We start from the raw sequence: 66,715 nt of genomic DNA on the forward strand, positions 1-66,715 counted from the left end.
CAATAGGGGGGGGGGTGGATTTTTTTTCAGCCAAATTTTCCCCGATCGGCCGCTCGAAGTTGATTTTTGTTTGTTTTAAGGGGGTAGTCCTAATAATCACTTCTAAGCTTTATTCTTATAAATGAAAGTAAATATAAAGTAATCTCATAAGCCTTATTAAATAGTGCGAGCGCGAGCAATTTTTTTCTATTTCATGTACTTTGTCCTAAGATTTAAACATTCTGGGCAATGTTTGTGATCCTAAACGAGATGTGTATCCAACTGAATAATTACTGCGAGCGCGAGCAGAAATTTTTAATATACGTTTTGATCTGATCAAAAAGGGATCTGTTAACGGCTGCTTGCAGTAAGCCATAAAGACGATACATATTTCAAGAATCAATCAATGCGAGCGCGAAGCGCGAGCTGAAAATTTTGACATTTTTACCTGAAGAATGGAAATTTTAAGCACTTTTTGTAATCGTGAAGAAGATAAGTATAAACAATTTCGCGCGAGCGGAAAAATTCGAGATTTACACCTAAAAATGGGACACTCTATCCATGTCTTGTAAATCATGAAAAGGATGAGTACTTGGAAATCTTCCTACATTATAATAATGCAAGCGCAAAGCGCGAGCAGAAAAAGTTTTATATTGTGATCTGAAACTGGATAATGATTTAAATAGAGAACAAACTGCGTATCTGAATAAACATGTGCGCGTGTGTTTCAGATTTCGATCTAGAATCTGGGCATTCTAAATACCTTTGTTATCGTAAAAATCAATAAAGCGAGCGCAAAGCGCGAGCTTAAAATATTTGATATTCCGATCTGAAAAAGGGTCAATTTAAGCTCTATATTTTAAGCACTTTGTAGGAAAATCGTGAGGTTGATATGGATCACAGTTAATAAGAGCTTATATATGTTTCATTATTATTACTTTGAGTTTTATGTCATCATATGAAAATGATGTCTATCTTCCTATTTCTCTTCCAAAGCGCGAGATGAAACTCTTGGCGACATTCAATTCTAAAAGAAGGGACAATTTGATTACCAAATTAATTTGATAAGCCTAATGAGAGCGCGCGAAATCTGTTAATATTATGGCCAGTAAACTGGACATTTAAAGCACTTTTGTAATTATGAATAAGATGCATGAGTTAATATGTTTTTAACAATCAATGCGAGCGCAAATCGCGAGTCGAAATATTTGATAAACTTTCATGAAACGAGTTTGTTATAGCATTAGTATTGAGATATACACAACGCACCAATCAAAATGCGAGCGTACAGCGCTAGCTAATATGTTTTGACAATCTGACCTGAATAGGGATATTTTGAGAACTTTATGGAATACAGGAAAATAATAGGTACCTGACAACTCAAATTTTGCGAGCTCGAAGATTTTAATATTCAGACCATAAAACAGAAATTTTTACAGAGCACTTTTTGAAAATCAATTTGTAATTCAAAGAAAATAATGAAAGTTCGATTTCCGAGCTGAAATGTGTTTTGTATATTGACTTCAAAATTTGATATTTTTTTTAGCTCCATAATATTGAGCAAGCCAATCACCTAAATAATAATAATAATAATAATAGCAGGGCCCGCTGGGAGAACAGTTTTTTGGAACTGAAGTGGCTACCCTAGGTAAATATGCCGTTATTATTATCATAAAAGGCAATGCGAGCGCGAAGCGCGAGCGAAAAATTTATACAGTGACATGAAAGATTTTTAAAATTATAATTTCAAGTCTTCCCCTCATCTAATTTTATTCACTCGTCTTCCTCCTCTTTTGTTTCCCCTTCCTTTTCTCCTCTCTTTTTCTTTTTTTCTTTCTTCCCCCTTTTTTCTTTCTTTTTGCTCCGGCCGCCAATAGGCCCCCCTGGATCCGCCCCGGATCCGCCTATGTCTAAAGCTGCTCGTTCTTTCAGCCTAAAGTAACATTAGTAGGCCTTCTTAGTAAGGACGACCCCCTAAAAAAATACAACAAAAAAATTAACGGCCGATCGGGGAAAATGTGAATAGAAATATTCCCCCACCCCTTAATGGCGAAAGCTTGATCCGCCCCTTCCACGAGCCCCCCCCCCCCCCCCCCCCCCCCCTTCTCCATGCATGCTCGCTCGGAGTCGAGTCTCCCACATTATTTGCCTTATACGCGACACCATAACATATTTGCTGACCTCGTTCTCGGGCATCCGCGAACATCATCGATTCCGATCCCTGACGTGCCCTGACCCTTGCCTAGGCCGTGTGCGCTGGCCCAGATACTGTACCAGGTTGCGCTAGCATATACGGCTCCCTGTGTATTGTGTAAGCATCAGTTGGAGAGTTGCTGATCGAAGCTGGATTGACAATTTGACGTGAGGCTGTAGTAAAATGCTTGCTGCATCTGCTTTAGTAGGAAGGTGAGTATACCGAAGTCTTACGGTTAGATCTAGGCCTAGCCTAAATTAAAATCAAATCCATCAGTCCATTTTGATTGGCATTTAATTTTGAGCATGCATTGCCTTGTTGATCAATGCCAATGGCAATGCAATATCGAAGCGGGCCGGAGCTCCCTGTCCCTGACCCTGGGTTAACATCTTACTTCAGTGGAACAACCAATCATGTACACTGTACAGTCTACAGAGACAGTCTGAAGCTTTTGTGAGTTTTGGTCTAGTGAAGCCAACATACTCATAGACATAGTTCAGCGGAACAACAGATGTCCCGGGGGGGGGCCACTTCCATTGACGAATGGATACCATGCGCGTCCACGGGGTCTTGAAAAGCACCCTAAACACGTATTTTCCATTTTCTGAAAATGCACCCCTTAACAAGTATTGGCGTGTGAAACCCTACCCTTAACAAGTATTGGAAATGGAAACAAATACTATTGGCAAGTATTCCCAGAATTGAGCCCCTAAACAAGTACAGCGATGTATTTTCCATATTCTGAAAATGCACCCCTTAACAAGTATTACTATTAGAAACAAAACGATACTCTTGGCAAGTATTTCCTGAAATGAACCCCTAAACCAGTACAGCGATATTTTATTGTTATGTCACGGGTCCGTCGGTCGTCGGTTTAATTTACCTTTACACACCATTATTTTGGTTTAGTACGGCCCCACCTTTCACACCTCGCACAAATCGGACTCTCAACACGTAGTGTTGGGGCAAAAAGGACATCCTTTATAAAACATTTTGATTTTGTTTTATCATCCCCGCATATTTGACCCTAAACACGTATATTTTCCGAGCGAAATAGATACCCTTTTTTCAATATTTTTGTGTTTTTGACACCCTTATCACGTACGTACCCTATCTTGAAAAAGACATCCTTTTTACGTGTTTTTTTGGTCGCGCATGGTATCCACTCGTCAATGTAAGTGGCCCCCCCCCCCCCCCCCCCCCCGGGAACAAATGTACAGAGACTATAAATGTTTATAAAGCTTAGCTTTATTTTAATAGTCTAGGGCTAGGCCTATCTATCTAAACCACGATGATATGATCTCCACTTTAATTTTTGAATTGCCTTTGAACTCAAAATCAAATAGGGTCTAACTTAGGCAGATAGGTGTTGTGGCATCTGTTCTGTTTTTAATTTAATAAAGAAAAACAAAAACATTTTGGGCCTTTAATTGTTTGTAGTCTATTTTATCACCTAAATGTTAGGCTTTTTATTGTAAAAATTGGCATGTTTGTTAATGTTACTATTTTTTCTATTATTGCACTAGAGTTCTTGTTTCTTTTGAATTTTATGTTTTAGAGATAAAAAAAAGATACTTGTCTAACTAGAGCCAGAGGACAAGAGACTTTCTTTGGTTTACATCCTCTGGCTCTCAGCAGAAATGTTTATTAATATACATTGTGTTATGCTATTATTATTTACCTCTATTCATTTGTTCATGAATTGCTAGGTGCTCTTTATGCAACTTGTTGTTTGTGCATTGCAGTACATTATTATCAATAAATTCAATTTGATTTTATTTGTATTTTGTTCATAAAGGGCACTCCTAAGGAGTCAAGCCAGAGTGATTTCTGGAGTGAGTTCCCTTCACACATTGCCCGATCTTCCATACGATTATAATGCCTTGTCTCCAGTCATCAGCTCTGAGATCATGGAGCTCCACCATAAGAAACATCATAATACGTATGTGACCAACCTCAATGCCGCAGAGCAGACGTTGGAACATGCAGTTGAAGCAGGTATTCATCGTAAATTCCAGCCATGGTAGCAATCACAAACTTAAGTTGAACAGAATCCAATGAAAATGATAACCCACTTTGTGTTGAAAATAATCAGTTAATAATTAGCAAAATAAGCATGTCACTCTGATGGATAATGGTAGCAGGCGTGGATCCAGCCGTATTAGATACCATTTCGGGGGCCATATTCTTTTTGAACAATACTCGACCTCCCAAAACTATTGTAGCCTATCTTACCCGGCTGGATCAGCGCCTGAATGGTAGACATGTTTTTTCCACGGTCCACATACATATCCTTGCGGAAATTTTCACCCTACTCTGTTCTTAGCATAAATTTCATTAATTAAAGCCTTTTGGAAATTACTTCCTATTATGATTATTCAAGTTTACAGGCTAAGATATGCATACATGAATTCATTTTCAATATTGAATTGAATGGATTTCTATAATATATTTTTTACACTGTAAAATCAGTTTTGTTTTCCTTTGGTAAATGCCTCTGTGAATGAGTCAATGAAGCATTTCAAATTAACTCCATCAAACTTATATCTGCTGTAAAAAGCAAAATGATTTTGATGAAATTTAACTGATACAAATCCTTTGTGTTTCGGGACCCTGGAAAGACTTGGAGAAGAAAGTATCATCTCATATTCTCATTGATAAAATAGTTTAATGTTCAGAATAATTGTTAATAATTGTTAACCTGTTGACTACCGATTCTGATATTCCCATCTTGGCTTTGTATGGGGATGACACAGTTCCAGTAAGCAATGGGTTATTTTGTAGAAGTTGTACTCCTTGTTAATATTTGCATGATACTTGACATAATCCTAGGTGACATCAGCGCAATCATATCGTTGCAGTCAGCACTGAGATTTAACGGAGGAGGTCACATCAACCATACCATCTTTTGGCAGAACCTATCACCAGACGGTGGAGGAGAACCAACAGGTACATGAAGCACACCCTAGAAATCAACCAGACCCAAGACAGAGGACCCGTCACAAGACGGTCCTTTGACCACATTTACCACCACACCCTAGAAAAGTAACCATTAAAGGGGAATCCAGCCTTGGCCATAAAATGTTGTGTTGGGAAGGAGAAAAATAAATTAAACAGAATGGTGAAAGTTTGAAAGAAATCTGACAAGCAATAATAAAGTTATAGCTGCTTTAAAATTGAGATCACTAATACTATGTAGATTTCAAATTGGCAACTGGGTAAGTAAATTATGACAAGGGGCAAGGACAACTTTCCCAAAGGCCATGTACTTTATTATCAGGGATTTGTGGTTTTCTCCTAAGTACCCATTCCCCTGGGGCAGTAATCTAAATGTAACCCATGTAGTATATTGTTTTATGTCCTCATGAAAGAAAAATATAATTTGAAATAAAACTTTTTGGAAAAATGACATTTTAGCCATAATATGTATTGAAGTACATGGAAGAGTAGTCCTTGCCTTACATCACTATGACATCCCATATGCGGCCAATTTGAAGTCTCCATGTGTATAGTGATTACCAATACCAACAACTTTTAAAAATTCATAACTTTCTTGTTGTTTGACCAATATTGTTTACACTTTCACCTATCAACTTGTCTGATTTTTCTTTTCCTTATAAAAACAAGTTTTTATTTGGGTTAGATTCCCCTTTAATTGCACCTAGACCCTAGAATAAGACCCTCTCACAAGACGGTCCATTGAACACACATTGGAACCATTTACAACCACTCTGTAGAAAAAGAACCATTAACCACACTCTAGAATTATAAGACCCGCTGATAAGACTGTCCATTGACCACCACACCCTAGAAAAACTACCATTAACCACACCTAAGAAAAAGAACCACACACTCTAGAATAAGAACCACACACTCTAGAATAAGACCCTCTCACAAGATGGTCCATTGACCACACCCTTTAACCGTTAACTGCACCTAAGAAAAAAAAGCAATAACCACACCCAAGACCAAGACCCCTTCAAGAGATGGTCCATTGACCACACCCTTGAATCATTTACCACCACACCCAAGAAAAAGACCCTCTCACAAGATTGTCCATTGACCCCACACCAGGATATGACCCCACAATAAAATAGTAATAACAATGATAATTTTTTATTTTTGTAGCACTATTTCCACCTGAATTGATAATTAGGCATCCCATTTTACAATGCTTGATAACAATGTCACAAGACTGGAAAAAAAAAATGTCAGATCTTGTTAGATTACTTCACATTCATCATCTGAATAATTTATTATCTGATTTAAAAAAAAAACCATAACATCTTTCTCCTCTCCCTGTCATTCTCGCTATTCTCCTTTTCTGTTACCCCTCCCTTTGCTCTATTTCTTGTCTCGCTTTTCCCTTCCTCTTTCAATCACTCTTCCACTTTTTCCCTCTCTCCCCACTTTTCACCCCCCTCCCCTCTCTCTCTCTCTACCATTCTCCCTTTTCCTTTCTCCTCTCCCTTTTTGTGTTACCCTTTACCCATGCCTCCCTCTCTGTCTCCATGTTCATGTCACCTATATATTCTCTACTAGGCGAGTTGTTGAGTGTGATCAAGAAAGACTTTGGATCCTATGACGATATGAGAGCCAAGCTCACTGCTGCTACCGTAGCCATCCAAGGCTCTGGATGGGGCTGGTTGGGTTACAACAAAGGTACTAGAAGTATTCAGATTGCCACGTGTGCTAACCAGGATCCTCTCCAAGCTACCACAGGTATGATATTATTATAGTGATGATGATGATGACGACGATGATGATGATGGTGGTGGTGGTGATGATGATAATGGTGATGATGATGGTAATGATGATGATGATGATGGTGGTGGTGGTGGTGATGATGGTAATGATGATGGTGGTGATGATGATGATGATGTTGATGAGGCTGATGATGATGATCATGATGATTATCATTACTGTATGTTGATAATGATGACAATGCTCATGATGACAATGGTGATGTTGACAACGACATTGATGACAACGATGATGAAGGTCGTGATCATGATCATGATTTTCATTATGATGATGAAAATGAAAATAATAGCTCATTTTATTAAAAAAAAATATTCTGCAGCTCAATATTAGTTGGCTTCAGCTTGAGTTGCCACTTTCAGCGCTCGATGCATTCAAGGAATAAATCCTGCCGGGCACCCATTCACCTCAGCACAGCACAATGTGGAAAAAATTCTTGCCGATGGAAACACACCATGGCTGGGATCTCACAGCCTTTTGTTTGAAAGACAATAGTCAGAACCACCCGACCATGACGTGCCTATTATCCCAGTGACTGTTGGACTGCACGATGGGACCATGCCATTGAAACATTGCAACATGGAAAATTGTGACATTGAAAATTATGACATTAAAATATTGTGACATTGAAATATTGTGACATTGAATTTCAATGAATGTAAAACATTGACCCAAATTCACAAAATTGGTCTTGAATATTTTGTCTGACACAATGGTTTATACAGATTTCCTTACGCCATGTTTCATTCAGAGGAAGACTACCTGCAATATTCAGAATGTTCATCCTGATAGCATCAAAGCTTTCAAGACTTGTCTATACATGTATGTCATATGTTGTACTACCTTTGAATAAGTCTTCCTTGTCTTTTTATCTTTCTGTGACAGGATTGGTCCCACTCTTTGGTATTGATGTATGGGAACACGCCTACTACCTACAGTACAAGAACGTCCGCCCCGATTACGTCAAAGCCATCTTCAACATTGCAAACTGGGCTGACGTCGAGAGAAGACTGAGAGATGCGATGACCAGTTAGACCATTTGATAAGACCAAGCTTGGCAGATTATCCAGCTCCTACGCTCGAGATTGTATAGTCTGTCCAAGAGTGTCGCTTTCCATGCTTTATTCATCATTATATAATGACAATTCTGCTGTATTGTTCAGTATATCTCTATCTCGCCAATCATAGTGTGGAAATTGAAATTATATTATTGTGCATGAGCTTGTGTCTGGTCCACTGGACCAAAAAGCATGATTGGACTGGACTGGAAAAGTACAAGATTTTAATATCAATTTTCTATATCTAAGCACTGTATGATCAGTTAACTTGCTGGAATTTGTACTGAAGATTCTATTGGGTCTTGATTAAAGGCAGATATATGAAACAGAATTTGAAGTACATCATCTATCATGATTATAAGTTCCCAATCGCAAACTTTTAATCTCCAATGCAAAAAGGGCAGCCATCTCTGTTCATAATCTGGTACTGCTCTCACTATGGACTCGCCATGATAGGCATACATGAATATGTGGGACTATACATAAATTTCACTCATTTGTGAAGCGTTGACTTGTGATATGTCTCACCTATCATATGCGAAACGAATTTCATTGAAATATGATTTTACTAGTATATGTCAAAGAAATTTTAAAATGAATAATTGATTTTTCTGGTTTGTAGACAAATTCCCCTGGCCTTGGGACTATGGGAAGATGTCTTTGGGAAAGGTTTACTCGGTGTGGAAAAGCCCTTTGGAGAACCAACCCTCCCGGGGAATCCCTGTTCTGGGAGGGGTGGGGGTGTTTTCAGGTTGGAATGATATGTGGGATATTACCATCCTATGGAAGTCGTCCTGTTGACTTATTTTGGGATTTTCCTCTAGATTAGTTCAGCTACCATTGATAAATCTTGCGAATCATGCTTAGAGAAAAAGAAAAAAACCCAGGAAACAATCATCTTTGAAATCTATACACTTTTATATTTTCTAGGTATTTTATGATGTGTCCCATTTCTCGAAAAGTGTATTGTATCTGTGAATGTAAAATTGAAAACAAGAAGGTATGTAGATGTTGACATTCACATAATTGAAGACAAAAATTGCATATACAGCATCAAATGTGTATAGACTTGTTGAAATATTAATTGACCATTCTGCATGATGTGAAACAAATCATTGCATGTGAAGGGAATGTGATCATTTAATCTATGAGATCATTGAATCCATTAGTGTATAAGTTTTACTGGACCCTAGAATCAAAGATTTTTGAAAGAATTTTATTTGGATATATTTTCACCAATCACATTAAATGTGTGAAAAGTAACATCTTTGTACTTTGTATTATTCTTTTGTACTGTCACCCCGTAATAGTAATAACATAAAATGCTAAAATAAATGAACAAATAGAATAAAATACTAATTGAATGAATGAATAAACGAACGTATGATTGGATGGGTTGGATGGATGGATTAATGCATGAAGGAATGGATGGATGGGTGAATGAATGAATGAATGAATAAATCATTAAGACGGTCAATAAATGAAAGCAGAAAAGAAAGGGTTATGTAGACAGGTACTGAGGAGATGGAAAGACTGATAAAGTTGGAAAGCAACCAAGTGTTAACGCCCTCTACGTTCATTGATGGAAAGGATAGTAGATGAAAAATGATGGGATAAAATAGTATGACATTTGACCATGATTAGATTAATTGGACAAATAGATGGACTATGAATAATAGAAAGTTTTGGGGTAGAGAACAACTGGTGTTTAGAATTTTAATCAATCGTTCAAACATTTTCAAACAAATTGTTTAAACTTATAACAATTTTTGAAAAGTTAAAACAATAGTTGTCAAAGTGACGCCTTCAACAGCTCACTTAAATTTAAACACTTTTATTTACAGTATAGAGACTTAAAAGATAGATTGAGAGGAAGTGATGATGGAGACACTGAGAAAGAAAATAAATGGAATATTGGGAATGAGAGACGTTGGGTAGACACACATTCGGAGTCATATGCCATTTTCATTTTTTTTTAATTATCAAACTAACGATCATATTTATATTTTAAAAAATGGAGACAAAAAAATCGAGAAAATCACGAAAAAAATGTTCATGAAATATACGTTTATGTAACTAATGGTAATTCTAACAGATGAACCTAAGGCAAAGAGTTGCATTTCTAATAATAATTAATTTTATTTCTTGTATGATTCCTAAGTAACGCTGTTTGAAAAAGCTAAGGATGAATTTTATAAACCATCGTGGATAATTCGACTGGAATACAATAACTTAAAAATAATTACTATTTTCGAATAATTACTTTCAAATTATAAATGAGAATATATATGGTATTCCAGAGACCAACCAAATGAGCTACCCCTGTCAGAATTATGGATATCTTCATATTTTGCCTAAAACCCTGAAAGGCACCTAAAATAACACATGAAATGCAGAAGGCCTAGGGGAGAAACGTATTTTCAGAAATTTCATTTGAATCTTGTGTTCTTAAATCTATAACTATGCAGTTATGATCTATTTAATCAACTTGTTTTTATAATTTTGTCATCATGTTTTGTTGATTGCGTGAAGTTTGATGTTAATCTTATTCGTCTTTGTTTTTTTTTTATATTAAGTTTTACGATTCATGAATCGTGTATTCGTTCCGATATACATATAAAGCGGAATATTATCATTATTTTTATTTTAAACTATGGAGTTATGATCTTTATAATAAACTTGTTTTACAATTATTTTCATCATCTTTTGTTGATTGCTTGAAAGTTTTGATATCACACGTATTTGTTTTTGTCTTTTTATATTAAGTTTTACAATCATCTTGTCAATTTAGTGGTCTTGTCTTTTCTTGGGTTAAGTCGGCATATGCAGACTTGCTGTACTCCGCCAACTGTATTGAAGTGTGTGAGATCACCAAGTAAGCAGGTCACTTACTAGGTTTTTGAGTGATTTTGAATTTGAAAAGAGTCCAATGAGTTTATCAATGTTGTGTCCATGTTTAACTCGAGGGAAGAAGCTGTATTTATGATCATCCATTTTGACTAGTAGACGCCGGAGCTTGATGCTATTTCCTCTAGTCTGCCGGGTGGTTTGCTGGATGAAGTTTTTGGGGTTGATGGCAACAAGACCTTTGATTATTTGGTCTAGACTTAATTGATGTAGTTTGTAGATTTTTATAGGTGTTTTTCATGAATGTTCTTTGTCATCAATTCCAAGGACCCCATCGGAAATAAGCCATCTCGGCTTTCATGGGCTATCCTGTCAAGGTATCTTTTTATACTTCACAATATTCATGTACTTGTTATATTTTACCTGACAAATAAAATCAATCAATAAATCAATTGGGAGAGTATAAAATCACCGTTAGTAAATCAATCAAGGTATTTGTTTTTTGCACGGATTATTACTATTTGAAAAGTTTAGACATTTAAATTGGTCTTTATATTTACACAATTGTTATTTTTAATAATGTACATGTATTTAAAAAAATTCCTAAAAGAAAACTGAAACTGATGTTTAATTTTAAGAGCTAGAAGTGAAAACAGAATGCCATTTTCAAATGTTAGCTGAGATTTCCACTGCGTATAACTAGTAGGCACATACAATATGATATCCAAAGATGTTTACAAACATGTCTCTAAGACTTTTATTAATACTTATAACTAATTTTTATTCCATTTCGTTAATCAAATATTATGGTAACCATAATTAAAGAAGGAGGTCAAACTTCCTTGGCATGCGGTTTATCAACGTCAAGATTGCCTTTGAAATGTTACTTCCAAAACAACCATCTCATTTCTTTTCTATCGTTTATCCTCATGAAAAAACCCACATTGTGGTATAGGATGCGAAGGGGTCTGATTACAGAATAATATTGTCGTGGTATTATTCATTCTTGAAAATAAAAATAGTGAAGTCCAGTTCAGAACAGTTCAGAAGCACAAATTATACCCCCCCCCCGTTGTTCGGGCCCCTAAAAACATGATGAAATAACGTCATGATCGATAAGTATATAAATTATGTTGATCAGGAAATGACAATAATTTTGAAACAGGCTGACAGAGGAGAATCTAGGTGACAAATATCAATTTTGTTCTTCGTAATAGACTAAATACAATATTGTTTCAACCATGGATTTCTTTCAAAGGTTCCAAAGGAGATAGTTGAAAAAGAAATTGTTTGTGTTTCTGTTATCATGATAATGATCTCGTAGTCCGTAACAGGGAATAATAAAACCCGGGGAATTCTTCTAAAACATCCGATTCGAGATATTACCTTATGAATAAACCCTAACATGCCCTTATTAAAGGCCAAAGTCACCAGGCAACATAATGATTTTAACACACAGAGAATGATCAGACAAGCATAATACTTCATCGCATTCGGATCATGTAAAATAAGGAAGTTTAAGGCATTTGAAGTTTTGCTTAAGGACTTTGTAATAGGTCCATGATATCACAAAATAGTCTAATAAATTTTAGACATCCTGGTTATTAATATCGTTGTTGTTGTTGTTGTTGTTGTCTTGTCTTTCCGTTGATGCCCACAATCAAAGTGTTGATTGTTATTACTATCATCATCATCATCATCAGTGGCGTAACTACGGGGGGGGCATGGGGGGGCACGTGCCCCCCCAATCGGCTGACCAAAAAAAAAAAAAAAAAAACGGGGAAAAGGAGAAAAAGAGGGAGAAAGGAAGAGGAACGTAGTGGGAAAGAAGAAATTATTATTTATTATAATTGTATATTGTATTATAATCATGTTATGATGTTATGTTATTTTACATAGGAAACATTTTTATCATAACTTTATGAAACATAATTTGCTTAGGGTCCATGGCTTCATTGTTCCTGGTGCTCGCATTGTCTGTTTAATGAGATATATAAACCTGTTGTACGAAAACCTCCCGTTTTCAAGTCAATATACACCAAATATATTATTGTTTTATGTAGTGACATATGGTTCTTTTTCATGACTACTTAAAGTGATTGCCCCATGTTAAGGTCTTAATATAAAACATTTCCTGTCCGTGATTACGTTCGCTTCAATGGTATGTCTGCTCTCCATGAATTCCTAAAATCAGTCCTTGAGATGTCCCTTTTTCCGATCTAAATATCCAAAATTTTCAGCTCGCGCTTCGCGCTCGCATCATTTGGTTAGTGAAATACCTATGGTCTTAGTGAATTCCTACAAACAAGCCTTAAATTGCCCCTCTTCATGTTTGAAATTCCTAATTTTTTAGCTCGCGCTTCGCGCTCGCAATATTTGATTAGTGAGATGCCTATGTTATTCATGATAACAATGACTACAAGTGTTTCATATGTGTTTAAATGTAATTCTAACAAAATCAGCAAGCGCTTGGCACTCGCATTAGACGACTACATGGTGAGATATGTATACTATTAACAGATTCCTAAAATATAGTCTTTAAGATCTCCCTGTTTGGGATCAATATATACAAAAATTTTCGATTATAAAGTCCCTCTTTAGGTCTGAATATCAACAATTTCCAGCTCGCGCTTCGCGCTCGCATTATTTGATTGCTGAGATGCGTATGTTATTCATGATTACAATGACTACATGCAAGTGCTTCCTTAAAATGTCTCTATTAGGTCAGTATACCTGACAACTGAGCGTGCTTCGCGCGCTCACTAAGTGACTCAAAATTTTTGCTGGTGCCCCCCCATGCAAAGCCGTGACCCACGGTACGCCACTGATCATCATCATTACTATTAGTAGGCCTATTATTATTATCATCATCATCATCATTAGTATTATTATTATCATCATCATCATCATTATTGTAATTCATTAAATTATTTCTTATACTTCTTAAAATAACAATTAAAGTTATTCTTTCTTCTATTCAACTTCCTATATTTACCTCGGAACTCTTTCCAAGTATCCTTGCAAACTTTTAAAAATGTCACCCAGCTTCCATGAAAGTTTGGATAATTTATGGCCGCGTTGTATATGTTCCACGAATAACGAGTGGGCGGACCCATCCCCCTCCATCTCCTTCTCCGACCCCCCCCCCTTCCTCCCACACTCTCTCTCCATTTCTCTCCCTCTCTCCCATCTGAAATCAACATCATGCCACTCCGCTCATCCGCTCTACACATTCCGATCGCATATTTCTACTGATACACCATCAGCCAACATAAACAGTCGTGTATACCGCTCCCCATTCTCTGGCACTCTCTTTCTTTCACTCTCTCTTCCAAACATCACAATGCTGGCAAGAATCCTGGCAAGAATCATATGGTATTGATGATGACGACGATGGGGTTGTTGAGGTAGTCCATGATTGCATGTTCGACGACATCGGGAAGGACGACAGCACGCGGTATAATACAGACGTCAAAAAGCCAAGATGCGCTCCTTGATTTTTTACCCTGCTATAGCCAAGGTTATAATCGTCTGCTAAAGCATCACTGTACTTTTCGCTCTTCACAGTCAAACTCTCATTGAGCGCTTTCTAATACACAACACAACGTTCGTGTGGGAGATATATATATGTTGCAAATGGTATTCCAGGGGGCACGTACGCGTGATCATATTGCTTATTTCTTTATCCGGATATAATATCAGCAAAGTTAATGTTGTACTGTCAGTATTACTTTCAATGTGTGTGTGCACAGACGTTGCCATAAAGTTCCTACAATAATCGTCAACTCAAGCCAACGCCAATACCAAAGTGTTATACGTGACTTCGGCTCAGTGTGGATGATAATGGAAAGCATTATTTCGTAGACGTCTTCACATTCTTGCCTCAATTTCTTCATCGTATCTTCGTCTATTTCAGGTAAGTCAATTAGATGAGCTTCTTGATGTCATGTTTACTAGATAACCATACTGAACGCCATCGTAAGTAACGTCATGGCCAATTATCCATTGCATAGAACCTAAATATTATATTTTACATAAAATTCATGAAATTTAAGTCCTTTCTCATTTTATTTAATTTTTTTCACCATCATTATTATTAACTGCATAATAATATTCATCAGTATTTGTATGCAAAATGTAGGCCTATATTGTGCCCATGTTTCAGTCGTAAACATTTTGTTGATTTGTTTTTGTTTGTATAATGTGCTCGATGTGATCGTGGTGAAATCAACTCACAAATGATCATACCTGCAAGGGCGGGATCACAGGGGACAGGGGCGTCGGCCCATATGTATTACCTTTCAAGATATAGATGGGTTAAGGGTTTAGAGAGAAAGTAGAGAGAAAATAAGGGTGACAAGGACATAAAAAGATTATTTAAAAATATTAGTCAGTTGGGTTGGTGACTTGGTGTGGATTTAGACCACACTCCTATTTTTTTTCAAAATATGAGAAGAAAAATGGACTTCGTGTCGTCTTGGACCCCAAATAGGCCTACACCTGCGACATCCCTGACTATTTCATAAATTCACAGTCGACCGGGTATGATATCGATGTTTTTCTGACCCCCCCCCTTTGTATGGTTATGAAATGTTGTTTGTGTCTTTTCCGACTCTTCTCTGCCCCCCCCCCCCCCCGCCTTCCCAACATTTCCCCATGCTAAGTCTGTACTATGTAATCTCGGGTCTGCGAGATTTTATTACTTCTTGGGAGAGTTGTACAATCCGTGCGTTAGCTGAAGGCGGGGGGGGGGGTAAATCTGTATAAAATGAAAACAAGTATATGACACGGGGATTTCCCTTTTTTAATGTAAAGACAAGTAGGAGAGGAAAATCGGTTTGATGGAATAACAAGCTTCGAAACAAATGAGGGGGATGGGGTAGTGGGAGTACATTTTTTTTCTAGATTCGATCTACTATAGTATTGCACTTAGTGATTTGAAGTGGGTTATTGGATTGTCTTGTATGTGGAGCCATATAGGCCTAACCTAGACTCTATAAAAAGGGATATTATCAAGAGTATCAATAACTTGCGTTGTCGTACTCCGTTTTTTTCACACCCCCCCCCCCCCCCGCAAACTGCATTGGTCAACTTACCAATGACTTGATAAATGCATGTGATATTTTATGCTGGTATTATGTTTTTTATTCAATAATGTAAAAAGGAAGCAGGAAATATGGCTCTTGACTTGAAAAATATACTTGAAATTGAATGTTTGAATGCATTATAATATTGAATATATTTCACTTCCTCTAAATTAGCAAAAATCAGTATTAATAGAGATCCATTATACACAGGCCTGTGAAAGTGTCGATCATGGTGTTATACTTATATCTGAGAGTTGACATTATATCACAAATATTTAAGTTTTTTTTTTTTTTTTTTTTTTTTGGGGGGGTTAAGATCATATTTAGTTATGATCATGATTTGGTTGTGATATTGGTAAGATATAGGGACTGAAAGTTTAGTAGAGTCTTGACAAGATTGGGTTATTTTTTTATAGAAATTGCTTGATATTATTGATCATAACTTACGCCTCCATTGTAACTATGCGAAATTGAGTAGAGTTACATGTAAATGGAGAAAGAAAGCTTATGTCACGTTGAGTGCATTCAAGCCAAGGAATAGTAGGATGATCATGAGAACCTAAAACTGTGTATGTACAGTATGCGGTATATTATTGAGGCTATCAGTATGTAGGATAATAGTTCGAAATGCGAAGCGAGTGATCTGAGCCGACCTCATTGTACTGTCTCTACAAGGTGTTCATAAAAAGGAACACATTACACATCTTTGCAGAAAACGATGAGGACGATGATGATGATGATGGTGGTGGTTTTGGTGGTAGTGCTGGTGGGGGTGGTGGTGGTGATGATGATGATGATGATGGTGGTGGTGGTGATGTTGATGGAGATGGTGGTGGTGGTAGTGATGATGATGAGGATGGTAATGGTGGTGATGGTGGTGGCAAACTGGTGGTGATGATGATGATGATGGTGGTGGTGGTGGTGGTGGTGGTGGTAGTGATGATGATGGTGATGATGATAAGGATGATGGTGGTGGTGATGGCAGTGGTGGTAGTGGAGGTGGTGGTGGTGGTGGTAGTGATGATGATGATGATGGTGATAATGGTGGTGGTGGTGGTGATTGAGATGGTGGTGGTGGTGGTGGTGGCGATGTTGATGGTGGCAATGGTTGTGGTGGTGGTGATGGTGGTGGTGGTAGTGATGATGGTAAAGGTGGTGGTGTTGTTGGTGGTGGTGATGGAGATGGTGGTAGTGGTGGTGATGGGGGTGGCAATGGTTTTGGTGGTGGTGGTTGTTGTGATGATGATGATGGTGGTGGTGGTGATGATGGTGGTGAGGGAGATGGTGGCGACAGCGGCTGTGGCGGCGGTGGTGTTGGTTGTCATGTTTCAGTTTACTTAGTTCAAGTTATTTATGTGATTTAATTTGGAAATGAAATTTGAATAAAGTATTATAATTAGGCCTATGTGGCCTTCAATACATTGATAGATGGAAACTACATCGTTGTTATTATTATCATTATTATTATTATTACTAATATCATTGTTACCATCATCATCATCATCATCATCATCATCATCATCATCATCATCATCATCATCTTTTTATGATTATGATTATTATTATACTACTGCTGCTGCTACTGTTGTTGCTGCTGCCACTACTACTCCTAATACTACTAGTCCTACTACTACTACTACTACTACTATTGTATTGTACTTTTAAATTATGTTTAAAATGTATTACCTTTTTATCAAATTACGAATATATGATTATGTGATATATACTAATATTTAAATTTATTTTTCTGTAATATTATGATTATGTAATGCCTCTGTACCTTTGTAAACTCATCGCAATTAGACTTTGTCGCAAAGATGTTTTTTATCAATAAACCAGTTATCTATCTATCTATCTATCTATCTACTTACTACTACTACTACTACTACTATACTACTACTACTACCACTACTACTACTACTACTACTACTACTACTACTACTACTACTACTACTACTACAAATACTATACTACTACTACTACTACTACTACTACTTCTACTACTACTACTACTACTACTATACTACTACTACTACTACGCCTACCACTACTACTACTACTACTGCTGCTACTACTACTACTACTACTACTACTACTACTACTACTACTACTACTACTACTACTACTACTACTACTACAAATACTACTACTACTACGACTATTACTACTACTACTACTACTACTACTACTACTACTACTACTTACTACTACTACTACTACTACTATACTACTACTACTACCACTACTACTACTACTACTACTACTACTACTACTACTACTACTACTACTACTACTACTACTACTACTACTACTACTATTACTACTACTACTACTTCCACTACTACTTACTACTACTACTACTACTACTACTACTACTACTACTACTACTACTACAGATACTACTACTACTACTACTATTACTACTACTACTACTTTACTACTAGTTACTACTACTCTTAGTACTACTACTTCTTTTACCACGACTACATAGATCTTTTACTTCTACTTTATTTAAAATCATGACAGTCCATGAATTTCCTAATGCAAAAGTCATAGGTCCTTACTTAGTTATGCAAAAATTATCCTAAAAGGTGACTTTTTTTTTTTCAACAGCAAATTTATATTTCATATTTTTTTTGCGGACACCCTATGATAATAGTAAACTAAACCCCCATGAACGACATTCATTGCATAGCTGTAATGTCGAGGGACAGATTGGTAGTAAATTAGATTTGATGTTTATAACGCTTTACCATGGCCAGACCGAAACAGATGGGAGCGTGTCATGTCTGGCTGGTCGCTATCGGGCCAGGACAAGAAAGAACACAGTAACTTTTGAATAGCATCCGGTTCATGTTAGGCCTAACGCTATTATCTAATTATTCGAATAAAGATGCTCATTTGTACAGTTGTATGCTTATTTTTGTGAAGTTAAATATATTTTTCTCCTCCGACAATGTGTGAAAGATGGCTGCACTACTCCTACGATCATGTGAAAAGGCAATTAATTTAAACTGATATGGTTCCCTCGAGAGCTTTTTATCCTGGAATATAAAAATAAAAAAATAAAAAGATATTTGATATTTTATGAAATATAGTACCAAAAAAGAAGGAATAGTGACTATAGGGATTCCATGACATCTGCTCCGGCTATTGCTCCGCTGTCAATTTCACTCGCTAATTTCAATCCTGGCTTCAATACTACCGTACACTAAACCCAACCCTATAAAGCATTAAAACCTCAACGTTACCTTACCCTAACCCCAACCCAATATCTCAGATTTTAAAAAGCCCGGGGAAAAAGCCCGGATCAATAATTTGCAGAAGCAAAATTATGTCGTATCACCGAGTATTGTGCCCTTGCTAATTTGCATCCTGCCCGTGCGGTGCATTCTCGAACTTTATTTTGTGAAAAAAAAACGATATTGAGTTGTTTACATTTTACGTCTGATTTTGAACAATTTTACAGTAATATACTTGTTCGTTTTTTATTCTCTCCCTCTCTCTTTTTATTCAAATCAAATTATTCCCGGGGTGGACTTGACCTTTAGGAAAAACATCGTCCTGCATACATGTATTTTGAATTATCCTTAGACGGCCCCCTGCTCAACATTCTCTTTGATGCTAATCAATATAGGAGGCCATGCTGAAACTGAAGTATAGTACTTGAGAACTCTCGACCTCACGAAGAGACCTATATGCTAGGAAAAAGGGACATGTAAACTAGTATTTAGGCATATACACCGTGTGTGAAAAGACATGAGCTGACTTTAATCAATTCGGTATATAGGATTGATCAGCAACAACCTCAATTATCATAAAATAGGCCAACATCGCAAGGACCGCGTCACGATTTTGAAAGTGTGTGTGTGTGTGTGGGGGGGGGGGCTGACCATGCAAAAAGTCACAATAAGATGGTCATTTTCACGTTTTTGTACACGTTTTTTTTTTAACTGGAGGGGGGGGGGGGCTGAAGTGAAGCCTATCCAGCCCCCCCCCCCCCCCCTGCATCTTGTGTGAAAATAAATCAATGACCTGAGTTTAACTATTTCGGTAAAATTGAACAGCAGCAACCGCAAATAACATTAGAGAAATGATAATAATATGATTGCAGGAAATGTAAAAAAAAACAACAGAAGCATTGTTCTGCACTGTGAAATAAAACTATATTATTCATAATTCATGCACGAGGCCAGAGCCTATCAGAGGAGTATATGAGATAGCTCCACTTGAATTCAAAATAAAAATGATAAGATACGAAAATGTAAAAACGAAACAGTCATATATAGGCCTACATTAGTCAAACCATTGTTTTGCAATATTTCATGAATTTGATTGTAGAAGTGATGAACTTTTGTTAGATATTGAATTTCATAAAACATGTAAAATCTCTCGTTTTGGGTCACATTAATAATATAAGTTTTCCATGAGGTGTCACTCCACATTTGAAATTTACTTTTAAAAGAAATGTGGAACTTGAAATTCCACATGATTAATTGCTAAAATTAAATACGACATGGAGAAATCTTTAAAAAAATGGAGAAATGTAAGCAAAATGACCAATTATTCAGAAAACCTTTTTTTTCTTAATAAATTTTTCGGGACAGAAATAGCGGTCATTTTGCAGTGAAAACCTTTTTTTTTTTGCTTGTCAAATTTACATCAGCCCCACAGTTAGAATATCGTTCCCAGGGCCCTGAAATACGACACCATTGGCTCACTAGTTTGCAGGCCCTACACCAATACGTTAAGTGTATGAAAGTTTCTATAAACCTAGAATCTTCGAAAGTTTGTTGCTTCCTTGTTTCTAAACAGTTAGATGTGAATTTTAAAGGGACAGTTCACCCTGACAAAAAGTTTATTGTAAGAATAGCTGAAAAATATTGGTGATGGTTTTAGGAAATTCCATCAAAGATTTAAAAAGTGATTAGAATTTTTTATTTGTGACGTCACATGCGAGCAGCCTCACATGTATCGTAAATTGAATCCGTCGTGCGCCATGGAAGCATGCTCCCTATAAACTGCAGAAAAAATGGGTAGAAGAAAATGCTGATTGAAATATCGATGTATGGTCTAGTTCGATCATAATACCTTGAAACACGAACGCCGAATGTTCTTAAATATGCCTTGTACGCAGAGATAATGTGTCAAAATTAAAGAAAATGTATGAAAAGGTAACATAGATGTGTATCTGTATTCTGTAAATATATATATTTTTTTCAATGAAGAAAATCCTTAAAACGATGGGCATCATTAATGCAATTAAAATCAATAATGAATATAATTTTGAAGAAAAGAATGACTTTAACTGAGCAGGAATATGCCTATTTTGATTGAATGATTAATTTTCATATATTTTAAAGCATTATTTAATTTTGTTATCATTATTATTCATGCTCTGAAATGAAAGCGAAATAAATCAAAATCAGTAGTGTAAACACAAGTTTACTTCAAAAATAGTTACGATGCATCAAGCTTGTTTCATTTATAGCTAGGGCAGTCAAGTGTTAGTGAGCTAGTCTGCAGGCACAGACTCAAATTTAACCAAAAAAAAAACAATACCAGGTCTAGGGTAGAGACTAGGACTAACTACATTATGTGTGTCTTTAATTACAAGCCACAGTCCATGGGTAAATCTAGTCTCACCATTCAGACTCTGCATTATGCACTGCAAGAAAACCAAACGTGCCTGCAGGCTAATGATGGGCTGTCTCTCTCATTGTTCTCGCCACAGTGATGAGAGAGAAATAGACATAGAAATAGACATGACTGTCTCCAAGGACAGTTATGACAGAAACTAAAACATTCATTTATTTATATGGTTGCAATATTTTCGAAGCTATCTTTGTCATGTGCATGATCTACCAGATGATTAGTGTCAAATTACTTTCATTATAAATCTTCAGATGTATTTAAAGTTTTAATTCCATTTTCAGTCTGATGTGGCCTTGAGATTTTTTTTCACGTTTGAAGGTTGAATTATTATTTTATCATGAAATAAACCTGTTTCCACTGGATGATTAGTATACTATCTTCGTAGTGTTTCCACCCATCAGCAGATTTCAAGTACACACTATAAAAAAGTACAATCATTACCCTTCGACAGTTGAGTACAGATGGGGACTTGGGGCCGCTTTCCCCCCTCCCAATTTTTCACGATTAAAAAAATAGAGAAAAACAAAGAAAATGAAATAGAGAAGGCTGAAATATGATATTATTTTCTGAATTTTATGTAAAAATTTATTTCAAAATTTGATTTTTGTAATAAAAATGCCGAAATGTTTGCTTGCTCGCAACTTTGTATAAATTTTGCCCTCATCTGTGAGTTGCACCTTTTAAAGACTCAAAGTGAACATAATTTCGTTACAAAATGAAAATGAATCTATAAGATATTACCTATTTCATATTTCATTATAACTTTAACTGTAGGCAAGAAAGAAAACGTGTCAGCTTATACCTAATAGGCCTATTCACAACCATAACATTAATTGTGATTTCTAAAATTATTGGTTGTAATTTCATCATTTTATTCAACGGATGTAGACTTTTATTGTTTCGTTTTCGTTAAACATTTTGTTTCAACAAAATAAATGTTGAATCTTGAATCTCGAAATGATTCAATGTTGATGCAAGGGTCCTGCGGAGGGGGGGGGGGTGGATCGATGGGGGCTACTGGCGAAGAAAGGGTAGAAAGCAGATGGAGCAATAAGCATATAGCTGTTCATGGAGCGTATCAAGAGGACATTATGAGTTTATAATGAGCGACATCTGTGTCTGATATACCTAATAGATTCAACAGACATTAATTAATCAGTGCTGTTTCTCAACGCTCAAACAAGGCATCGTCGTCGAATAGAGAGCATAGGCTGTGTTTCTTGTCGAAAGCTATGGCGTTAGATCTTTCTCCTTGCACGTAATCATTTCTGGACGACAATATTCCTTATTTCTGTGATTATTTGCATCAATATTAACGTTTCTTTTATTTTGAAATCGGAATATGAATGAAAGATAATTCATAGTAAGGGGCGGTTTTGTTTTTGCTTGGTTTTGATTTTGATTTTTTTTTTTGATTTTTTTTTTTTTTTTTTTTGTTTTTTTTTTTGGGGGGGGGGCAATATTTTCCTTAATCAGATCCAAGCAATAAAATCCGGGATATAATACCGTATTCTCCAGATATTTACAGATAAACCTTCATTCTACGTGCATTATCATGAATTATTGTTGATGAAATCATGGACTTAAAAACAAAATAATATTGTAGTATACAACCCTGTCGCATACAACAAATTACAAACCTCGTCAAGAGGGGCAAACAATTTCTGACATGCAGCAAAAAAATAAAAATATATGATAATAATGAGTGAATAAATTACAAAAATGAAAAACACAAAATTCTGTCGGGGAGTACTTTCCCCATCGAAATCCCTAAAGCCGTTCCAGGATTGTGAATTACCATTTTTCGGTGCTTTAGTACATTATGGTTTACAGGTATAGAATTTCTCGGCAAAAAAGGCCCAGCATTTTTTGAAATGCTCGTTAGGAGCTCGTTAAATATTTAAAGTGCGATATAAAAGATTTCATTCCACTTTCTACTAAGCACATGATGTTAGATTGATGTATTTTCCAGTACAATATGCCCCATCTGATAATTGAATTTGAACGATAGACGTCAGTTGGAGATACATGATTGTATAGTCTTATGCTTGGATGCTGTTTAAGTATAGAAATGAAGGGTAAATTGAACGACCCCCCCCCCCTGTTTTCAATTCGTATGCATATATAGGTTAAAGGACGACTGTCGATATGTTTGTTTTATTTTTTTCAAGTGAAAACACTTTTAAAAATGAAGGATAAAATATTGTCCATTTAGTGGGGGATCCAGGTTGGGGCACATCCGGTCCGTGCCCCCCCCCCCCTTTGAGAAGCACAAAAAATATGTTTTCATGGCGAATATGTTATTCATGCGCAAGTTAGAACGCTGTTTTTTGCTTGACAACTTTTTCTTGTACAAAAATGGTCCCCATTTTGGAAAATCCTGGATCCGCCCCTATGTCCGTTGATAAGAACTGGTGTGTCATTTCAAAAGGATATATATTTTTCGCTTCAAAAATAATTGAAATTGCCTTATAATAGGTCACTTTCTCGCCTCTGTATCTTGTCATCCTGAAGCCCCCTCCCCCTCGCATAAACATTTTACCATGAATTACGCCTTCCATTAATTGCATCCATTGTTAAAGGACAAGTCCATCCCAACATAAACTGATAAAGTTGATTTGAATAAAAGGAGAAAAATCCAACAAGCATAACACTGTAAATATCATCAAAATCGGATGTTAAATACGAAAGTTATGACATTTTAAAGTTACGCTTAATTTCACAAAACAGTTATAATATGCATATAATGGTCGGTATGCAAATGAGGAGACTGATGACGTCATCCACTCACTATTTCTTTTGTATTTAATTATATGAAATATTGAATATTTTAATTTTCTCCTCAATTTCAAGTGAGACAACACCTATTTCCTCCTGAACATGTGGAATTAGCATTGTTTAATACTATATCCTATATGGTTCAGTCAAGTGAGTCCTTATTGTCATATTTGTAAAAAATAAAATATTGTATAATTCAAACAATGAAAAAAAAAAAATAGTGAGTGAGGGACATCATCGACTGTCTCATTTGCATGTCACTGAGTTGTGTATATCACTGTTTTTTTTTAAATAAGCGAAAATTTTAAAGTCATAACTTTCTTATTTTACATCCGATTTTGATGAAATTTTTAGCGTTATTGTATATTTATTCAAATCAACATTTTTCTGGGGTGGACTTAACCTTTGAGGCTGTATCCTAACATAATAAGTCGTGATTTTTTTTCTTTCGCCAAGATAACCGGGCTCAGCCAACTTCCTTAGATTATTTAAAGCGTAAGGGCAATTTAAAAGTTTCTCCTCTATTATATGTTACCATGTTCATGATCATATAAGGAAGAATGAAATAAAGAATTGCACTTATTTTGTGAATCAATGGGCTGTCATTAATAGCGAAACTGTATTTGGCATATTTCACCACAATGGATGGGATACAATCGTCATGAAACTGAAACAAAGTGTTTACTTCTTTCTTTGTACCCGTCAGATGTTTGCAATGCTTAATTACACAGACAAAGATAAATTTATATTTCGCTTTCATTCTTAATGAAGTTCAGTCTTCTAACTGAGTTAACTAAATACAAGTCAAAAAGAATTCTTAAAATATTGTTCATTTTTTCTTCTTCTGAGTTTGTGTTTTGTGTGTGTGTTTGTGGTGGGGGGGGGGGGGGTGCTTTGAGTGGGGCGGGCGGTATCTATCTGGAATATAAAGGTAGCCATGCATAGAATTAAAATTTATTTGAATAATGAAATATGACATTAGATCACGGTTTGCTTTAATAAAGACTTTAAGAATTTTCTTTTACCGGGATTTTTCCAGAAACTTCCAAAATATTTCTCAGAAAATTTAGTCAACACATAATCATACCCTTACCCCCCCCCCCCCCCATAAAAAGGCAGCATCAATCGATCGATTTTTATTAATTTCCTTTTCACATTTTTTACGAAATAAAATGATAAACTTTACAAAGCCAAATATATTACGCAATGCAAAATGGACCTCGGGTAGGAATACGGGGGTAGGGGAGCCGAAAAAATCAAAGCTTGTATGAACTATTATATAAAAAGAAGGATGATAAAGAAAACAGGGGCTGGAGATTACCCGTAGTATTTAATATTGCTAGATTACCTCTATATTTCAAACGATATCAGCTGATCAGAGAAGCTCGAATGTCCGCACTCATAAACTTCAGTACCAGGAAATTTCATATTTCTCCACTTTCCTGTTAATCCTTTATTACTCATATTTTATGTCACCAAGTTGTTGATTGTAGAATATTTATATGTTGTTTTAGTTTTGTATCACATTTCTGCCTATAATTACAGACACTAATTTCTTTCGATGAACCCATTAAGGTTGTCAGAGTAAATAGAACTGAAAGTATTAATTGCGATTCTGAAAAATGATCTGAACCTATAAACATGTATCTTGAACTGTACTGGAAATAACATGTAATTGAATTATAGGCACACCCAGAATAATAATAATAGTAATAATAAAAATAATAATAATAATACTACTAATAATAATGATAATAACAATAATAATGATAATAATAATAATGATGATAATAATAAAAAGTCAGTTAATTTGCGTTATTCTGTGCATCTTCTTGTTTTTTGTACTTTTCATGTCCGTTTTCTTTCTTTCCTCATTAGATTTTCGGAAGATGCATAATACGGGAGATGTGGGTAGGGTATATTAGGCCTATGATAATTTCGATAATCTTAATTTATTGCTCACCTTGAAGCGGTTTCAGGTGTTATTCTTAATCTTGTGGTTTTTACTTTAATTATAAATCCGTTAATACCGGTAAAGTATTATTGCAATTTTAATTTTCCTTTTTTTCACTTCCAGTCTCATATTTCGAGTTCGTCGTTCGCTTTCCACTCAATCCAAAATGATGTCACCTGACAGTGACGTGGTGTCACATGACACCGAGACGGGATCACCTGACAGACGAGGACCAATCGTAGTTCATGAAGGGGCTATCAGTATCAAGTCTCGTATTATGTTCTGCACCAGATGGAAGTCAAAATACGTCAAAGTGCGAGCTGATACCAAACAGCTAGCCATCTACGACAAAAAGGTTAGTATTTATTTATAATATTTGTCTACGGTTTTGACAAAAAGAAGAAATTAATTCTCCTCATCAAGCAGACCAGTATACAATACAAAGCATTACCCAGTTTAGGAAAAATAACAATATCCCGTTATTTTCAAAATAAAGAATGATTGCTACCTCGAACAAGCAAATAATAAAAAAAATCACTGTCCAAAGAACTTCAAAACTTCCTTTTCTATAAGAAAATGCAAAATACCCTATCTTTATAAACAAAATGTAGAGGAGATGATACAGAAATTTGCGGTCAGAGATACATTTATCTTTTACTCTCGAAACTGACGATTAGAGAGTCAGGGAAATTTATCCAAAAAGATTAATCAAAAATAATGATTCATTGTTGATATGCCAAGAAAACTGAAACCCGTTGCAGAAAGTGTTCGAAATATTCAAATGCAACTAGAATTACGCCTATTATGTAATGTCTAGTTTATATATCAAAACAAAAATAAAACATAGGTCTGCAAAATGGGCGCTTTCTGATCAGCTGGCAATTTGCGTTTATACTTTGGAGTCGTGTATGGGGGCAACTCTTTGTACATCAGTCAGCCGAAGAAGAACATTTGTATACCTCCATCAGAGAAAGCTGCAATCATTGGTCATGTGCTAAATCCATTTGATCAGTTATCCATCTCCACCCTCCTTCATGGTGAAGAGCGCCATCTTATGACTAATGATATCTTTTTGAACTCTTTTCTACTCCGTTCAGGGGGCAGAATTTTAAGGGGGAAATGATAGAAATGAAGTAATGAAAATTAAAGTAAAATGTATATGAATTAAAAAAAAACATTCAAACCAATAAAGACACAAATAAACAGAGGAATCTTCACCCAAATTATAAGAGAAGTTTAACTTTGAACAGCAATTTAAGACATAATTTCTGGCAAGGTGAAAATAATAAGACCTTTTAAAATATTATGATAATGATAGTGGAATAATCATAAATAAAAACTTCAACTGAACGTATTATTGGATGAAGTGATGGATAAGGAGGGACGGGGTGGAGTGAGAGGAAAGAGGGGTGGGATAAAGTTGGGGATGGAGGGAAGCAATACAGTTAAGTATACATTGGATGGACAGGAGGAATTGAGGAAGGAAATGAATGCTGGGTGGAGGGGGTGGACTCAACAATGAGATATAGCTGAGTGGATGGCATACGGAGAGGGGGTGTAGCGAGGGGAGGGGAGAGAAGAGGAGTGGAGGGAACAGAGCAGCAAAAACGTAAGTAGTTTAGGGATCAAGGGATTAGAGGGGGGAGGAAGAATTGGAGAAAAATGAAGGGTGCATGGAGTGAGAGGAGGGAGCTAGGGGAGATGGGGAGGGCGGAGGGAGGGGTCCAGGGGTGCTGGATCGAGGAGGGATGTAGTAGATAGTATGACGGAATCGAGGGAAGGATCGAGGGGGAAAATAGTGGAAAGGGGAATAAAAAGGGGCAGAACAAGGGAGGGAATAAGGGCTAGGAGGGAGGTCTGGGGAGCTTTTCATCCACATTTTTTGTCCGACAAGTTGTCAGACCTGACAACTTTCCTTGATTTTGATTGAATGCGAAATAATGTTCGACAATTCCTTTCATGAAACGCTCCCTTGGAAAACTACTCACTTAAAAGAATCCCTGATCAATCCAAATGCATTCGACATCGTGAATATTACTCAGTTCTTATGATAATCATCCTTTGTTTATAATATGTCGTGGGATGTGTGCGTTACGTACGCCCTCATTGATCATATCTCTCTTCTCCTTCTCTCTCATCGTCCTGTTCGAATCATGCAAGGTATCGGCCAATTCTACGGGCAAGCGAGGGGAGTGCCTCCTAATACAACTCAAGCAGGTTGTCGAATGCAGAGCAGATGTGACCAGCAAGAAACGGAATAGCTTTCTCATTCAGAAGACCCCAAATGCTGGCTCCAGTCGCCAGGTAAGCAAAATGGCTCCTAAAACTTCAAATCAGGTTGCATTGTTATCAAGGAGGCGCGAAATAATGAGTTGTTTTGTGAATAAAAATTCAGTATCGATGTCGATGCGTTGATGTCAGTCTGTTTAGTGAATGTGTTTCGCAGGCGATGCGATCCATTGTTGTGGAGAGGAGATGCGAATTCGCCCGACGCAATTCACCATCATCATCATTATTGTATTTGCCCATTCTCTTTCTCTCTTTTTCATGGTCTATCCACCATTTCATCCCTCATTTCGCATTTTCTTCCCCTTTCTCTTTCTCTTATCTCTCTCTTTACCCCTTTCCTCTCTCCCTTTTGCTCTTTATTTCTCTTTTTCTCACGGTCTCTTTCCCTATCTCTCCCTCTGTCCAGTTCTCTCTTCCCTCTCTCTTCCCTGTCCTCTCTCCTCTCCATCCCCCTCTCTCTTCTTCATCTCTCCCTTTTCTCTCTGTTCATGCCTTTCCCATTTATTCTTCCCTGTATATTGCAAAAATACTCTTCAAATTCTACGAGGATCCAATTCAACCGGATTCTATACAGGTTAAATGGTAAACCGATAAACTGCATAACACACGTCTCTAAAAATGTACTCAATTTGCTGATAATTAATAAATTCTACCCATTTTGAATAGATTCTCTTCATGCTTCAGTCGTTTTTTAATTAGCATCTAGAAACAAAACACACCATGATATGGATCCCATGCAATTTAGATTTTTATTTTTAGTGTAGCGCCCGCATATCAACAGTCTCTTTCTAAATCATCTCTCTTTTTAATATTATGAAAAAAAAAGAGATTATTTGTGGTTATTTCACTTTCCATCAGAAATTCAGGTCCATCAGAATGCCTTGCTTTTCTTTTCGTTAAACCTCGTGATCTGTCTGTAACGTACTATAATTACGTCCATTTTGATGTACCCCTGTCCCACCCCTCTCATCCATTCTTTCATTTCATGTACCCTTTCTGTCCCTCTCTCTATTTACCTTCCTTCTTTCTCGACCTATCTCTCTACATCACCGTCTCTCAAATAGTAGGTCTATGCTAAAATGCATGCCCCCTCTCTCCCCCTCCAACTCTCTCTCTCTCTCTCTCTCTCTCTATCTGGACAACCCTCTTTGTTGCTCACGGCTAGTATCTGGGTATACCAATGAGATGCTGAATGGATGTTGTGTCATGGTAACGGAGTAATAATGAGATGAGTGCCCGGCGATCCCAGACTGATATGCGTAGACGACGCATGTTGACCGCCCCGTCATCTTTTATTATATTACAGCATTGATTGTAGCATGTCAAATGTGTTTTTGCCAAGCGCTTTCGTTTCATTCCATCTTTAGGAAAATATCAATCATGTTAATGACTTATAAGCTCTTTATGTATATAAATTCAATGTACCTAATGATATCACTCAGAGTATCATTGTGACTGTATACAAAATAATGAATTCTTACACGTAAAGAGAGATAAAAATGCGTTGATCGTGCCACATCATAATTTCAAACTATAATCTGATAAAAAAAATCCGAGTAGTTTGATTGGTATTTGCTTTATACGGCGTGTTTTGACATGCCTATCAAGACTTTACTGCTTGATAATACTATCTTGTCTTTGTGATAGTTGATTGGTTTTGAATTGATTATGATGACATGACAGGCAGAAAAGTATACCTATACTAGAATATGGTACTACAACCGTATGTTATTTCAACATTCACACCGGTGTCGTTATGGAAATGCTAATGAGATATTTTATCTCCTCGATTGTTGATTTAATCAAAGTACCTATTATTAACCGTTATCATATTCATAAAGGTATGTTATCATATAAAGTGACATTCACTCACTTCACCAATAGTATGTAGAAAACTAAGTAATCGTAGTCATCATTCGAGTACTAGTAATTATATTGTAATTCCATATTTACATGATTGATGTTTTTATATGTATAGGTAAATACTAAGTAATAAGGATGTTCACGCTCTGTAATATCCTAGACTAGTGAATTACAAGATTAAATTTGGAACGAAATGAAATGAGCATTACAACAGGGAAACCCCCTATAGAATTAATTTAAAGTGTTAAGGTATAGCGGCCTGACATTATTTAAAATTTTAGACTTCAATCTTTAACTTGACTGGGACATAATGATTTCAAGTTAGATTGATTTCCACTTGTATCGCTTTTGTTAATGTTCTTTTTATGATTGATACTTTTTTTATTAAGGCTTAAAGTACAGACCGATTTCCCTTACATCATTTTCACGACATTTGATTCTCAATTTGCTTCCTGTCCGTCAAACGACTTGTCTTTGTAAGAGGAAGTAATTCTGTTTATTGCAAAGTTAATTCCTCTTTTCATATATGCATGTAGATAACATTTATATATCAAGTATATAATTATTATCAAGAAGGAATAAGAACGGATTTAGATCTCGACATGCTCAGTCCACAAGATAACATAACATAACATAATATAAATAAACAGAATGCATATACAACTCTAGTGCCCTTAAGAAGATAATCTGTGCTGAAGGGGAAATTTTGCACATGATTTAAAGGGAAAGTATACGTTGTTTATGATATTGCTTTTATTAGAATTATTTCATATAATAAATGTTTCATTCACTATACCATTCTTGATGATATAATTACGAAAGAAATGGGTGTGTGTCATCACTTGCTAATTCATTTGCATTCCACCCGTAGTGTGCATTAATCAATGTTTTGTATAAATAAGTAAAAAATTCAATATATCAAAGCTTTCTTATTTCACATCCGTTTTGATAATAATATCAGTGTAATGCTTGTTTGAAGTTTCTGTCTCATTCAAATTGACCTATTGTTAGATGGAATTGATCTTCGAGCAACCATGTTGAATTATTTTTATTCACATTTTTTTTCTCTTTCATCTTTTCAGATCATATTTGGCTGTGTTAATCCAGCGGATCGGGACCGGTGGGTCCATATCATTAATGACGTCATGAATGGAACCATCACCGGCCAATCAGCGGTGAGTTCAGACATTTTGGCGCAAATCGATATGAAAGAAATTATGAGTCAGTGTGATCATTCGAGTATTAAATGCCCCAGACCTCGTTCGTAATAGAAAATCAAATACAAGGCAGACAGGCGAGGGTTGTACAGACATTTGTTTTAATTTTTCATCCAAATATAATTCACGAAGGTTTTTTTTTTTAAATTACAATTCAAAGAGGATTTTTCTCTATTTAATATTTAAGGAGATTTTCTAATCATGCCAGGCGATAGGTCAAGAGCTCGGTAATTGATTTATTTAATTCACGGTCGATAACTTCGCTTCACCCTGAAGGTTCTGTTCTAACATGTCTAATCTGCTTTGGTTTCTCTCCGTAATTCATGGCCCAATCTCCATTTCTCATCTTCTCATAATTCTTTTATTTCAAATGCTTCTTGATTTACCCATATACCTGCATGAGCCCAATATTAATATTTTCTCGAAAGCCCGAACGTTAGAGTGAATATATATGGAAATGAATAAATGAATGAAAATTGTTCATTTCATAATAATACGAATAAGTTTCATTCTTTTATTTATTTCATTACATGAAATGAACAGATTTCATTCATTTATTTATTTCCATTTTAGTTAACCAGGGTTGGCTTATCAGGTAAAATCAGTTGCGGCACCAGAGGGGGGGGGGGGCAGCATAGGGACATTTGCACCCCCCCCCCCCCGTTGAAACCGTTGCCCCTATTGCCCTAGAAATTTTGAAAATTGCATAAAAATGCTGTATAATATTATAGGAATTGAATATTATACTCCGGAAAAGCATCATTATATACCCTTCATCATAAATGAAACTTTCAATTTCATGTCATTTAACATGTTTAGATTTCATTTGTTTATTTAAATTCTCAACGATATTAATCATTATATTGGTTGCATATTATAGATTGTATACAATAATTGTATATTGAAAAATATCAAATATGTATAGCGGATTAGCGTATACATCAGCCTTTAAAATAATTTGAATCGGAGAAGAGGTGGATTGATATACAACCCATGAAAAAAATTACTACAAAGAATTCACTATTCAAAAATATTCCATGTTCATGGTCATTATACCGCCTAATACCTGCGCGTTATAGCTTTCACCTCGATTTCATTCTTTTTCGTGAAACTGTGCACTTCTGACTCATCAATAAGCTAACAGCAGGCTGCGTTCATTATTTGATTATTTAGGGTCTGTTCACGTAAATCTTTGCTTACTGGATTTCTTAAAATTCGCAATATAATTATTATGAGCCTTGTGGGCATGGTAGACTCGTGTGAAATATTTTTTCATAGGATGTGAATTTAACATTGTCAACGTAGGGAATCTGTTACCCGCTCATACGATATTCTAATTTAAAAAAAAATCATATCATTGAATAGAAGATCAAAATCAAAATCATAGTATCCCCTAGAGGGCCTATACAGTGCGTCCCAGAAAAAACGAAACCGAGATTTAGAGATGATTTATCATAACTTAATCATAAATACAATAGACAAATGACCCATCAACGTAAAGCTTAGAATCTCCTCTTTTATCTGATATTACTTAGATTATTCCCCATGAGTGATGAGTGAGCAAGAACAATTTAAAGAAAGGCTGCCAAAAACTCATTTGGCGGGGGGTATCTGAATTTCAAAAAGAAAATCACATGACTAAAAAGTTCAATATCTGCTCTTTTGTTTGATACCTTAATCACAGAAAATGGTCAAGAAGTAAAAAAGTTATGATCCCTCGAAACAATGCTTGTATTTCAATAATTTCAATAAATAAACGTGTTTTCACTGGTTTCCCACAGAAGCTATCGCATGGTTAACAAAAGACATGGCTGATCGTCAACAAAACGGAGTGTCGAGTGAGTTTGAACGCTAGCCTGTAAAACCTCTTCATTTTATGAAATTATTGAAATTCAAGCCTTATTTCAAATAACCAGAACTTTGTTATTTCTTGACCATTTTCTGTAATTGAGGTATCAAATTAAAGAGCAGATGTTGAACGTTTTAAAAATGTGGTTTTCTTTTTAAAACCCAGATACGGCCCGCCAAATGACTTTTTGGTATCCCCTTTTCAAATTGTTTTTGCTCACTCATGCGTGAATGAGAAATAATCTAAGTAATTTCAGATGAAAGAGCTTTAAAATGGTAGGTAATTTGTCTATTGTATTTGTGATTAAGTTATGATAAATCATCGATAAATCTCGGTTTCGTTTTTTGTGGGACGCACTGTATAGCCTAAAACCCGAAGTTTTAAAATATTTTACGTTGATTTGTTCATGTTTATGTTCGTTTACTTCTATTTGAATCCATTTAATCAGTTGATATTGTTGTATTTCATGTCCCCTATTCATCAAGGCCTTGTAATGTCTTATTTTGTTATTTTTTCCTATTTCAATTCAACCTTTAAAGATCAAGTCCACCCCAGAAAAATGTTGATTTGAATAAATAGAGAAAAATCAAACTAGCATAACACTAAAAATTTCATCAAAATCGTATTTGTAAAATAAGAAAGATATGACATTTTAAAGTTTCGCTTATTTTTCACAAAACAGGGATATGCACATTTCAGGAGCATGTAAATGAGACAGTCGATGATCCCCCTCACTCACTCTTTCTTTTGTTTTTTATTGTTTGAATTATACAATATTTCATTTTTTACAGATTTGACAATAAGGACTAACTTAACCGAACCATTCCACAATGCTCAGGGAGGAATTGATCTTTGTTTCACTTGACAATGAGGAGAAAAATTGAATATTTCATATAATAAAATACAAAAGAAATAGTGAATGGATGACGTCATCAGTCTCCTCATTTGCATACCGATCAGGATATGCATATAACTGTTTTGTGAAATTAAGCGAAACTTTAAATTGTCATAACTTTCTTATTTTATATCCGATTTTGATGAAATTTTCAGTGTTATGCTTGTTGGATTTTTCTCTTTTTATTCAAATCAATTTTTGTTGGGGTGGATTTGACCTTTAAAAACAAAACAACAAATTCAAGGTAAAGAAGCAAACATACTTATAAAGCACGTCCCAAAATATAGTGACTACGATAAATTAATTCTAGAACATAGTACATTGACATACTGAAGCTGTTTGGCATTCGATCATCAGAGTAAAATCGCTTAAATGAAAAATAAAATTAGGTCAAAAGAAAAACCGCATGACAACTAATGATATCGTAATAGTGACATAATGATCGAATGGGAGATTTTATTATTTCTTTATAAACATATATATGCAGGTATTGTTTAGCATATATACTATGCACTAATCCGCTCCTTATCTCATCCTACTTCGAAAATTTTAACCACTTAAAAAAAATTATATTGGGGTCGCCATCTTCTACTTTCCTGCCCCTGTCTGATATTGGCCCGGCTAAAGCTATGTCTCATTAATTTTTATCGATATATATTGGCTATTGCCATTCATTATGAATTCATTCTGATTATGCAACTCGGCTACAATTAAAAATGAATTCAAAATGCGTACGCACGATTTGTTTCAAAATCCTTGTGAAATTCGAAAGATCACTTTAAAGCCTCAATTTCGGACCAGGGTAATTGGATACTGTCTTCAGGGATACTTTTTGCTCACAAAATCAGTGATAGAATCGGGTTAGATTGCAGGTAGGCCTTACTAACACTATCTTCCTGTGCAGTTTAGGTATATTATGAAATGCGTGTCTTGATCGATCTTTTGCTGTGACATAAACTACTTTTGATCAAAACATATTTTACAGTTTGGTTTGACGGCCAATGTTTATTGATATGCGAGTGAGTGAAGCGATAGAGCAAAATTTTCAGTACCGTTGGAGTGCGCGTTAATGACGCCCGCTGCAAAATTACGCGTTTATTATTATATTTCTTACACGAGTATACCGAGTAGGAATCGTCTCCGTCAACTCTTTGGGAATATTTCGTCAAGTTTGCATGGCATGCAACTTTCATCATTTCCTTGCGTGATCGATACCAACGGCACTAGCGTATCTGTTTTGTCCCCGACAGAATTTAGATGGTTTTCTTTTGTTGTTTGTTTTTGTTTTTTGCTCATCAAAAAAGTAATTTGCTTGCGATATTAGGGGTAACATTATTTTCCCCTATTCAACCGCATAAAAAATGCACATTCTGACAAGATTTCTCTGCTATTATATCTCGTGTAACCTTACAAAGTTACCATACTGATCGATTTATTTGACTCCAAATCAAAATTACTTTTAATGTATTCATTATTGGTATTTACAGTTCGATGAAGTAGTAGTTTCTTCGAGCGCCCTCACTCACATGGTAAAGACCAGGCCAAAGAATCCAGGTCGGAGACCACCGGGGCATCGATCAAGAGCATTGGTAAACTATGATCAAATCTTGATCAATAACTTTAATCATTCATTCTGTGCATTGTGTATAAATTTACTGTTACCGTCCCGTTCTCGCACTGAAAATGATAAATGTAGTATTGAATACCCCAGTTGAACGAATGTTCAACTCTTTAATTCAATTCAATTCCCTATTTTCATTTTCTTGAAAGAACATAAAAATACTACAAAGTAATATATCATATACATATTAACGGATTGACACTTCAAAGAAAAGAAATATGGAAATGAGGGGGTCCACTCAATCCATTGCTTGTAAATTGTGGATCCCCCTTGAAAATGTAAAAATAATGTAAACAATGTGAAAGAAATGTTTACGTCTCTTGAATATTTCCACCAAAGAATAGCTCCTAAATTGGGCAAAGATTTTCACAAGAATATTATGAAAAACGATAGATTTCATCAAATTATTCATCTATTTAAATCAACTCGTAATCAGATTATAAATGGCATTAATGCACAAATTCATCTGAGAAAGTTTAAATATATTTGTGTAAAAAATCAGTATATATTTTGTCCCTTAAAGCGGAATCAAGTACGTGTAATAGCAGACAGGGTTTCCTCGGTGTTTTGAGGAAGTGTATATAACGGAAGATATTACTTGTTTGCTGATTAACGTAGGATTATCAGTTGCTATGAGAGACAAAAGTAATCAATGAACCTAATAATTAATAAATAACATAGCCAGCAGCAACAACAACAACCACAAAAAACAAACAATTTTAACAGCATGTCCGCCGGGTAAAACCCCCAAAACCAAAGTAAGTCATATATTCCACACGTTCTATTTCGTCATGTTCGTTCTTCAATCTTCCGCTTTGATTGTCCGTACCTGTCCCCATTCTTCTTTTTATCATCTTCACCTCCTTCTTCTTTCTTCTTTCTTCTTCTTGTGTTCTATTTCTTCATCTTCTCTTCTTCCTCATCTTCTTCGCTCTTCTTCTCCCCCTCCTTTTCATTCTTCTCTTTCTTCTTCTTCTTCAGCAAGGCAATTATGGTCATAATATTCAAAAGTTAATATTCATGTTATTATTACCATCACTGTACTTATTAAATTATATACTGATCATGTTTGCCTAGGTCACGTCACCGACCGGTGAGATCAGCAGCTTTGGAGATGATGCGGACTCCGGAGTAGGGGCATCATCAGAATTATTAGCTGCACATAGCACGGTGAGTAGGAATGAGTATGATGATGATGATGATGATGATGATGATGATGATGATGATGATGATGATGAAGGTGGTGATAATGATGATGGTGGTGATGATAGTGGTGGTGGTGGTGATGATGATTAATGATGATGGTGATGATGATGATGACGAGGACGAAGACGACGACGATGATGGTGATGATGACGGCTGTGGTGTGGTGGTGGTGTTGATGACGACTACAATCATGACAATGGTGATGGTGGTGATGGTTATTATATAATAGCGGCGGTTTGGGTTGTGATGATTGATTGATTGATTGATCGATACCAATCCACTAAATTTAACTTCATGATTTGCATGTTGCAACGACGTTGGCTATATAAACAGATGACGAAGATGACATGATTCTGATGATAGCAGTCTAGCGGAGGTCATGGTGATGATGATGACGATAATAATGGTGGTGTTGGTGGACATGTGGCGATGATGATGATTTATGATTTAAGTCTTGATTATGATGACGATGGTGACGACTAAAAAAAATGGCTACGGATCTGGTGATTGTGTGTGATGATGATGGTGATGACAATGATGTTAATGATAGTAAGTAATGATGATGATGATTAATGATGATGATGATGACGATGGTGACGTTAATGATGATAGTAATGATGGTGATGGTGGTGATGATGATTTAAGTCTTGATTATGATGACGATGGTGACGACTAAATTGACGATGACGACAACAACATAATAGTGATGACGAAACTATTGAGAACGCGATAGAGAAGTTTCGATACTAAATGAAATGATCTTTGACAAGAATGATTATGATATAGAGATGATCATGTTGATGAGGATCGAGAAAAGAAGATAATGGTGATGATAAAGTGGTTATAGGTAAACTTGTAGAACTGCCTTGCATAGAAAGGTGAGAAAATAAGAGTGGGGTGGGGGAAGAGAAGAAGGAGAATTCAACTCTTTATAAGAAGGAGAACGAAGAGGAACAGAAAGACAATGTCGATCCTCACTATTCAAATGGAGGAACGATTTATCATTAACAGTGGTTGTAAGATAAAACACAAGGGTATGATATAAGGAAAGAAACAATTTCTTACATTTTTTAAAAATCTCCTTACCGTTGTCATTTCTTACAGGTGCATAAACTTGATGGCGATTCCATCGATGAGGTCATCGAGCAATCTCCTACGTCACAAGAGAGCGTCGAGCGACGGGCCGAGAGCAATGAATGCTTGATGGATATCGAGGAGGACCCGAAGCCAAAGACTGAGAAGGTCTCTACGCTCCAAAGGCTCAAGAAACAAAAGAAAGGCGAGTCAAAGACTTCCAAACAAGAGAAGAACGCTTCGTTCTTTAGTCGACTCGGGTCGCGAATCTCCCGTGCCCTGAGCAGGAGTCAGTCCACAGAGGAATCAACCGAACAGTCAAAGAACATCGAACAACGAACAGGGTCCAAGAAAGCTGATGAACAGGATCAACAGATAGAGACAGAAGGAATCAAAGAAGAGGAAACGATAGAAGAGGTTAAGTTAAGCCCCACGTTTCACGCCATGCCATCCGTCACCAAGTCGGGCCACGATAAAGTCATCATGGAACTTGCGGCGATTGCTCAGAACGCGAAGCTCGTTGCGGCGAAAGCCGAAGCGCTGAAATCGGCTCGGCTTCAAGGCGACAGCGATTCCAGTGGCGAGGAATCGTCGGGGACTAGTCGGACACTGTCCCGACGCGACTCCGAGATGAACATCGAACAGGCCGCTGAGAACCTAAGGACCACGCTCCAGAACCTAAGCGAAGCTGAACTGCTCGAGATTGAGAAAACTGACAGTGACAACCTTCAGAAACCAGAAGTGAAACCTAAACCAGATACCCCCATGAAGATGAAGATGGATATGTCTGTTATTAATGAGATGGAAGGATTCTTTGCAAAGTCGAATAAATCTCTTAAAAATAGCAAAGAGAACGGCGACAAAGCTCCCGCAACGGAAAGTGTAGAGGCGAAAGAAAATCATGACGTAAAGGGGAAAGATGAGGACTTGGACGTAAAGGGGAAAGATGAGGACTTGGACGTAAAGGAGAAGGAAAATGGACACGATGATAGTGTTGATTCAAAGAAAGAAGAGGAAGAGGATGAAAAGAAGGAGGAGAAGGATGAAAAGGAAGATGAGGTCGGAGAGGATGAAAATGCGAAAGAAGAGTCAAAGACAGATGAATCCAGCAATATGAAAGAACCAGAAAGTGAGGAGAACGAAAAGGAGGAAGAGAATAGAAAGGAAGAGGAAATCGATACAAACGTCAGTCAAGACAGCAAACAAGTTAAATCTCAAGAGAATGGGCCAGATAACCTGAAACTAAACGGAGATTTAAACGACGATGGCAAAACAACGAACTAATCTGCTTTCATCTCTCATAATGCACTTGAAATGACTATTGATAATTCACTTGATAATCTTGCTAGTGAAATATATTGTAACAGATAAAAAATAAGTTTATATTGACAGTTCAACATAATTGTCTTCAGAAGGGAAATAGGAATATGCTCATGATTAACATTTCACATTTCGCTGCATGAATCACGTGCATGTTTTGTGTTTGCAATGAAGTAATCGCAAATAAGAAAAATAATGATTCGTCGACATAAGTGTCATATTTTTTAGGGAGGGGCAAGGGTCCTAAAAGAGGCACGCGGTGTCCCATGATCGTGTGACTCTCACAGTACAAGGCAAATGTGTAGAGCGGAAGTGAAATAAAATGAAAGTGTAATGTGATGAAAGCATTATAATTAAAGAGGGACTGCATGTGAGCTGGGACCCGTTCCAGAAATAGTTGTGTTTAACTCATACCGTGTTTACACTTAATCGGCATTTGAATCGGCTCGCGGTTCTGAACCGCGAGCCGATGCAGCATCGGCTTTTTCATAGTGTGTAAACGCGAGTAACTTAATTGAATCGGCTCGCGGTTCAGAACCGGCAATTTGCACCACCAAAGTAGTAGGTTCTGAACCGCGAGCCGATGCAGAATCGGCTTTTTTACTACGTGTAAACAGAAAGCCGATTCTGCACCGGCAATTTGTGCGCATTTCAATTCCTTTACCATTGTGACGTAATTGTTAGCGCACTGATCCAGCGTTGTCTTTATTATGACGTATATTGTAGGTATGCGTATCATTTCAAGTTTTTGCATCGGCTCGCGGTTCTGAACCGTGAGCTGTAACAACGTGTAAACGCAATCCAAATGCCGATTCTGCATCGGCAATTGGTTCAGAACCAATTGCCGATTAAGTGTAAACACGGTATCAAGGAATCAATCGCAAATCCCTAAATACGCGCGTTTCATTGGTTGAAAGTCAAGTTGCGTTTGATAAATTTGAAGTTGCGTTGAGCATAACTCTTTTTGCAACGGGAATGTTTGAGACGGCGCGATTTTACTACTTTCCCAGATGCTGCTTTATCAAGGTTTGTCCAGGCCTTCCTTGTCTTTAAATAACTAATAGGTCGAAAAGTTTTGATTGCCTTGACTCGAGATTGACTTAAGTATACGAACTTGATTGTACACTCTAAAAACAAATCAGTCAAAAATGACTATAGTTAATAGGGTCAGCTGGGTGCAACTGTTATTCTAGTCATATTTAACTATTTCTAGTCGTATTTTACTAGAACAGGGTTATTTCTGACCAGAATATATGTCAGAAATGTGACTATACATAATCAGTTGCACCCAGCTGACTACTGGTCTAGTCAAATTGATTGATTTGTTTCAAGAGTGTAGAATAACTTAAAATTTGTCACTATTCTTCCAAAAAGTAACAAAATATCTGTATATTTGCGCTGTTTTATATTTCTCTCAGTTGGTTAAAGTATTTTCATAGTATTATGTTTGATGTAAATTGTGTAAGTGCCAATAACAAAACGACCACCTTCAATCATGTATCCCTGCAATTCGTTGGACTCTTAACTGTTTACGCGATGCATGTGATCATTCAGATCAACTTAAATCCTATAATAGGATTTAAGTTGATCTGAATGATATACAGGTCCATACTTCGATGAATAATGAACCCAGATGGCTGCGCCGAGGGTATTTGGATAGATACGGATAGAATAGGGGCAAAAAATACTACCCCCACCCCGCAATAATGATATAAGTATTACAACTCTGTCGACCCTCCATTTTCACTACATTCTTCCTTCTCTTTTCGCTTCGTCCTTTCTAATCGCTTGAAAACGTTAGGGTGGGGTCGATCCTCGCTTCCCTTCCAATTTGTTGGGCCGCCCCTAGAGGAATCCAGGTTTCTTTAAAGGAATTTCTTTCCATTTTACACTAATTTCGTGAATTTATTGTACTGATAAAATTGTTATTTAGAATAGTGTAGATAATATAATAAACCTTTATAATGTTAATAACTTGAGTTATTTAATCATTTGTACTTTTTATTCATCTTGAAAGCACAATAATTCTTGCCATAAATGATATTTTTTAAGAGGATGCATAAGATTTACCGCCTAATATTAGATCAATTGTTGTATAACAACAGATTTGTTATTTTTATGTAATATAGTGAATATTGTAATAATAACAATAATATAGTGAATATCAATATTGCGCGATCTATCGAATATAACACTCTTCAACTGAATGACTTCGATTCGTCGGAATAAAATGAAAGACTTGTTTGTTTTAAGAACTGTGTAGTATTTGTGATTTAACGCCATTTTTTTCTCTTTTTGCAAGTCATGCATGGAAGCTGCAGATTTAAAATCCATACAAGAAAAAATCAGAATAAAATAATGAAATCGAACGTTACCAAGATTTACCTCTCAAGACTGATCTAGCGATCGTAATTTGTACTTCGTTAAAATACTTAAAGGACAAGTCCATCCCAACAGAAAAATAATTTGAATAAAAAGAAAAATCAATAAAGTATTACACTGAAAATTTCACTACAATCGGATGTAAAATAAGAAAGTTATGCCATTTCGAATTTTCGCTTTATTTCACAAAACATTTGCTATGCACATCCTGGTCAGTATGTAAATTAGGGTACAGATGACACCACGTACTCGCTGTATCTTTTGTATGATTTATGAGATATTTTAATTTTCTCATTGTTATGTGAAACAAAGTTTTATTCCTCCTGAACATGTGGAATTACCATCGTTTTAACATTTTGTAGTTCAGTCAACTTGGTCATTATTGTCAAATCTGTAAAAATTGAAATATCGCATAATTCAAACAATAAAAAAAATAGTGAGGGAAATCAACAACTCTTTCATTTGCATAATTTTGTGCATAAATGTTTTGTGAAAAATAAGCGAAACTTAAAAATATTATAACTATCTTATTTTATACCAGATTTCGTTGAAATTTTTAACGTTATACTTGTTGATTTTTCTTTAGTGATTCAAGTCAACATTTTTTCTGGGGGTGAACTTGACCTTTAAATTGATTTATATAAGAATTGTTTGATTCAAATGATTTTAATTGAGTCATAATTCGCATCTTCACCTCGCAAATAGAATTTAAATCATTATCTGGGATCCGTAACATTATGATTTTGTGATGATTTGCCAATCATTATGAAACAACTACCCCGATTGGTTCCTGGTCTGCCTTTTTGACAAAGTGCGTAAGCAACCATGATTTTGATTGGTCATTGGCATTTAACAACTGCAAACCTTTAAAATCATTCTACTGTACCTTATACTTAAAAATAATGTGTATTTGTTAATTGCATGTCATATAGGTGCACTATGGCTCGATGTGGATCCAGCTTGCATGCTTGTGAACATTATTTTACGACGGTGTTAGTTTATTTATTCACGGGCACGTCGCTATATGTCAGTACTGTTAAGCTATAAATGTCTGCATGCTTATAAACGCTCGAAAAAATGTGGGAATTCTTTCTGAGCAGTGAATGTAGAACGGACAAATTTGGAGTGAACTTTTAATGAAAATGATAATTTTTTCGCTCAATCCAAAACATCCCCTCCTAATTTTCTCGTAATTCACTCTTTTCAAAATTCATCTCAATAGCAGTGAATGACACTCTTACTTCTTTTTTAAGAGTATTTTGAAATGATTATTGTATTGTTCAATTTTTATACTTATGTAATTATTATGTGCATTATTATTGGTTGTAATTGTACTAAATTGTATTACCGTGTGCTTTGAATCATATATTTTTAGTTTGTAATTTATTTCTAAGTTATTATCGTTCTTTTTAATAATTTACCATGTACCAATCCACAATTTGCTCCCGACACATTATTTTGCTCCGGTCTAAAACTATCTCAGAGGGCATATAGGGTTAGAGTTAGGATTGTAATAGAGTTTTTGGTTCAGAATAATGTCAAGATAAGAATTAGGGTTTATTATGCATGGAGGTACGTTTTATGTTGGCTTACCGTGCAGATTTTCCATCAGAGTAATTGTCGTCGGAGCAAATGTCGTGGAACCTCGTTAAAAATCACTGGGGCTATTGTCATGCCCTGTACTGTGCACTGTGTGCGGTTCCATGACATTTGCTCCGGCGACAATTGCTCCGATGGAAAAGCCCCAAATAATTATTTTTTAACGATGCATGCACGTTCTCTGCGGCAAAATACCAGGTAAATCAACATTTGAGGGATACAGGAAAGTCACTCCCATGTGTAACAATTTTATTGGGTTATTTGATTTAGCCCCCAAACGGGTTACCAGTCTTTCCTGACCATGGTTAATGGGTGAAACTTTGTGGACACCTTCCGCCCCGTTCTGATGTGAATGGTCCTGTGGATAGGTCTATGGGCTGTAAAGTATCACTCGGCACGGGCGGATCTCGTTTTTTTCTATTAAAGAAGGGGGGGGGGGTCTGACCAGTTGGTTTGACCCATAAACGATGAGCTGTGACATACTGCATCCTTAACTCACTCCGTAGATCCGCCACTAGGTAGTTTTCGCATTTAGTACGGGGAGACTCTCTACAACGCATCGATTCCTTTGAAGATGCAATTAAAATCACAATGGAGAGCTGAGAAGCTTTTGTCGAAAGTTGGTTGACTGGGACATCATCCGAATATTTGCACCGGACGAACAATTACAAAGATGTCGTTGTCCAGAGTCAAGAGATTCCGATGCTGCCCCGGTCCACCAACTTTCGACAAAAGTCCCCCCCCCCCTCCCCACGAAGGCCACGATACGCCTCTGTGTGGGGTTCGAATCCCCGTCATCAGTTGTGAAGAGATTTCATAGAAAGTTGTTTTTGTTTATTTATTCATTTTATTTTTATTTTTTTGCATACGAGGTTGGAGCTGTCCAGGGGTCGTTGCATCAACAGTTGTGGTTTAAACGCAATCAAGGAATCAATCACAGGTCCATTTTACGTGTGTTTCATTGGTTGAAAGTCAAGTAGCAATTTGATCGCAACTATTTATGTAACGGGTCCCGGGTTATACCTTGGTCACATTTGCTCTACGGCGAGTCGAAAACAGCCGTTTTATTCATTTTTATTCAAACCACCTGGTGCACAAATGTTAAAACGACTGTTTCGACTCGCCGTACGGCCGTCGTAGAACAAATGTGACCGAGGTATTAACAGCCAATTACTCGTAATGCCTCGTCGCAATGATTATTGATATATGGTGCTTTATTGGCAACTTGGTCGTACATTTCATTTGTTGATACAGTTCGCATGACACGTTACATGGGAGATGTGTATAAGCTTGTTTCAAATTACTGTACTAAAATCTGAAAGAAAAGTGATGTACTATCTTTTCTATACATTCAAACGTCATCGGTTTTTTTTTCAATAAAAGTGTCACATTTCAGTCACTGAAGATTCGTATTATCATCTTTTTTAATGTTTTATGTTGTTGTTTAGATAAATTGCAGATTATAATTTATATGCATAGGTGAATGACCTGCTTTGTGCTGCCGATGCCATGGAATGGTTACCCATGTAAAAAAAAAAATGAACATTAAAAAATTATATATATATATTGGAGGTCAATTCAGCCCAGGTCCAAGAGAATCTTTGCGATCAATTTGTAAGTGGAGACGATTTCTCCCAGAGATGTAACTGGTTGAAAAATAAAGTTAGATTCAAGGGATGCTCCGGGCCAAGTCCGGGCTAAAAATATGTATATCTAAATAAATAGAGTAAAATTCACAGAACAAAATGCTGAAAATTTCATCAAAATCGGATAACAAATAACGAAGTTATTGAATTTTAATTTTTTTCAATATTTTTGTGAAAAAACAGTTATATGCACATCGTCATGAATATTCATTAGGTGGGCTGATGTCTCATCCCCACTTTCCTTATTCTTATGTTATTACATGAAAACATAATTGTTTCATTTTTTCATACATGTGTAAATGATGTGTCTCCGTTATGTGAAATAAGTTGCGGCAATAAATAACTATGTCAATCCAATTGTTTCAGTTCTTGGTAGAAAAATTGAGAATAAACCTAATTTTATATAATAAAATACAAAAGAACAAGTGGGGATATGACATCATCAGCCCACCTAATGAATATTTATAAAGACATGTCTAGAACTGTTTTACCGGAATAATGCAAATCTTTGAAATTCAATAACTTCGTTATTTGTTATCCGATTTTGATAAAAATTTTAGCATTTTGCTTTGTGAATTTTACTGTTTATTGAGATATAAATATATCCAGCCTGGACCATCCCTTTAATCATTATTTTAACCTTTTTATCTAATGCATTTAAACAGCAAATATAACTAATCAAATATTCATTCATCCTCTACACATATTACTTTCCTCTGTCATTCTCTGTGCATTCATTATTTGAATTCACACCCAATTCACACGCTTACTTTTGATAAACTAGCAATATCACCACCAAAGTCCTCAACTATTCAAATCTGGCTAGGTTCCTTACCCATAATGCAACGTTCTGAGTAGTATAATCTAGTAATACAGGCCAGCTTGAAATTACTACATACGTAATGCAACGATCAATGTACCTTAAAATGTGCCGTAAAACAAGCACTTTCCCTCTCAAAAAATTGTAGTTTCTCTTTATACACATAAAATTCCAGGCTAATTCAATTTCCGCATTAATAGCTATAATATTATCATCAACGTATATTTTGACTAGCTCTTCATATTCAGTCTTGGGTCGGTTAGCTCCCCACAACACACACAAAATGTACGCCTTTTACATTTTTAATTCCTTTCTTGTGACACCTGGGTCCCCATTTGTGGTGGTGATTTTTTTACCTGATTGCTAAGAAAGCATGAATGCTTGTAAGCAAGCAACCAGAGGACCGACGGCTTAAGGTCCTCTCCGAAGGACCTGGTACTGAGGATTAATGCCTTACCAAAGGGCACTAGCGCACCAAGTGGGAATCGAACCCGGGTCACCGGAATACGAATCCCCGCTCTACCGACTGAGCTACCGCGCCTCCTTAAGACATGTTAAAGTAACAGCAAATGCACAATTTCTGTAACAAATGTACTATCAGCCAATCAGATTGGAGGATTTCATAAGCTTCAAACTGTTATTGCAAATTTGTTATTAAAACATGTTTTATGAAAGGGACCCAGGACGTTTTAGCCAGCGTCATGGGCGGAAATCCCAGGGGGGACGCGTTCCCCCTACCCAAAATAGTAGGGGGGGGCACAATATCAAATGTCCCCCCTACTATTTTTGGTCTTTTATGATGGAAAGAAATACATCATTCAAAATCGAAATAAAACATGTATTTTGGACGAGATGACCTTACTTTTTTGGTGATAACCTTTTTTATTTAGGCTAGTCAAATTTTCCAGCCCCTGGTCCCCCTACCTTTGGGGAGAGATTTCCGACCTTGGCCAGCGTATGTCGACATAGGCATACGCTGAATCAGCCCCCCCCCCCCTCTTTAGGATTAAGCACGCTTACACAGTAATGACACCACAGATGACCAGCTCATTGAAAGGTGATTTATTTCAATGCAATTATCTGACACGATTACATTTCATCTCAATCACTCCTATATTATTATCCAACCTACATCATTCATACAAATGATTTCTTTTTTTTGTAAACTTTATAATTAAATATGAACGATTCACATTACATGTGGAAGTGCCTACAATTACATAAGTACTGTCGCTTAACTCAATAGTTATATTTATTTCAAATTTTGTTTTTTCAATTCAAAATTATCTTTTAATCAGCAATAGTTAAATATACTTATGAAAAAAAATAAACAAAAACAAATCTACAAGATAAATGTACTGTATCATGTAATGTTTGCAAATAAAGAATGGATTTCCTCAAAAAATGTCCACCAATTTAACTAGATATGTTACAGTACTGTGATATATATATATATATTAGTACTTTTCATTAAGTACCAAGTGAAAATGATTCCTGAACCGACAAACTGGTCGGTGTTTCATAAAACTGATAGTGCAGTTGTGCATGACTGAAATATGTTCTTAGGTACCAATACCTCCCTACAACAAAAGGGACCCTTTAGCACAAGAAAGGGTTACAGACAAGTGTAGAGTCATTTGTAACTTACTAACAGCTTTATGAAAACACCCACCAGGTATATTAACGTAATAGTTTGTACAGCTATAACCCAAAGTTATTTGTTGTATGAATACTAAGCAATTGTTTCATTAATTATCCTCTTGATCACTTTCGTTGATTTTGATACAACATGAGTCGATGGTATGCATTTAACCTCACACTTTGCGTATACAGTGCAATAAACATTCTTTTAGAATAGATGCTGAATATCCACATTAAAATCCTATCTTCCCAATCCTAACTCCATCGATGTTTAATAAAGACAAATGATATAAAAGATATGATACAGTATAATCTCTATGTGAATGATTTCCATGTACAAGTATAATATATGGGAACTGCCATTACTTTTTTTTTTCTCTATACAGCTCTTTTTCCGTTTAAACTGAAGTGAAAAAAAAACAAAAAAAACAACGAAATAAAACTAAGATGAATGACAAAACTGTCTAGAAAATAATAATTTACACTACATGAAAATGTATGGTGATATCTTCATTTCTGTATATAACTGAAGCTGGACATAAAATATAGCATGAATATGGTAAATGTGCAATCTATTAATGATACACCTACTTAATTTCAATATTTAATTCATATACATATACAGTATACCGCTAAAAAATTAAATTTCTTTTTATCAACCCTAAAATATACAAATTAGCTTAGCCAATATAACGCCACGTAATTGAAGGAAAATAATCTAGCATTCATATAAAAGTATACGCTTTTGCAACTAGAGAGATAACAAAGAAATTTACTCAATCATACAAAAACAATGGCCATTATTTGTTAAACAATTTAAATACAAAATATCAAGCTCTGAATACCTCTTTGTATAAGATTGTACAAAACGCAATATATCGTTGTGTTCTAAAGAATACAGGCAACAGGTATATGTATCAAATCAATAAGTAAACCCATGTTATTTAAGTACATCTTCACCGGCTTCACAAACTCAATATGGTTCTCATTCATTTGGAAATGATATGTATTATTACACTAAACATCAAGTTTATGAAACCTGTCGTATTTCATTTGATTTTGTTTAATTCTCCGAGGGATTATGCTTGATTGCCATCATCCTTCTATCTGCTTGACACTCTGTTGGATTGTCATGACTTTATAGTCACATGACTTATCACATGATTCATGATCACATGAACGGTGATCACTAGTAGTGATAAAATGATTGACCATTACACTGATTTCATATCACATCATGATATAAGTTCGCATTAATTAAAATCACAAGATTGATGATAACTTTGACATTGCAACCACTAGACTTGACAAGCAATCAAATGATTGCTGTCTTGACTTCTGATCAGCAGACATGCAATCAAATCAACAATCAAATGACTTGCAATCACGTGATCGCAGGTTTGCAGACATAAGATTGATGACGGTTGGCAATCATCACACGATTGCACCAGCAAGACTGACAGGAACAATGACTTGCATTCACAACAAGATTACATAATTTCAATTAAAAAAAAACTGTTGAGAACATGAAATACAATCACAGCATATGATTGCATTGTTTCAATCATAAGACTGATGAGATCTTACTAGAATACGTCAACTTCAAAGATGATTTTGGTGCTGCTGTTGAGCTATAAATTTGTTAAGTATCATATGGGTGTTGGATAATCCAAGACAAAGCAAAGATTATACGCATGAAAACAATAAAAATGCAAGGAGGATTGAAGAGATTTCAAAATTGACCCAAACTTCAATACAGCACCATATATTAGCATACACTAAAACCAGAACCATCACTACTATAATCGGCAATTATGATCTCCATTTACTCTTCTGAAATTTGTTGTACAACAGAGTGCCATTAAATACATGTTATATACAACATAATGTGTAACTCGAGGGTGAATGCAGTTCTTTGTACAAAACTCAAAATACTAGCCCCATAGCTGCATGTTATACAGAAGCTTTTTATGGCCAAGGCACTTGGTTCTTATCAACCATTTTATATGAAAGCCATTTAAAATGCTACGCTCTTTATATATATATTCACACAAGTTACACTCTATATTCACCAACTTATCAAAGCAGAAAATAAACCAACAAGCGTTTGTCCATATCTGTCTACAAAACAAAGAATCACAACTGGGTCTTTGATGACTAGTGGTACGACTATTGCAACCGTATCGACTGCGTGTACAGTACATTGTAGCAAACAGTCGCACAACCAATCATGAAAGACCCTTTACCACGACTAAAGTGGAATGTCAAGGGAAAGAAACGTTTCTCACCTTTCTGAAGAAATCTCACTAATTTACGATAAATTTCTATTTTCAAGACAATATCTAATACAATCGGCATTCCAGGGGGATTCTGATGCCATTGGGCGATCCAAGATGGAGTCATCATTCCCTCTCCCTATGGCCAGCAATGCAGGAGCCTAAGAGATTAGCTGCTTCCACATCATGCAACTCTATTACAGGTATTTCCACTTCTTCTCACAATTCTGTGGGTCAGCAAATTATAATCTCATCTCATCTCTTCAGTGAAACCTGAAGATATTATGTAAGTCACCTTTTTTTCCTAGTTTCGATTGAAAATACAAAGCTCTGGATTTTTGGTTTTAATCTAATACCTCGGCTACAGACACCCATGCCCATGCCAAGCGTGAAAAGTGTAGACGATGCAATTCACGAATGCATCATATAATCATGATTATCAATGGATGTTAAGCCAACTGTAACACCGATATATAATAAACTAGGTTTTTAAGGTTAACATTATCATATCAATAATATACATGACACATTTTCTAGGTTCGCACCGAGTAATTTTATCGCTCAATAATTTCAGCCATTCATAAAGTCTTTCTAATCATACAGTACATATACAGACATGGTCTTTTCATAAGAATTATAACAAGGACTATTTTGCTTTAAATATAAATTATCATTATTATTAGTTTTATTGACAAGGCGAGATGACATACTTTTTTTCTAGATCAAAAGCTAGCATTTCGACCGGACAGATCAGAGGCCCACTGAAAGGGATTCATATAATGCAAATATCCTATAAATAACACTTTCGAAGCCACTGCTCAACAAAAATGTCACAGCCATAGATATAATAATAGACTAATTTTGATTTAATGTGCTGATGCTTTCCTGGGTTTTTTAAACAATAATCATTGGATACTTTTGGAGTGTGTGTTGACTTGACACAATCATGGTGGGATTTGCCATGATCTAAAAAGCTTGGTAGTACTGATTAGTTTCCTTCAAACATCCACAATATTTTTCGGTTCAAGTTTTAGCACTTTATATCCCACTTGTCTGAAGGTCATACGTAACTTTAGTAACAACATGTGCCCCCCACCCCCTCCAAAATGAACGTATTTATCAGGACACTGTACAACACAAAATTTAACGGTTGCTTGTACAGTTAATATTTGCGTTTGTTTTACAAACAATGTTCAATGCAATCACTTGTAAATATCAGGATTGTGATCGATCAGTAAGATTTGTGTTACAGGACCAACGCTACATCCATGTCAATGCTGCTGATACATCCTGAGTTCTCTCTGCATGGAAAGAATAAAAAAAGAAAAGGTGGATTTAGCAATTGGTCCCATACTACAAAGTTTAGGGTCTGACAATACAATTGACTTTCACAACTAATCAGTTATGGTCAATCCAACTAAGCATAAAGATTTGTTCTACGATAAACTGTTACCCCTAAAAAGTTTACATGTGGGACTACAATAGTCCCACATGTAGACTTTCATGTTGTTAAGTGTAACATCGTAAAATGAGCGCCAAGAGAGAGGTGAATATTCATCACTTTCTTGAAGGTTTCCAATTAATGTGAAATTTCTTCAACTTTTCAGGAAGGTAATGTGCACAGCGATTTTCACTATGATTGCATGATCTTCTAAGGCATCAAATTAGCCCAGTCTTTTTAGTCGATTACTCGTGAAATTACTGCTTGTTGTTTGAGCTCATCATAAAACATCTTGCTCATATTCAACAGACAAAACTTCCTACTTACTTTTGGAGATTGATGCTAATTACATAAATACACTCAAGGAGACATGATTATGAACAGATATATGATTAACTTACTTCATAGATGTTTAATTATTTATATATTCTCAAAAGTGTCGATACGTTGCCGGGTGTTCCCGCTTCGGATGTTTCTCAACGTCTGGTATTTGTCACGCCCTGCTCTGATGTTTTCCTGATGGATCTGGTCATACTTATCTTCGCCCTTGCTTTCATCCTTCATGGCCTTCAGCTCGGACTGAAGTTTCTGTCATGAATGAATTTGATAGAGTTGATTTTAAGCAATGGGTATGGTGACATTTAGGCAGAAAACCCGCAAACTAAACCCCTAAAAAAAGTTTGGAAATCTGAGTTTGGCCATTAATTTCTCCCAACTCCCAATTTTACATAACGCATATTTGATATCATTCAAAAGATCATTTAATTTTCTTTAAAATGATACCACGCTTGTTATGATCATGCCATCACGAAAAGAGCAGGATTCAAAGGTGTTGGATGAGTTCTGAATTGAAAAGCTGTAAAACGAGCAGAAATCGTCATGAAGGTTCAATAAAGAACTGTGTTTTGTCTGTGTCAATAGAGATGAAAATCCATATTCAATTCAAGCCCCTGCGTCTTCATTTGTGATGTTTGTTGTGGTTTATGTAGTGATGGTTCTGTGAGATAACATGGTTTGAGTCGTGGTTTGAAATACCCATGCATGTTTGTTTGTTATGTGTTTGCTAGTGCAGAGGTATGTTTGATTCCATGTTAATGTTGATGTTAAGGTGAATGAAGACAAAAGAAAGCGCTGAGAGACTCACTCATCACCACGGAAAAAGGAACAGTAGTGACTTTCAATATTGTGTCATTTTGCAACTTTTGAATTTTGACCTTGCCCCACATTTCAAGGCACAACACCTCCATGTGAACCATTATCATATCATGTAGGGTATCATGTTAAAGAGAATTAAATTATCTATTCATTGGTATCAATCACACGTTAATGTTCACTAAAACTGATGAGGAATTATCGATCAAAGTCAGATTTCCAAACTTTTTTTGAGGAGTTTATTACTAATAGTTAACAAAATAATATATACAAGCTTACTGCTTATGTATTAAAGTTAAAGGGGAACTTCATCCGGACAAAATCTTTAATGAAACAAGTGGAACGCCTCTGGCAGTCTCGCCTGCATTACGCAATCTAATATAGCAGCAGTGCTAACTTTGAAAACTACTATAAAATAATCATTCACAAAAACATCATTCATATAATGACATAATACCACGTTCATTGACCATAAATGACATTTGAACGGAGACTTAAGACTGTCTACTACACCCATGTCCACATTTCATTCACTCTATCCATAAACTTTCAAAGTTATGATGGCACTTCAACAATTACCCCAACATGGCCTAAGTTTATTGACCTTAACTGACCTTTGACTTGGTTTTGTGACCTGAAACTCACAGGGGATGTTCAGTGATGCTTGATTACTCTTATATCCCAAGTTTTATGAACTAGATCCATAAACTTTCACAGTTAGGATGGTAATTCAACAAATACCCCCAACTTGGCCAAAGTTCATTGACTCTAAATGACCTTTGACCTTGGTCATGTGACCTGAAACTCAGGCAGGATGTTCACTAATACTTGATTAACCTTATGTCCAAGTTTCATGGACTAGATCCATAAATTTTCAAAGTTATGATAGTAATTCAACAAATACCCCCAACTTGACCAAAGTTCATTGACCCTAAATGACCTTTGACCTTGGTCACGTGACCTGAAACTCGAGCAGGATGTTCACTAATACTTGATTAACCTTATGCCCAAGTTTCATGAACTAGGTCCATATACTTTCTAAGTTATGATGTCATTTCAAAAACTTAACCTTCGGTTAAGATTTTGAAAATAATTTTCCCAACATGGTCTAAGTTCATTGACCCTAAATGACCTTTGACCTTGGTCATGTGACCTGAAACTCAGGCAGGATGTTCAGTAATACTTGATTAACCTTATGTCCAAGTTTCATGAACTAGGTCCATATACTTTCTAAGTTATGATGTCATTTCAAAAACTTAACCTTAGGTTAAGATTTGATGTTGACGCCGCCGCCGTCGCCGCCGCCACCGCCGCCGTCGGAAAAGCGGCGCCTATAGTCTCGCTCTGCTATGCAGGCGAGACAAAAACAGCAGAAAAAAATGTAAAAATATTGGTGAAGGTTTGAGAAAAATCCATCAAATATTTTAAAACACACAAGAGTGCTTATTTCATATTTGCAATTCTTGGCGAACATTTATGTTAGAGTCCAGGTGATAAATAGGAACAGTAAAATTTGAAAAAAGGGCCAAATCAATAACGGGCGAGAGCTGGGGCAATTTTGGATTGCAATGAGTATAGATAGAGTTGATATCAACTGTTCTTTGTTGTTTGTAGGTAAAAATCACAAGCAAATTACCTGTAATTTGTCTAGGAGATGCTTATCTGGAAGATAGGATTCTTTATCGTCTAAATCGTCGGTGTCATCCTGCTGTACTTCCAATTCGTGATCTTGTTCATCTTCTTCACCTTCATCTTTAGGAATTAATTGTTGAGCTTCTCGTTGAGCAGCTAGTTGAGCAGCATGTTGAGCAGCGGCTGCCTCCTGCGCTTCTTGGAGCTCCCTTTCCCTCTCCTGTGACATCCTCAACTGTCAAAACAAACATATATCACGGCAATAGACTAGGCGGAAAATCCCAAAACATTTTGAATATCAACCGACATCCAAAATCATGGAGACAAGAGTCCATTTCTTCATGGAAAAATTAACATGCTCATTTTTTTGCCATATGTAAATGAAATTTCAGTGCATTTTCAAGACTCATCCAATATGATATTATCAATCTATCCTGAAAAATACTCATCAAATATATATACCGTTGAGGCCAGAAGTTTACATACACCCAGGGGGGGGGGGGGGGCCTCGGCGGCCCCCTCAACGATTCGCGCAATATTTTTGCCGCGCGAAATTTTTTGACCGCGCCGCTCGCTGACTTTTTACTTTCAAGTCTTGCACAACTTTTGAGACCAAATTTGCGACGACTGGGTAAGCGGTTCCGAAATTACGCAACATTTTGTAAGTGCATGTCAGACTCAAAAACGTGATTTCGTGTACAAAGTCAATGCGAATTGTCTATTCAACCCATAATCAAAATTGTATGATTATTTTTAGTTTTGCTGGTCTAAATGGAATTATTTTATGCTGTTTATGATCTCAAAAGAGTCCCCAACAAAGTTCATTGAAAAAACAATAAAAAACAAAAGTTCCAAAAAAACAGAGAAATACATAAGAAATTGCAAAAAACAATATAATACATAAGAGATTGTACTGATATTGCAATTTTTTCATGTTCATTTGCTAAGAACACCATAAAGAGTTTCTACACAAAAAATTAGAACATTTGGAGCTTTATTTAGGGAATTAGAGCAAAAAGTATGATTTTACATACTAATTACGCATAAATTAGCATAATTACTTAATAACAATTTGCACGAAATAAATTTATACAGACTTTTGTAGATTGTGTTCCAGGCAATCTGCGTGCCAATTTTCGGCACGATCACATCATGATAGAAAATGTAATATAAATCATAGATTTTACATTTATATATTTCTATGAAACAATGTTTGAAGATATAATAACAAATAGAATACTGATTTGGCACCAAGATTACTCTTTTTCTTCAAAGAAAATTCCACCTAAAATATACTTTAATCGCAATGACATCCCAGTCATGTGAAAGAGCTTAATACGCCCTTTCATTTGATACCAAATTCGTCATGGTAGTATTTATATTTCTGAAGATACAGTAAATTTTTCAATGTTTGGCAAGCGAACGAATTTCACTGAATTCCATGGGTGTATGTAAACTTTTGGCCTCAAATATTATATCTGCAACATCATAAGGACCACAGACAGCCTAAAATGTGATTTTCATTTCATGTGGTAAAAGCAATCTTTTGTTTCACACTCAAGTACAAAAGTAAACGTAACTTCAGACTCCCCCTCCCCCTCACCGAGGTGGTATTCAGTTTAAGCCGGAGCAATTGGACTCGGGAGCTCAAGCTGGGTAACTGATATAAGGCCAAGGAACAGTGATTACCTTCTCTGCAAATTCAGCCGATTCTTTTAACGACTCTTCTCGACTTTGTTCCAAGCGTGCTTTCTCGTCTGCTAATGCCTCTACTCTTGCTCTCATTTCTTCCTTCTCTTGAGCAGTCATCTCCCTTTCAAGGGTTGCCTCGTTCATTTGCATTTCCATTGCAGCCACCTTGCTTTGATATTCTTCTGATTCCATCTGCTGCTGCTGCAATTTCTCGCGCATTGCTCTTGATTCCTCTTCCCAACGTTTCAAATCTGTGATTTAAACATAAAATCCACAAGTCGTAACAGTCATAAAGCAAATTGGAATGAAATAATCAGGGCCGGGTAATTACATTTTTTTTAATGGTGACTGCCCAGGGTTTTTGATAGAGATAGATGTAAACTACAAGACTGTATAACAAAAATTATAAGAAAATAATTGTTTATAAATTTGCCCTAAATGTTTTTTTTTATTTGTTGCATTTATTTGATAAAAGGTGTTTGATCTGCTCATTGAATATGCAAAACCTATCTATTCATGCATATCTACTATGCACATGAGGTAAAAAAAAAACCAAAAAAAAAATATCCATAGCTGGAATTTAGAAACAGAATGAATTCCGTTTAGCTAACCTTCTCTGCTCTTCTCCTCAGCTAATTCTTTCTCACGTATTTGTTGTTGTAATCGTTTATATTTCTCCTCAGTTTCCTGTCTCTTCTTCATCTCAATAGCTAGCTGCTCTCTGTAAAATAACATCACATAGATAGTCATGGATTAGTACTGCCCTAAAATAAAAACTTGTGATGATGCTGCTGCTGCTGACAATGATGAGGACGACGATGATGATGCTGATAATGATGATGGTGGTGGTGATTATGACGATAGTGGTCGTGGTGACACTGATCATGATGAAGGTGGTGATGGTGACAACAATGATGATGGTGTTGATGGTGATGATGATGAAAATGACGATGGTGATGATGAACGTTGCTTTTACCTACAAACAATCATTTCTCTCATAATAACAGGACAAGGGACAAAATACAAGGAGATATATATGTAACACCTATTCTTGCTTTTTCTTATATCATTAACTAAATTATATGACAATCACTACAATAATGGAAAAATAAGTAACAAAATACAAGGAGAGTTGTCTACCTTTCCAATTTTTTGGCTTGCTTCTCTTCCTTTGCTTGTGCCTTCATCTGTTGCACTTCTATGGTATCGGGCTTACGTCTGCGCATGTAAAGTTCATGGTTGCCCATACACAAGGCAAGGATTCTCTTGTTGATTCGCAACCGAGATGCGTAGAAAACAAAGTCCTGTCAAATAAAAGAGAGTATTGTTGAGGGGAAGGCCATCTCAAAACACTTGTTGTGAGAGTTTATTCAATGCTTTCCATATCTTCGAGAATTTTTTATAATATCAGACAAGATAAAAACAAATAACAAGTGGAATGCTTCTGGCAGTCTTGCCTGCATCACACAATCCAATAGGGTAGACGGGCTGACTTTCAAACAATTACATGAAAGATGCATTTTCTTTTTCATAAAGAGAGAAAAAAAAAACACAATTTTATAATAAACCCCCAAGTTCATTGACCTTGACTAAGAAACTTGTAAACTTATCAATCATTTGTAATATCCAATAACTATCTAATATAATCATAAATTTCCTTTAACATGCTTGAATATTTCCCTTTAATAATGATTCCTTGTAAATTGATCCGAAATGACCTTTTACCTGGACATGAAACTACCTGAAATTTAATGTCTGATACCTGAACACCATTTTTATACCCATGTTTTACATATTACCAAAGTTTAATTTTAAAAACTATCTTTAGTTAATATCAGATTATTGAGCCCCAGATGACCTTTGACCATCACCTAGTAATCTGAACATCCATTTACTGACACTTGATCATCAAGATATGAAAGTTTTATGGATAAGGAACTTACACTTTCAAAATTACCTTGATAATTCAAAATCTTAACCTTGGTTACCGGTAAGTTGTTTACAGTGATAGCACAAAATGGTCAAAGTTCATTGACTCTATATGACCTTTGACCGTGATCAAGTGACCAGTTTATCAGTGATAGTTGATTACCCATATATCTAAAGTTTCATGAAATACATCCTTATACTTCCAAAGTTAAGATGACATGTCAAAACTTTAACTTGGCTAAGATTTCGATATTGAAACCTGAACATGGTCAAAGTTCATTGACCCACAATGACCTTTGGACTTGATCATAAGACCTCATAAGTCCTAAAGCCTCGCTCTGCTATGCAGGTGATAATAAATGAAATTATTTACTATGTAAGAGCAAGATTTTTCTTTCACGGCAAACTTTAATGACATTGAATGATTAGATGTCAGATAGCTTCTAGAAAAAAAAAATTTCAAGTGGTGTTTTGCCCGATATTTTCTTTATTTGGGTATTTTCGTTCAACTGTCACAAAAAGGGGAAATATTGACAGGCAAGTCAAGTGTATCTGCACTTTCTTGACAGGATGTTAAAAGTAAAACCATCCTAACCATGTGGCTTTGTCCCCATATGCTCCAAGTGTTGTAATGTACATGTAGTTCTAGTTAAAAAATGTGATCCTCTGTCTTTTCGGAAGATAATCGTGAATGTTTGTATGATTAGTGCTAACTCTTGACTACTGGCATAATATACAAAGAACACAAAACAGGGCCCCGTCTTACAAAGAGTTACGATTGATCTGATCAATCACAACTATGGAAAGCCAGCAACGTCAGCATCTTATAAATGCATGTTTGTTCAAAATATTTTCTAGATGTAATGTATATTCATAAATTCATTGTTTTCTTGAAAAGTTTGAGTTTTCCCCTTTGTTCACTGATGGATTTCCATAGAGAGTTACGATTGATTGGATCAATCGTAACTCTTTGTAAGATGGGGCCCTGGCTACTATGATCTACTTATGTAACAAGTGGACATGCAAATTACAACAGTCCCTTTTAATTGTCCTCGAGTGCTTGGGGATCCCATTCACAGGAGACATAGTGAAAGAGGTACAAGCACCCGAGAATCACTATATGCAGAAGAGAAATCTGTCAGAAGCCATCAGAAACAGGCACGACAGTCAACGAATCTGCAATGATAATATACTTTATAAACTGTCTTTCAAAATAGGGGTACGACAGATCCCTGCAGGAACGTATCAAGTGACAAGCCACCCCCAGACCGACAATAAGCTGCCCAAACTGAATTCTGAGATTTTAGCGAGTTCGAAAAGGCACATCCTAAGCTTTAAAATGATACATAACTTGTCAAAGTTGGTGAAGAACCCATGAAAGTACTTGATTGAATGCAGAAGAAACAAAGCAAGAGCTTCAAAAGTTAAGGAGAAAACATAACAAAAAATTTATACTGGCCTATTTGGGGCCAAAATGATTTCCGCTGTCGACCGCCACAAAAATAGGCACGCATACACCCAAGGCAATAATCTATAAACTGTAAGATAAAATTCTTTCTGTCAATTGATGTACTTACCGGAGCTTTCTTCTCTATTGGCTTAATAACAAACTTCTTGTCGTTGAATGAGATGTTTCTGATTTCACTCCATGGGAAGCCAATCTTTGGTGTCAATCTGTGGCAATGACATGTACATACTCAATTAAAAATTTATAGACCTCATGCACGGACATCGTCTCGCAGCCATCTTAATGGCCGACAACATTGCCTTGCATGAGTAGGTAATTTGCAGCTGGCACATCTCTGACAACTCCTTTTATATGCCTTCCTTAACATTCTGAGGGAGAATGCTCATGATGTCATATGCACAAGGAGATTTCAAATCTCTTAGATTTTAATAATGCAAATTTAACCTGAATATCCTCGACACTTCTTTTAGTACATGTAAGTTCAGTTTTTTCTTTTGCAAAACAATCTTTTTTTAAACTCCAATCTCAGCATGGTTTTATCACATAAAATCTTTTTTTTTAATTATACATGTGTTTTCCTCCCTGAAATAAAAAAAAAAACATATCATTACCCTGGCTTTAAGCAAGCAAGCCTTTTACAGCACACAAGCATTTTGAAGGAATAAATTCCTGCCAGGTACCAATTTACTTCCCCTGGGTTGAGTGCATCACAATATGAATCAATTTCTTGCTGAAGGCAATCATACCGTGTTTACGATTTGAACCCACGACCCAAGTTTCAAAGCCAGGAGACTAATCATGTATGGGGGTGCCCTGGCCGAGTGGTCTACGGCACCTGATTAGAAACATGAGAGTTCTGGGTTCGATTCCCTACTACGGCACCTTCAGCAAGGCATTTCTGTACACATTTGTTCCTTATGCATTGAATAAATACAATACTGTAGGGCATAATAACAAATGTGCAAGAGCTTAAAAAAAGGGTTTACTTACTTGTCGTCCTTCTCGTAAACGTTCAATCCGAGCGCGTCGACTCCAAGCCAAAGATCAGTACCTTTCTTGTTTCTGATTTCAAAGTAGTTGACACCATACATCTCAAGATCCTGTGCAATCTTCATATACTCGGTAATAGCATCCTCCCTGTCCAAAAGAAAAATTAAAGAAAACAAATTGGTAGTGATGCCAAGTCTTGATACATAAAAACAATCCACACAATATTAATAATAATAATGGCAAAAAGAAGCTGCTGAAAACTGCTTAACTAATAAAAGAGAGCCAATGGAGTAAATTAGAAAGTCAAAAGGGTCCTAAGCTTTCGATCCTAGCAGAATCTTTGTCGGAGGCAAAAGGACAAACATATGGCCTAAGCTTTCGATCCTAGCAGAATCTTCGTCGGAGGCAAAAGGACAAACATATCTTAGGCCCCTTTTGACTTTCTAATAATAACAATGAATACAAAATAATTCCATTAGGAATTCACTTGAGCTAATCATATCCAACATTGACTTTTGGCGAGAAAGAAAGAGATGCTCTATTCAACTCGGCCACGTCTTATTGAATATAGAGCTTCTTTCTTTCACCTCATGAAAAATCACACACCATCACACTCATGCCTATTCGTATACGAAAAATAACAGACATTGAGTAGAAAACATCAGGCCTTCATGGTCAAGTTGCTTGAAATCTAAGTACATGTACATGTCAGTAAGGCGCAGCAAACTTATTATCGGTTGCGGGTCGCCGCGCCTCGGACGAAATCCCGCCGTCCGGGACGATTCGGTTATCCAGCGAGCCCCTTTTTCTCCTAGCGCGCCCCGGACGCGGCGCACCGCTATTCATCCCGCCGCGCCCGGGACGACAGATCCAAGAGCTCGACGAGATTCATCCCGCCGCGGGTGGGACGAAATTACGTCACAGCTACCTACCTCGATATCGGGCGAAGTTCGTGCAGGCTCCACTCCACTTCACTACCGCTACACTACACTCCACCTACCCGAACTTCGGGACAGTGAACTCGATCGGATATTCCGAGTCACAAAGGTGGGATGGAAATCATGTTTATTGTAAAAATTAAAGAAAAAAAATATAACGAGACAGATAAATAACTTAATATCTTACTCTACACCCGTATTTCACTCCGTGTCCATCCTCCGGTTATCCTCAAAATTGGTGATTTTGGGCCAGTATCAATTTCCTCACACGTACGCCCGGCCCGTACGGTATACCCAGTGGTTGTGTGTCCGGACGGGTTGGGTGTCCGGACACATGACTTTTACTCTCAATTTTGAAAAGTTTACAAGCAATGTCTTTAATTCTTTTTAGCACAGAATATAAGAAAATATTATAAAGAACAAATATTGATGGTGAAAAAAAACTATTCAACCTATATTTTTGGTTTATTCCTGAGATAAAAACAAGGCTTCATTTCTGTTACATGTCCGGACACCCAACCCCCCATCCTACTATTATTTATTTATTAAATTTTTTTTTGGGGGGGATGCCGTAATTAACTTTTGCTATAGTCATGATAGTGGTAGAAAACTGAGTGATAATACGTCAAGTTGATTCTTAAGTTGTTTGTACCTCTCTTCTTTTCCTTCCCCATAATTGCGTTTATTAACTTTCATTACTAATTCATCTTTTCATTATTCAAATTGACGCCTGTTTTGTGTGTTCTTTTATTTCTAACGTACTTTAAAAGGATACTTGGATTTTGCGAACAATCTTCATGTTCTGTTTTTTAGCAAAGCTAGTGGGAATATTATCATAAGCAGAGAATATGATTGATATGCAGAATACAATATTATTTTCATAACTTTATAATTCATGATTAAAAAAATATAAACGAGAGGTTAATGGTAGTGGTGGTAATGACGATGGAGCAGAAATATTCTGAGCTTTAATCCAGGGACACCATTCCATACATTGTTTGGTAGAAAAAAATGCTATTAGGCCTAGGTAATGGGTCGAGATAGTACTGACCAACTAGACTGGTGTACCAATTAAGAATTTATCGTATAGGATTATAAAAATCATATGCATTTTCCCTTTTCCCTCTTTCTATCCCCGGTTTCGACCACTCTCCCTCGAAAAGAAAGAAACAATAATTCATTAATACATGTCTAGCTAGCTGGCTATGCAATACACACGTTGTGCTTTAGATACCAAACCGGCATGCACGCGCAGCTACTGAGCTAGCTAGCTGTAGACTCGGTTACGTTAGACTTGTACCTAATTATGTATTCATATTTTCTATTTTTAGATGATAGGTCGAGCGCGTATATATAAGTAAACCGAGCAGCACATGCACACACCACATGCACAAACATACACCATACACACAGTTTCCTGATGCGATAGCCGCGCCGCGATCTGGTACAGTACACGTACAGAAGGCAGATGGAGGGTAGCCGGGGTTTAGGTGAGGGAAGCAGCTAGGCCGCGCTTCCTGGACTTATATGGGATATGGGGGGGGGGGGGGGGGGGGGAGCAGTTGGGATGGGAGGGTGTTTTACTTCTAATACTCATTCAGTTCAATTACGTCGTTATAATTTTTTTTTGGGGGGGATGCCGTAATTAACTTTTGCTATAGTCATGATAGTGGTATAAAACTGAGTGATAATACGTCAAGTTGATTCTTAAGTTGTTTGTACCTCGATCTCTTCTTTTCCCCAGAATTGCGTTTATCAACTTTCATATCCAATTCATCTTTTCTTTATTCAAATTGACGCCTGTTTTGTGTGTTCTTTTATTTCTAACGTTAAAAGGATATCTGGATTTTGCGAACAATCTTTATGTTCTGTTTTTGAGCAAAGCTAGTGGGAATATTATCATAAGCAGAGAATATGATTGATATGCAGAATACAATATTATTTTCATAACTTTATAATTCATGATTTAAAAAATATAAACGAGAGGTAATGGTAGTGGTGGTAATGAAGATGGAGCAAAATATTCTGAGCTCCAGTCCAGGGACACCATTTCATACATTGTTTGGTAGACAAAATGCTATTAGGCCTAGGTAATGGGTCGAGACTGTACTGACCAACTAGATTGGTTTTAGACCAATTAAGAATTTATCGTATATGATTATAAAAATCATATGCATTTTCCCTTTTCCCTCTTTCGACCCCCGGTTTCGACATCCCTCCCTCGAAAATAAAGAAACAAGAATTCATTAATACATACATGTATAATAGGGATGGGAGGGTGTTTTACTTCTAATTCTCATTCAGTTCAATTGCGCCTTTATATTTTTTTTGTTATATTTGTATTTTTTTTGTCTACAGACTATAAGTATTTACTTTGTTCTAGATGATTTGAATGTTATATTCTGTATTTTTTGGTACAATTTTGTGTATTATGAATAATTACTTTGTGAACAATGTTTTGTTGATGTACTATTACTTGTATGATTCTGAACTGAATGATTTTGATAAATACTATTACAAAACAACACAAATATTTAAAAAATGTATGATAAAAGATTCACAGATTTGCACGCAAATGTACAATTTATATGACAAGTTCCCTCAATTGCATCAGGTAATCAATGGACTGAAGTAGGCCCTACAGTCGCTTTAAAGACTGCTGTTTGTTTTTTTCTTTAACAAACTGCCAGGTCTCGTGATTTTTTTTAATTCGTGTATGAAAATGAAATACTAAAACTATTGCGTTGTTCCTCATTTAATTTGCCTCAGTCATCCACCCGGTCCCTAGCTCTCTCTTTCCCTCACAGTCTCTTTTTACACGTTGGAGTACACCAAGTGGCAATTTCTCTTGAAAACTGCTTCTGGTAAAACCCCAAGCATAAACTACATATAAATTTTGGGTTTTTTCTTACCAGAAGCGCTTCAGAACCTCCCGTTCCTGGTATGGTTTAGATTCTAATCATAATTCGCCCACAATCGGTAGTATTCGGTAATAATTATTTACATCTTGGACTTTGAATACAACACATTTTGATCATGACTGAAATCCATGCAGTATTAAGGCTACATATAATTATGTACAATCATGTATACCCATTTCGTCGGATACCTTCAAATTTTCTTCTAAAATTTCACATCTCTTAGCCTATATTAGATTAACTGTTGGTGAATAAAATGTTCATTTTGTAAAGTCCATTTGCCGTACAAGACAATAGGAGTATGCCAAATGAAAAATAATTTCGTATACGGGGAGCATTTCAGTGTTTAAAGTTTGCGAATGAACTATAAAATGGACTACAAATGGCTTGAACTCGGGCCCAACGATGGATCATTAAGCCTGAGTTCGACGATGATGACTGCACCTCCAAACAGACTCCATTGGACAGTCTAAGGTAGGTTCCCCCCTAAAATAATTTTTAAAATCCTACCGCGGCCATGCACGCTGATACTTTTCATGCAAGCTTACAGGGATTTTTTGGCATAAAAAAGGAAAACAAAGTGCATCATTTCCATATATTAAAAACATTTTAAATAAAATCGGAATCATCACGTATAGGTATATTGAGCAGCTCACAAGGGCACTTTTTATTATTCGGTCTTATGGCTACATTTCTTTTTTTGCCCCAGATAACAAATTCCTTATTTCCCATTGCAGGCAAATTAAATTTGAAGAAAAAAGTATACCCCATTCAAGTGCTGAACTGTTTTGTCTTAGGACTCATGACGTTGCCCCCCCCCCCTCCCTCGCCTATATGTTTTGCTTGTCAGCTTTGTTTTAAGGAAACGAAATTCAGGCAAACCCTTCATTTTTGTTGAACATTTTTTTTTTCATTTGCATGTTAAGTTTTCGGGAGACGAAATGCCCTTATTCAACATTGAGCACCCACTCCTTCAAAATCCTTAAACTACATAATATCTGCGTTGACCGAATATTTTAAAACTTTCTCTTCAGAATCAGTGTAAATATAACAACCCAAATCGATGCAAAATGGATTTCGATAAACCATATAGAGTCTACATTTGGCATGTTTTGACGTCAATTTCGCCACTTCTAATTAGCTTAATTCATATGAGAAAATATATATCGAAGCTTGTGGTCATGCTCCTTGTCATGTTTCTTGTTAGGTCTCCCAAATCTAATGATAGAGCACCTATCGATTAATGATCATTACTTTGATGTTAACCCTATCCATACCAAATTACTTTTCTGCAAGGAAAGTTTATGAGAATTCTAATAATGGCACTAGGGGTAGGATGAACTGCTCACATCTTACATGTATAGTGAGTGAAATTATTTGCATTTTAAGACCCCCGGAATACTTGATTTCAAACGTCAATATCAATTTTCATTTGCCCCTCAAGCTTTTACTTGTCATATTTGAATTTCTCATGAAATTCCCTTTCAGAAAACATAGAACTTAAAGGACAAGTCTAACCCAACCAAAAGTTGAATTAAAAAAATCAAACAAGTATAACACTGAAAATTTCATCAAATCGGAAGCAAAATAAGTTATGACATTTCAAAGCTACACTTATCTTCACAAAATTATGCCGTTATAATTATGCACATCCTGGTCGGCGTGCAAATGAGACTGATGACGTCATCCACTATATTTTGTATTTTATTAAATGAAATCTGAAATATTATTTCCTCATTAAGTGAACGATTATTCCTCCCTGAATATGTGGAATTAGCATTGTTTCATTTGGCTCAGTCAAGTTGATCCTTATCAAATTTTGTTAAAAACAGGGTTCCCACAGAAATTTGAAAACAGAATTCCATGACTTTCCATGACTAAATTGCTGCTTTCCATGGCTTCCAGTGACGTCCCGGGAGTTATGTAGAATTTGAGATGTCACAACACTGGGAGAAAATGGGAATCATGAACACCAATATTATAATAGCAGAGTATGATCACAGAGAAATGAGAGTTGCGAGACACGACAAACTGGAAAGCTGCCATAGCCAAGAGGGCATGACTTTTCACAATTTTTCCAAATTCCCTGACATTTTCCCATAAATTTTTCCAGGATTTTCCATGACTATGTGAACCCTGAAAAAGAAACATTGTATTATATTCGAACAATAAATAACAAAAGAATTAGAGAGTTAGGGAGCTCATCGAATGTCTCATTTGCATGTCACCGAGTTGTGCATATCGCATAAAAATAAGTGAAAATTTGAAATGTCTTAACTTATTTTACATTCGATCTTGATGAAATTTTTATGCTAGTTTGACTTTTCTCTTATTCAAATCAACATTTACCTGGGGTGGACTTCACCTTTAATGGATTCATTCAATTTTTACACTGAGCATCTTGTAAGTCATTAATGATTCTGTGATTTTTTTTCTATACGACTGGAAGATGAAATAAAAACTAGCCCCTTGAAACTTCTCCAAGTTTAATACTCGCGATACAATCCAAAAGAGACGCACGTAATGTTTACCGCTTTCACCATC

At 36.1% G+C, this 66,715-nt stretch overlaps 3 protein-coding genes across 4 annotated transcripts; 2 read left to right on the plus strand and 1 right to left on the minus strand.

Moving 5' to 3' along the window:
• Positions 1 to 2,116: 2,116 nt before the first annotated feature.
• On the plus strand, positions 2,117 to 9,255 carry LOC129258454 (superoxide dismutase [Mn], mitochondrial-like). Of its 2 annotated transcripts, none has more exons than XM_054896724.2 (5): positions 2,117 to 2,385; positions 3,972 to 4,171; positions 5,006 to 5,122; positions 6,716 to 6,895; positions 7,820 to 9,255. In XM_054896724.2, exons 1-5 carry the CDS (start codon positions 2,357 to 2,359, stop codon positions 7,966 to 7,968), a joined length of 675 nt encoding a protein of 224 aa, XP_054752699.2. In that variant the 5' UTR covers positions 2,117 to 2,356; the 3' UTR covers positions 7,969 to 9,255. The 2 variants fall into 2 exon arrangements, with proteins under 2 accessions (XP_054752699.2, XP_063954428.1); XM_064098358.1 differs by lacking the exon at positions 2,117 to 2,385 and adding an exon at positions 2,535 to 2,636 and having other exon boundaries at positions 3,919 to 4,171.
• A 17,181-nt stretch (positions 9,256 to 26,436) lies between these two features.
• LOC129258458 (myb-like protein X) lies at positions 26,437 to 41,270 on the plus strand. The gene is made up of 7 exons (XM_064098360.1): positions 26,437 to 26,668; positions 28,474 to 28,617; positions 31,548 to 31,640; positions 35,914 to 36,015; positions 37,125 to 37,217; positions 38,358 to 40,062; positions 40,519 to 41,270. Exons 1-6 carry the CDS (start codon positions 26,480 to 26,482, stop codon positions 39,609 to 39,611), a joined length of 1,875 nt encoding a protein of 624 aa, XP_063954430.1. The 5' UTR covers positions 26,437 to 26,479; the 3' UTR covers positions 39,612 to 40,062; positions 40,519 to 41,270.
• Positions 41,271 to 47,141: 5,871 nt separating this feature from the next.
• Positions 47,142 to 60,465, minus strand: LOC129259570 (moesin). The gene is made up of 8 exons (XM_054897846.2): positions 60,316 to 60,465; positions 59,435 to 59,531; positions 57,069 to 57,232; positions 56,540 to 56,649; positions 55,926 to 56,179; positions 54,241 to 54,471; positions 51,854 to 52,040; positions 47,142 to 51,312 (listed from the first exon to the last, which is right to left on the minus strand). Exons 1-7 carry the CDS (start codon positions 60,438 to 60,440, stop codon positions 51,873 to 51,875), a joined length of 1,149 nt encoding a protein of 382 aa, XP_054753821.2. The 5' UTR covers positions 60,441 to 60,465; the 3' UTR covers positions 47,142 to 51,312; positions 51,854 to 51,872.
• Between the last annotated feature and the right edge of the window lie 6,250 nt (positions 60,466 to 66,715).

The sequence above is a fragment of the Lytechinus pictus genome, chromosome 4 (genome assembly GCF_037042905.1).
Source record: "Lytechinus pictus isolate F3 Inbred chromosome 4, Lp3.0, whole genome shotgun sequence".
Taxonomy (NCBI): Eukaryota; Metazoa; Echinodermata; class Echinoidea; order Temnopleuroida; family Toxopneustidae; genus Lytechinus; species Lytechinus pictus.

Bases quoted from the DNA above. Each gene is read 5' to 3' on its own strand.
- LOC129258454 (XM_054896724.2), top strand. From the start codon at position 2,357: ATGCTTGCTGCATCTGCTTTAGTAGGAAG. The intron at 2,386-3,971 runs GTGAGTATACCG...TTGTTCATAAAG, and splicing joins GCATCTGCTTTAGTAGGAAG to GGCACTCCTAAGGAGTCAAG. The intron at 4,172-5,005 runs GTATTCATCGTA...ACATAATCCTAG, and splicing joins GGAACATGCAGTTGAAGCAG to GTGACATCAGCGCAATCATA.
- LOC129259570 (XM_054897846.2), bottom strand. From the start codon at position 60,440: ATGAAGATTGCACAGGATCTTGAGATGTATGGTGTCAACTACTTTGAA. The intron at 57,233-59,434 runs GTAAGTACATCA...TTTATTTGACAG, and splicing joins CAATAGAGAAGAAAGCTCCG to GACTTTGTTTTCTACGCATC. The intron at 54,472-55,925 runs GTAATCACTGTT...TTGTTTTGACAG, and splicing joins CGGCTGAATTTGCAGAGAAG to TTGAGGATGTCACAGGAGAG.
- LOC129258458 (XM_064098360.1), top strand. From the start codon at position 26,480: ATGATGTCACCTGACAGTGACGTGGTGTCACATGACACCGAGACGGGA. The intron at 31,641-35,913 runs GTGAGTTCAGAC...TGGTATTTACAG, and splicing joins CCATCACCGGCCAATCAGCG to TTCGATGAAGTAGTAGTTTC. The intron at 37,218-38,357 runs GTGAGTAGGAAT...CATTTCTTACAG, and splicing joins TATTAGCTGCACATAGCACG to GTGCATAAACTTGATGGCGA.